Source organism: Gorilla gorilla, chromosome 3, assembly GCF_029281585.2.
Source record: "Gorilla gorilla gorilla isolate KB3781 chromosome 3, NHGRI_mGorGor1-v2.1_pri, whole genome shotgun sequence".
NCBI classification, from domain to species: Eukaryota; Metazoa; Chordata; class Mammalia; order Primates; family Hominidae; genus Gorilla; species Gorilla gorilla.
In genome coordinates, this window is record NC_073227.2 from 107,931,134 (window position 1) to 107,992,081 (window position 60,948).

The 60,948-nt window shown below is 38.7% G+C and overlaps 1 protein-coding gene and 1 long non-coding RNA gene across 3 annotated transcripts; one reads left to right on the forward strand and one right to left on the reverse strand.

Annotated features, from left to right (window-relative positions):
* The first annotated feature begins 31,367 nt into the window (after positions 1 to 31,367).
* Positions 31,368 to 45,103, forward strand: DMP1 (dentin matrix acidic phosphoprotein 1). Of its 2 annotated transcripts, XM_063705130.1 has the most exons (6): positions 31,368 to 31,472; positions 37,545 to 37,623; positions 38,109 to 38,152; positions 40,292 to 40,324; positions 40,503 to 40,550; positions 42,715 to 45,103. In XM_063705130.1, exons 2-6 carry the CDS (start codon positions 37,566 to 37,568, stop codon positions 44,071 to 44,073), a joined length of 1,542 nt encoding a protein of 513 aa, XP_063561200.1. In that variant the 5' UTR covers positions 31,368 to 31,472; positions 37,545 to 37,565; the 3' UTR covers positions 44,074 to 45,103. The 2 variants fall into 2 exon arrangements, with proteins under 2 accessions (XP_063561200.1, XP_004039141.4); XM_004039093.5 differs by lacking the exon at positions 40,503 to 40,550.
* On the reverse strand, positions 38,166 to 60,594 carry LOC129533027 (uncharacterized). Its single transcript, XR_008679031.2, has 3 exons — positions 60,239 to 60,594; positions 40,869 to 41,057; positions 38,166 to 38,482 (listed from the first exon to the last, which is right to left on the reverse strand). It is a non-coding gene; the product is annotated as an uncharacterized lncRNA (long non-coding RNA).
* Between the last annotated feature and the right edge of the window lie 354 nt (positions 60,595 to 60,948).

Here is a 60,948-nt window from a genome sequence, read left to right on the forward strand (position 1 = left end):
ATATATGTATATGCACAAAATAAAAAAAATCAAACACCATAAAGAGGTATACAGAAGTATTATCTTAAATCTTGACCCTTCTACACTCCCAGCCCTCTATATCTCTTTCCTATTGCCTATAAGAAATTCCCATTACTAATATCTTGTGGAGCGTTTCAGAAATATTCTATGTACATACATTCCCCTTTTAAAAACATGTGGAAGTCTACTATACACAATGCGTTCATCTTATTTTTTCAATTTAATAAATACCTTAAATATTGGTTCATAGCACACAGATCAACTTCATTTTTCTTCACGGGTGTGTTTTATTTTGTTTTATGAAGTGCCATAAGGTATTTGATCTGCCTTTATTGTTCCATCACTTTCTAAGCCATTTCCAGTCTGATAAAGTCTCTGCAGATATTGCCTGCAGTAACAGCCTAAGCTGGATCAATTTCTAGCCAGTTCTTATAAAGAATTTACTTTAAGAAATATTTAGAGGCAGGGAATGTTCAGAATCTAGGGTTGATACCAGAAGTAACAAAGATATGATCTTGATTTTCTTATATAATCATATCTGCATTGACTTCTGGACTTTCAGGGAAAGAATGGAGCAGACACACTACAAAAGAACATCGCAAAAGTAGATCCTTTGAACACAAGAAGTCTGGTATTAGGAAACAAAGCTTATTTTCAGTTATTTTCTGGAATAAAGATTAGTAGGCTGTCTGCTAATATTGCCCACAAAAACAGTATTTTTTAAACTGCAGGTTGCTACTCATTTAGTAGATCATATCAATTTAGTGACTAATGATAAATATTTTATAAAACAAAAGAATTAAAAAGAAAAATCATAATGTACCATCTGTACTGTTTTGTGAACCTGGATCATATCTATCTATATATGTACACACACAAATATGTCCAAGTGTACATGTAGTAGGACCTGATGGAAAATGCCTTTCTTACTGTTGATTGTAGTTTTAAAAAGTTTGAAAGCCATTGGTTTAGAAAATAATTACTGCTAGTAATCATTTTATATTTACTTTTTCACATTCACTTTTTCCCTTAGAAACCTCTAAGTTTCTTTCCCACTTTGAAGCAGAGATTTTAAAGAAAGAAAGAAAGAAAGAAAGAAGGATGTATGTGTAGACGGACAGGGAAGAGTGGCAGTGGAATGCGTTTCTAGATTTATCTGTACCACAGTAAAAAGAGCCAAGGAAACATTGTCACTCTTGAACAAGAGGCTATCAGGATGGTGCTGGTGGATTTGTTAGAAATTCAAGATTTCTTTCTGGCTGCATGGATTACTCCACAGATGACTGAAGACAAGATCTGAAAACTTACTCTCAGAGGTGGTCTTGTCCTCCCCATCGACCGGAGAATTCTTTCTGTGTCGGTCATACCACAAATCAGGAAATGTGGTAACAGGTTTTGTTGTTGTTGTTTAAAAAATATGTTTTTTACATAAAAAGATAACATTTATAAAGTTATACTTCACCATACAAATACATTTAAAATTATTAACTGAAGTGTAATTTCCCAGAAGTCAAACTTGCTTTATGATTTGTAATGGAAGTTTTGAAAAACTTTAGACCAAAATAACCAGGAACAATTTTCCTCTCCCTAAAAGGAGCAGGAACAGAATAGAATAGTTTAGTCATAGACGAAAACATCATTGTGTTCTCACAGTGATCCATTCACTGCTGCTTGGAAGCAAATCCTCTAGAGAATGAAACAAACCAACAACACAATGTTCCCATCCTCTACCCTCTGAACAGGGATCTTGGGTTCAGATGCAGAAAAAGAAAAAAAAAGAAAAAAACTCAATTCCTATGGGGCAGTCTTGCAGCTCAGAAAAATTGTGCAAAATCTAAAGATACATGAGACTCAATCTGTTTTCCATGAGTTTGCCCAGTTCCCACTCTAGCATGAAGCACTGATTTTATAGAGCTTGATCATAAGATACTTCCCTTATTCCCAAACCCATTATTTTGGGCTTCACCACCTGCTCTACCCATCTCTCCTTTACTCTGTTTCCTTATTTTCCTCCCTAGTCTTTTTCTCTCCAAAGAGGTTAAGAAAGCTCTGTGGGGAGGAAACTCTTCACCCTTTGCAGATTTTAATTCCCAGGCATCTCCCTTTGTGAGAACCCAGACAAACCCCCTGGCCAGGGACTGCTGTGCTTGGGCTTATATCACCGGTCTTTTTGTACACTCCTGGATTTCAGTCTCAACCAGCTGGTTCCTACCTTCCTGGCACTTTCCTCAGTTGAAACCACTGAATCTTTCTTTGCTATTCTAACTCCATCTTTTTATTCTGAGACCAAACAGAACTGAAGGCAAGAGATACTCAGACTGCAACAGACCAACCCTTAGGTACAGCATGATGGCACACTTACTTCTTGTCTTATCCTAATATCTTGATTCCAACAAGTAGACTCGGACCTTGTCCCAAAGCAACAATTCCTTTTGAGTGACCTGATCTTCTAAGTTGGCTTCTGTCTAGCTTCTTCATAGTATTCTGGTAAACGGATGAGAATTTCCCCAGCCCAATCAGCCTGAGAACACCAGGAGCAAACCTGTTATCTGATACAGTTGACTTTATGGATGCTATGCAATGAAGGTGACTGTGGACCAGAGCAGAGGTGGCTCAGCAAAGGAAAAGATAGAATTATTATAGGATTTTGGGAATGAGTGGAATGTAGATGGTATTTAAATGAAGCAGTGTTTGAAAGGTTCAAAGAAAACAGGGATAAGGATTTGGATTATGAAATAGACCCAGGCTCCTGTTTCTTTGCAATGTACAAAGTTAGGATGAAGATGGATTGTTGTATCCAGAAACCCCTTATCTGAATCTCTCTGCACCTGGGTTGTAAATTGAGACTGCTTCTGTGTCAAAAGAGCTTAGACTCTCCAGGCAAGAATGGAGTGTTTCATTCTTACCGATATAATCTACAGCAACAAAGTCTCTGATAATCTTTGCTTTTGAAAAAAATAAAGTTTCTTAATGATTAATAAGGCAGGAGTCCATTCAACAAAGGGAGTTGTTATGACGCTTTATAGCTTCAACACCCTTAAGAGAAATAGTTCCTGTTCAGTTTGCTGCTGTCTTTATATATGTCTATTAATGTAGTCTGATAAATGGTGGGCAGATTTTTTACTCTCTCACTCTGAGCTAATTTTTGTTTTCTGAGGATGTATGTTTCTGTTAAAACAAAGACTCTGCCTATCCCGCTAGTCCGGTGGTCTCCAACGTTTTGGCACCAGGGACCAGTTTCTTGGAAGACAATTTTTCCACAGACAGGGTCGAGGAAGGGAGAGGACGGTTTCAGGATGATTCAAGCCCATTACATTTATCATTAGATTCTCACAAGGAGAGTGCACCCCAGATCCCTCGAATGCACAGTGCACAATAGGGTTTGCACTCTATGAGAATCTAACGCTGTGGCTGATCTGACAGGAGGCAGAGCTCAGCCGGCAATGCTTGCTTGCCTGCCACTCACCTCCTGCTGTGCGGCCTGGTTCCTAACAAGCCACAGACCGGTGTTGGTCTGTGGCCCAGTGGTTGAGATCCCCTGTGCTAGTTCTTCAGAATCAGGCAGGATTCCCAGATGCCTGTCTGTTCTTTAAATATCACCCAATATCACCTGTTGGACTTTGCATCACTCCCATCATCTCTGTTTCTCTTTTGCTAATTATTATCTGTACCCTGAAAACACATTGCCACTTTGTGAATTCTTGTGTTTTGCATACAGCTTTCCTTGCTTAAACCCTGCAGCATGGCACAACTTCTTCACTCTCATTTCTCACCCACTCCACGTAAACGGAGGTTCACGTTCTGTCTCTTTTCTGCCTATCCTATTCTGTTACTAGAAGCCCACCATAAATTGTCAAGTTGTGGCAGTTAGCAGTTCTCATCTCTAAACTGAACTCAACAGTCTTCTCTGGAATCCAGGTCGCTGTGCACTAACTTTGTAGATGTCTTCTTTCCCAGGGGTTTCCTTGGCTCTGGGTTTCTGAAGTTCAATTTCTAATTTTGACATTCTTCTCCTCACCCTTTTTGGCTTGTCTGAAGGACAGTTAAAATAACACATTTAATTTTTTTTTTAAGATTTCCAGGAGAGTTTATTTTGGTTTTTGCTTTTTATAACTTCACCTTTTATTTTTGATTCGGGGGTACATGTACAGATTTGTTACCTGAGTATACTGTGTGATGCTGAGGTTTGGGGTACAGTCGATCCCATCACCCAGGTATTGACCATTGTACCCAATAGTTAGTTTTGCAACCCCTCCCCTCTCCTACCTCTAGTACCCTCCAGTTTCTATTGTTGCCATCTTTATGTCCATGAGTACCCAATGTTTAGCTCCCACTTGCAAGTGAGAACATGTGGTATTTGGTTTCCTGTTTCCGAGTTACTTCACTTAGGATAATGGCCTCCAGATGCATCCGTGTTGCTGCACAAGACACGATTTCATTCTTTTATGGCTGCATAGTATTCCATGGTGTATATGTACCACATTTTCTTCATCCAATCCGCCATGGATGGGCACCTAGGTTGACTCCATGTCTTTGCTATTTTGAATAGTGAGAAGAGTCTAATCTTCAAAACCTGTTCTGAGTTTTTTCTTTCAGTGAAGCTCAAATCTTCACCTGTCATTATCTGCCAGTTGATGGTACTGAATTTCGTTTCAGGATTGTAAAAGAAGAGTGTAGCTATTTTGTTCAACCCAAAGTTCTCACCACAGTCCTCTTTTCCACTCTGACTAGATCCAGGACAAACAAAATAAGCAAAAAATCCACACAAATAATCAGAAAGCACATCCACAATATTATTCACGGCTCTCCACTTAGAACGAGAAAGGCTTGAAACAAAATGGCAATTGATAGGTAAGTAAACTTACCTGGACTTAGCAGAGAGGCGAATGCCAGCTCAGTAATGCTAGCGTTTGTGTATAGATAAGTTTGTCGCCTATTGTCTTCCTTGCTTCACAGAACTATCTTCAGAGGAATGTTTGATGGAGAAATGTCCAAATCTAGATGTCTATTGGGTGGAGCTTTGGCAACACCATTGCCAGTTCTAGCTTTTTAGAATTCTTGAAATAATCTTATCAACCTGCAGATGTTTACAGTACCTACATCACTGCCAATCACAGTGTGACCAGTGAAGTAGTGTTGGCCTGTAATCTGATAGAGTTCAAAAGTTCAAAAGCACAGAAATGAAGAGTAAGTATATCTATCTTTCCTTTTCTTTTTTTTCTGGAGACGGAGTCTCGCTCTGTCGCCTGGGCTGGAGTGCAGTGGTGCGATCTTGGCTCACTGTAACCTCTGCCTCCTGGGTTCAATCAATTCTCCTGCCTCAGCCTCCTGAGTAGCTGGGACTACAGGTGCACACCACCATGCCCAGCTAATGTTTTGTATTTTAGTAGAGACGGAGTTTCACGTGTTGCCCAGGCTGGTCTTGAATTCCTGAGCTCAGGCAATCCACTCGCCTCAGCCTCCCAAAGTGCTAGGATTATAGGCGTGAGCCACTGTGCCTGGCCTGCATTTCTATCTTTTATAGCAACTTGACACTGTCATGAAATCCAATGTGATCATTTTTCTAGTAATTCATTTTCATTGAATTTTATGAAAGTATTGATCCATGGTGGATTTGAAATTTAAAAATATAACCGGTTTTTAACCATAGGTAGTTTGAGAAATATCTAGCTATCAGATGACTGTGGTTGAATTAAATTTAGCCTAAAGCTGCCTCCTTGCATTTTTTAAGTTTGGCCTAAAGGTTTATCCATACATAGTGAACTGTAACCTAACTGGATATGTAAACAGGCTATAGCCTACCCTTGTAACAAGCAGCTGAGTCTCAGCCAATCACAGCAGGCATACTTCAACCACTCACAGCCAAATGTTCAAACCGTGTTCAAACAAGGAAAACACTGAGCTGTAACCAAGCTGGCTGTCTCTGTGCCTCGCTTCTGCTTTCTGTAAACTGCCTTCCTATTTCTGTCCATAAATCCTTCTGACCATGCAGCAGCGCTGGAATCTCTTTCTGTCTATTCTGGTTTGGGGGACTATCTGATTCATGAATCCTTCTTTGCCCAGTTAAACTCTGTTAAACTTAATTGGTCTAAGTTTTTTTTTTTTTTTAAAGACAACTGAAAATTAGGCATCCAAATTATCTTGAAATACATCAGCGGATGTACGTACTATATACTACATAAAAGGGCTACTTGAATGAGGAGCTGAAGCATTTATCAGAGAAATTCATATTTCATGTGCCAGAAATCTCAGAGATGTTCCCCTTTGAGACTAACATGACTATCTGACATCCGTTAAAATGAGATTATTGGGCTACGGGTGGAAGACAAGATGAATAAAAACCTTAAAAATTAGGGGATTGTTTTTCTGAAATCCAAATCTTTTGATATTCCTGGTCTTTCAAGAAAGAATAACTAGCAGAATGTCTTTCTACCAAGCTCATGAGGTTGATTCTTAGGCAGGAGTAGAGGTAGCTCTGAGAAGATGCAGCCATCTGCCTCTTTTTGATTTATTGTAATATTAACCTAAAGCTACTTTTTTTTTTTCTATTCACTAGGTGTGAATGGGCTGACTTCCACCAGTGAAAATATAGGAAAGCCAAAAAATACTTTTTGTATTCTTAGACCTACTGACCGTGTGGAAGGAAAAGCTTCCATGGGGAGTTACCCACCAAGGGCACTTGCTAAATTCTACTGATAATCCTGTAGATTTTCAGTGAGGCTTTAAAAAAATGGCCCTCAAATGCCAAAGCAATTCAGCATGATAATTTAAAAAGCTAACATGGGTATTTGTATTCATCTCAAGAATTCCATTAGATACGTTTATGTTGTGCTCTTAAAGGCCTCTCCTTCATCAACTCCTGTAGTTTCTCCTCTTTTTAGCTCCCACATTCTCCTATCTCTTGTATTAGGTGATCCTGTTTTGGGCTCTCAACCCTGGTTTTTATCTTGGCCAATCTTTGGGACAACTACTAGCATTGGATTGGCTCTGTCAGCTGCTATCTCAGGTAAGAGGTTCTTCGTTGCTACTCTCTACTCCTTACCATCCTCTCGCTGCTTCTCAGTAATAACCTGTTTTGTTTTCTGAATTAGTAATCACCTGTTTTGTTTTCCGAAACTCAATAGAGTGATTGAGAGAAGATTGAGATTGGAAAAGATGGAAAGAGTCCAAACTTGAGTATGTATCAGAAACCCACAAAGGCCTTGTTTTAAACAAAGATCCATCTCCTGTCTTTCCCTGCTGAGTTCCTGATTTGGTAAGGGTAAAGGCCAAGATTTGCATCTCTTAACAAATTCCCAGGTAAGGCTGATACTATTGCCTGGAAAATCACACCTTGAGAATCCCTGAGCTAAACAATGTCAACCAGGTGAAGTGTGTGTATTAGCATCTCCAGTGAAGTGGGTTTTTTTGGAAGGGAGGCTAGGTTTAATTACCTTGAATTAAATCAGGAAAGCCAAAGTTAAGATCTGAATGCTGCATATTGATTACTATGCTTACCTAGGACACAAACTCATCCATAACGACATCTTATTTTCCCTTCTGGAGTGTACGGTCAATAGACAATCTAGACTGAGAGGATTCCTTCATTGCAAGCTAAGTTAGCTTCTGCTAAGTAAATGAAATAGGTGTTTTCTATATTTTATAGGCATTGAAGATTTAAGGCAAGTTTTTATGACCAATGAGAATTCTCTTTTTCATATGTAGAAGTAGCAACCCTTGCCCTAAAAATTATTTTAGAAATTTAGATGGTTAATTTCATGTGTCAACTTAGCTAGGCCACTATACCCAGATATTTGGTCAAACATTATTCTGCACGTTTCTTCAAAGGCATTTTTAAGGTATTTTAAGTTAAAGTTAACAATTAAATCAGTAGACTTTGAGTAAATCAGAATACCCTCTCTATTAGTCCGTTTTCATGCTGCTGATAAAGAGATACCCAAGACTGGGCAATTTATAAAAGAAAAAGGTTTAATTGGACTCACAGTTCCACGTGGCTGGGGAGGCCCCATGATCATGGCAGAAGGCAAGGAGGAGCAAGTCACATCTTATGTGGATGGCAGCAGGCAAAAAGAGAAGGCTTGTGCAGAGAAACTCCTGTTCTTTTTTTTGTTTGTTTTTTTTTTTTGAAGTCTTGCTCTGTCGCCAGGCTGGAGTGCAGTGGCACGATCTGGGCTCACTGCAACCACCGCCTCCTGGGGTTCAATCGGCTCTCTTGCCTCAGCCTCCTGAGTAGCTGGGACTACAGGCGTATGCCACCACGCCCAGCTAATTTTTGTATTTTTAGTAGAGACGGGGTTTCACTATGTTGGCCAGGATGGTCTCGATCTCTTGACCTCGTGATCTGCGTGCCTTGGCCTCCCAAAGTGCTGGGATTACAGGCGTGAGCCACCTTGCCCAGCCGAAATTCCCGTTTTTAAAACCATCAGTTCTTGTGAGACCCACTCACTATCACAAGAACAGCACAGGAAAAGACCCGCCCCTAAGATTCAATCATCTCCCACTAGGTCCCTCCCACAACACGTGGGAATTATGCGAGCTACTAATGAGATTTGGGTGGAAGCACGGAGCCAAACCGTATCACTTTCCATAATGTGGATGGGCCTCATCCAATCAGTTAAAGGCCTTAATAGAGAAAAAACCGAGGTCCCGGGAAGATGAGGGAATTCAGAGCAGATTCCCTTCCGACTCTTTAGAACTACAACTCTTCCCTAGGTTTCCAGCCTGCCAGCCCACCCTGCAGTTTTTGGACTTGCTAGTCTGCACAATTGAGCAGGCTGATTCCTTAAAATAAATCTCTTTTTCTCTCTCCCTCTTTCTCTATATATGCATCTTACTGGGTCTGTTTTTCTGGAAAATACTGACTGATAAAGAAGTAATGACAACTCTAGAAAACTTCTTGCTACTTGATGGGAGAAACATTTGTACAGCATTTCCTAGGATGTGATCCATAAAACCCCGTTCTGAAGAATGTTCAATAGAAAGGGGGACTCTGGAGATTACCAGTAAGTATTATTAGCTCATAACAGGCTCTGAAAATCTCCATAGTTAAGAAGCTCGTTGACTTTTTTAAACTGAGAAGTTCCCAAATAAATCTGATCATGGAATCTTTTTTGCCCTGCATTAGTTACTGGCCACCGAGGGAATCTATATTACAGAACAATTTTGGGATTGATATTTTAATAATTTCATTCTCCCTTACCCTAAAAGTTATATTCATCTGTACCCATTCTTTCCTCTTTCTGAGGTGCAGATGGTTTCTGCATCTGTCTAAGGCTGATCCATCTGGGTCTTAGGCCTCTGTATTTGTCTCTTAGAGTTCTCATATGTCAAGTAAGAAATCCAGCTAACTTTCTGCTACCATCCTGTTAGGGAGATACCTTGGATGTCCAGCCCTAAGCTATTCTTGCTATCTCTGTAGTCACCAGAAATGTGACTGAAGAAGGTTTCAGATGATTCCTGTCCTAGCCAACATCTGAGAGCAAACACATGAGAGACCTCAGTTGTAAACCACTCAGCTGAATCTGTAGTTGACCCATAGAAGTTCAAAAGATAATAATAATAATAATAATAATAATAATAATAAATTGAGGTTTCAAGTCACTAGGTTTTGGGATAGTGTCATGTGCTGAATATTTATCCCACTCCCCCGCATTCATTTGTTGAAATTCGAACCCCTAATGTGATGGTGTTAAGAGGTGGAGCCTGTGGAAGGTAAGTAGGTCATGAGAGTGGAGCCCTCATGAATGGGATTAGTGCCCTTATAAGAAGATGCCAGAGAGCTAATCTGCTCTCTTTCAGACATGTGAGAGACATCTACATGCCTGTGTCGCTCATCAGATTTTAAATTCCTGAAGAGAAGACAGTGTGTCTTCTTCTTCCTTGGATCCCCAGTACAGTGCCTGGAAACTAATTTGATCAATAAATTCATGTTAAATACTGAATAACATAAAGAGTGTGGGAAGAAGTGCTTGTGAGTTGTCAGGAAGAAGACTATCTTCACTATTGTATTTGAAGGGGGCTTTAAAAGATGTGTAGGTTATGGCCGGGCGCAGTGGCTCACGCCTGTAATCCCAGCACTTTGGGAGGCTGAGGCAGGTGGATCACCTGAGGTCAAGAGTTCAAGACCAGCCTGGCCAACATGGTGAAACCCCATCTCTACTAAAAATACAAAAATAGCCGGGTGTGGTGGCAGGTGCCTGTAATCCCAGCTACTTGGGAGGCTGAGGCAGGAGAATCGCTTGAACCTGGGAGGCAGAAGTTGCAGTGAGCCAAGATCGCACCATTGCACTCCAGCCAGGGCAACAAGAGCAAGACTTCTGTCTAAAAAAAAAAAAAAAAAAATAATAATAATAATCATATATATAAAATAAAAATAAATAAATAAAAGATGTGTAGGTTATTGATAGGTAGCAAGGAGGGCATTCTGAGTGAGGTGAACCATTGATTAAAAGCAGAATGTATTGGGGGTACAATGACTAAACCAGTATGCCTGGAGCATAAGTTTCATAAGACTCATAGAGATATTATGAAAAAGAAGACGAGATACGGAGCTAAGAAAAAAATAATGTAGGGCAATGCTCGTTGCTACATTTCAATGGGTTTTGGTTTTTTAAAAATTTAATTAAAAAAACCCAGCAATTTCAAATAGTTTGACCTAAAGTAATAATAAACATGGTCTTGGACAAACCTATTCATTTCTTTAAATTATTCAAGGAAGGAAATGTTATCTTTTTTCAAAATGCCTACAAGGGTTCTGTCTGACCCTGATGATAATTAACAAGTACCTAGAGAAAGAAGAGACAAAGAGGTTAAGGAGTGGAAGAAGAAATTGCAAAATTTTAAAAAGTTAAAACAGATCGAGACCATCCTGGCCATCATGGTGAAACCCTGTTTCTACTAAAAATACAAAAATTAGCCAGTTGTGGTGGCATGTGCCTGTAGTCCCAGCTACCTGGGAGGCTTAGGCAGGAGAATCACTTGGATCTGGGAGGCGGAGGTTGCAGTGAGCCAAGATTGCGCCACTGCATTCCAGCCTGGCGACAGAGCGAGACTCCATCTCAAAAAATAAACAAACAAACAAACAAACAACAAAAAAGCTAAAAGCATTAACAGGCCAGGCGCAGTGGTTCATGCCTGTAATCCCAGCAGTTTGGGAGGCCGAGGCAGGCAGATCACTTAGTCCAGGAGTTCAAGACCAGCCTGGTCAACATGGTGAATGAAACCTCCCCTCTACAAAAAAATACAAAAATTAGCCAGGCATGGTGGCATGTACCTGTAGTCCCAGCTACTCAGGAGGCTGAGGTGGGAAGATTGCTTGAACCCGGGAGGTGAAGTTGCAGTGAGCTGAGATTGTGCCACTGCACTCCAGCCTGGGTGACAGAGTGAGACCCTGTCTCAAACAAACAAACAAAAAAAGCATTAGTGAAGAAATAGCAATATATTAGATTGTTGAAAATAAGATTAGAAAATATACTAAAATGAGCACATAGATTTCAGTTGATATTTATGTATGTAATTTTATGTACTCAGAAAAGTAACCTAGTAGATATGTAGATATTCTATTACTAAGAAAGGAGAAACTTTTTTTGGTCTTACAATTAATGGGAATGTAAGAATGCTTTGAGAAGGTTACCAGTTTTCACGCCTGTGTTTAAAGAGGACAACTCTAACTTGGTTCATGTGGATTCTTAAACATACCAATCAAACCAAGGACTGCAAACGTGATAATACGATATGAAGCTTAATGCATATCTAAGTGAAATGTTTACCTGTCTTCATAATAATTATTGTTGTTGGGCTGGGCATGGTGGCTCACGCCTGCAATTCCAGGACTTTGGGAGGCCGAGGCAAGTGGATCACCTGAGGTCAGGAGTTCAAGACCAGCCTGACCACTGTGATGAAACCCCCTCTCTACTAAAAATGCAATAATAATAATAATAGTAATAATTACCATTGTCAAAGGTATCAGTGATTATTATGCTTCTGCTCATCAAATTTGGTTAACCTAGAGTGGCAAAACACCATTGATGTAATTGACTACTGGAGAAGTCAGAAATCTATTTCAGCATCACCTTTCTTATTATCTTTTGACATGATGGTGCATTTGACGAATATTTTTATACATATATAAATTTATAGAAATGTATGTATAATCTGGTTTGCCAAAATTACATACTTTAACAGCAAAGTGAAAAATCCTAATTGGTTAAAAAAAGAAAAAAGCCATGAATAAGGGCTAGGTGCAGTGACTCATGCCTGTAATTTCAGCACTTTGGGAGGCCAAACGGGGAGGAGTGCTTGAGGGCAGGAGTTCGAGACCAGCCTGGGCAACATGTTGAGTCCCCAGCTACTCAAAAGGCTGAGCTTGGAGGATTGCTTGAGCCCAGGAGTTGGAGGCTGCAGTGAGCTATAATCATGCCACGGCATTCCAGCCTGGGTAACAGAGTGAGGCTCTGTCTCTTAAAAAAAAATGCCATGAGTAAAAGTAGGGAAGCATTTGGAAGAAAATATGCCCTACCAAGTTTGTCTGTATCCAGAACCAACAACTATTTGGCTGATATTTCATGTTGAGATGCTTTGATGGCATTGCTTTACTGTCTTATTAAATTATGTCAATGGAAGGTTTTCACACATCTTTATCGAGGTTGGACTGGTTTGCCACTGACAGATGACTTATCTTCAGAGTAAGCTACTCTTTTCTAGACCAATCTTTTTCCTTTTGCTAATTAAGAATTGACTCTTCTGGAATCCTTTTATTGACCATGAAGGGTGGTAGGAAGGAAGTCTCAAGGAGAAAATGTTGGAGAACTGATGCTGTAATCTATTCTAAGCATTATTTAAAGTTGGCAAAGAAAAATGTGGGACATAGTGTTCTCAGTGTTAGCCATTTTTATTCTACTAGCAATTTTCTCCAAAATCAGAACATCTTGAGGTCTCCAGATTGGAAAAGAATCAATTTTTGTGGCAGAGTGAAATCAACCTTTTTCAAATAACCAAGCTGTGGTGTTGTAAATTCAAAAATAGTCTCCAAATAGCTGCAACTTTCAACTGTTCTTACAAATAAAAACATATTTAAAAAACCAGTTTTATCCATTTCCAAATCCTAAGACAAAGAATTAATTAAACTACCTTCATGGAGAAGAGATAAACATTTTTAAAAATCAAATGAATTCTGACATAAAAACATTACAAACACTTGCTTACTTAAGATTAGAAAAACCAACCAAAGTGATGCCCATAAAAATGGTGAAATTACATTATGAGCCTATAAAAGAGCTGATCTTAACTGTCATATTCAGTATTAATTTTTTGAAAACAATATTCATCTTAAAGACTTTTCACTATTAAATATAATCCAACCTTAACAAACATTTAAAACAAATGCTTGTGTAACCACCACGTACGTTATGAAAAATAATACTGCTGCCTCTCCAAAGCACTCCATAACCCTCCTCCAGAGACAACTCTCAGCCTGACTGTGGCAATCACTTCCTTGCATATCTTTTACTTAATATATAAATATGCACCTAAATATGTGTTCTGAAATACTATTGTGTGAGTTTTGCCAATGGCTACTGGCTACTACATTGAAACATGCAGATACAGAACACCTCGTCATCTCAGGAAGCTCTTCTGGACATGCTGCTCTAGAATGCCAACGACTTCAGAGCCTAGCCTATGACTCATTCTTCTTACATCTCCACGCCCCCACCCCCACCACAATGCCTAACACAGTATTCTTTTGACAATTGCCTGTTGGACTAGACTACCTCCAAGGAGGTTTACAGTCCAGTGGTGAAAATGGAAAATAAGCAGAATGCTAAATGAGGTTCCAAAGGCTGAGAACATGACACAAGTGGCTAATATAATAGTTTCCCAATACCATAAATATGTGAGAAGGAGACTATGAAACAAGTATTAGTGATCATTTACCTTCAGCTTATGAAGGAGAACAGGTGGTGGGGGGGTGTGGAGAGAGAAAAGAGGAGAAAAAAAGAGATTCCTTCAGATAGGTTTGGAATGTTCTTGTATCACTCCCAGTCTCCATTCATAACGTAATGTGGGATAACGGGAGGATTGCTTTCTCTTCGTCATAAACCAAGTAAGAAAGGTATTAAGGAGACCGCTTAAAGAGCTTGCATGTGTCTCCTGGAGCCTGGAGAACATACAGACGTCAAAAATATAATATTTGGAATCCCTGGCTCTTTGACTTGCTGACTCTGTGACATTGGGCAAGTTAGATAACCTCTTGGCATTTCAGTTTCCTCATTTTAAGTTTTGGATATGACAATACCTATTTCACAGGGTTAACATAGGCATTAAATGAGAAAATCCATGCAAGGTACCAATAATAGCAAATTACTTCACTTCATTTGAATTGGGTCTGCTGGTTGGCAAATTCCTTTTACTATAAATCTTTGAACACGGTCTTAAGCTCAGCAGCTTTTGGCAGCTAAGCAGAAAATCTGGCTTTCTGCCAAACATGTGCTCTTTATTGTAAAATATGGAATGTTGTCTCTAGGAGATACTTTGCTGGGCTCAGGACACCTTCCCCTCCTCCTTGCACTCAAATATGCCCATGTCACAATGATCATCAATGGAGTGTGAGTGGAAGTGATCTGTAATACTTCTAGACGGGCTTTCCCTTTTTCCTCCCTTCACACATTCCACCTTATCCACCACCATTTTGCCTCAGGTAGCAGGTAATTGAGTTATTAATTATCTTTAGTTTTTGACATGCTATTATTTCATTTTTTTTTCCTTTTAGCTTCCATCCCCACACCCTTGCTGTTTTCCCCATATCCCACAAACAGCTGAATTCTGATATTTTGGTTTATCTTTAGATACATGTATATCTTAGAAAACTCTATTGTCCTGTGTGTTTTAAATTCATACAAATAATATGGTGTCACAGTTCTTATAAAATGTATATGCATGGATTAAGGAATTACATTCTCTCTCATATCCTATTAATTTTTGTAAGATATGAGGTTATATTGTACGAATATTTCGCATACATGTTTCTGTTCTTAGAATGTGAATATAAAGTAGAGAGGCTGTGTCTATCACTGGTGCCTGGAACAGTTCCTAACCCAAGGAAAGCACAAAATTCAACTGTGGAGTAGACATTTGAATGGATACACAAGTATAAAATTTGAAAAAGTTAATTGTTTTGGTTTTTCCCTCTAGAAAAATCCTTGATTTATCCAAGTTCCATGTGCTTTAACATAAAACTGAGACACTGATTTGTGAGAGTATTGCCTACTGAAGGTTACTGCGTGGTTCGATGAGTCCTATTTCCATCCATTTAAATTGAAAGCTATAATCTCACATAAATAAGGAAGAAATTATAATTGTAATTAACTCTTAATTATATTTATGTACATTTTTATTGAATGCATCTCATGTAATGCTCATTATTGTGTATTGAATTTGCTTTTTAATGAATATAATTTATATACAATAAAAATAAATTAATCCATCTGAATTTTATATACTTAAGTTGTATAGACTTACAATTTTATAGTTATATAAAATTACCCTTTATTTGTAAGAAATACATCCAGGTTTCATACTGATATTATGAAATATATGAATTGATTCTCCAGATTGTCTATTTAAAATTAAAAAAAAATTTTTGAGACAGGGTCATGCTCTGTCACCCAGGTTGGAGTGCAATAGCAAGATCACAGCTCACTGTAGCCTTGACCTCATGGGCTCATTCAATCTTCCTGCCTCAGCTCCCAAGTAGCTGGGACTACAGGTGCACGCCACCAATACCCGGCTCATTTTTTAAATTTTTAGTAGAGATGAGATCTTGCTATGTTGCCAAGGCTGGTCTTGAACTCCTAGGCTCAGATGATCCTCCTGCCTCATTCCCTCAAAGTGCTGGGATTACAGGTGTGAGCCAGGCCTTTTTATAGTTTTTAATTTTTAATTTTTTGGGGTACGTAGTAGGTATATCTATTTATGATGTATAGAGGATATTTTTGATATAGGCATACAATGTGTAATAGTTACATTAGAGTAAATTGAGTATCCATCCCCTCAAGTATTTATCCTTTGTATTACAAACAAACCAATTATACTCTTTTAGTTATCTTAAAATGTACAATTAAATTATTATTGACTATAGTCACCCTACTGTGCTATCGAATACTAGGTTTTATTCATTCTTTCTAACTATTTTTTTGTACTCACTAACAATCCTCACTTCCCCTTGCACCCACCTCCTCACTACCCCTCCCAGCCTCTGGTAACTGTCTTTCTACTCTCCCTGTCTGTGAGTTCAATTGTTTTAACTTTGGGCTCCCACAAATAAGTGAGAACATGTGAAGTTTGTCTTTCTGTGCCTGGCTTATTTCACTTAATATAACATTCTCCAGTTCCATCCATGTTGTTGCTAACGACGATCTCATTCTTTTTCTTTTTTATGGCTGAATAGTACTTCATTGTGTATATGTACCACATTTTCTTTATTCATCCATCTGTTGATGGACACTTAAGTTGCTTCTAAATCTTGGCTATTGTGAATAGGGTTGCAATAAACATGAGAGTGCAGATATCTCTTCAATAACCTGATTTCCTTTTTTTCAGTATATAGTTAGCAGTGGAATTGCTGGATCATATATTAGTGCTGTCAGACTGTATAACATTTGATGACTCTATTGATACTGAAGACCTGGTTAAGTATCTGACATAATATTTTATCCTTAGGTTCTTTTTATGGAAAAATTTTAAAATACACAAAATTAGAGAAAATGGCATAATAAACCATTATTATTCATACCTAGTGTCAGAAGTGATCAATCCATAACCAAATCAGTTTTATCTATTTCCCTACCCAATTATACACTCCCATTTATTTTGAAGCAAATTCCAGACAGCATAGCAGATCAGTCTCTTAAAGTTAAGGATTCTTCAGCTGGAAACGCAGAAATCACCTGCCTTCTGTATTGGTCTTGCTGGGAGCTGCAGACTGGAGCAGTTCCTATTTGGCCATCTTGCCAGATTCCCTGGTTCATCTCACTGGGACTGCTTAGACAGTGGGTGCAGCCCATGGAGGGCAAACCGAGCAGGGTGGGGCATCACCTTACCTGAGAAGTGTAAGGGGCCTGGGAATTCTCTCCCTTAGCAAAGGGAAGCCATGAGAGATTGTGCCATGAGGGAAGATGTTATCCAGCTCAGATACTATGCTTTCCCCATGGTTTTTGCAACCCGTAGACCAAGAGATTCCCTCGAGTGCCTAGGCCACCAGGGCCCTGGGTTTCAAGCGCAAACTGGGAGGCCGTTTGGGCAGACACTGAGCTAGCTGCAGGAGTTTTTTTTTTGTTTTTTTTTTGTTTGTTTTTTTTTGCACCCCAGTGACACCTGGAACCCCAGCGAGACAGAAACGTTCACTCCCCTTAAAAGGTGGCTGAAGCCAGGGAGCCAAGTGGTCTTGTTCAGTGGGTCTCACCCCCACAGAGCCCAGCAAGCTAAGGTCGACCTGGGACGCTGGAGGTTGGTGGGGGGAGGGGTGTCTGCCATTACTGAGGCTTGAGTAGGCAGTTTTCCCCTCACAGTGTAAACAAAGCCGCTAGGAACTTCAGACTGGGCAGAACCCACCACAGTGCAGCAAAGCCGCTGTAGCCAGACTGCCTCTCCAGATTCCACCTCTCTGGGCATCTCTGAAAGAAAGGCAGCAGCCCCAGTCAGAGGCTTATAGATAACACTCCCATCTTCCTGGGACAGAGCACCTGGGGGAAGGGGCGGCTGTGGGTGCAGCTTCAGCAGACTTAAATGTTCCTGCCTGCTGGCTCTCGAGAAAGCAGCAGATCTCCCAGCACAGCGCTCAAGCTCTGCTAAGGGACAGACTGCTTCCTCAAGTGGGTCCCTGACCCCCGTGCCTCCTGACTGGGAGACACTTCCCAGCAGGGGTCAACAGGCACCTCATACAGGAGAACTCCAGCTGGCATCTGGTGGGTGCCCCTCTGGGACGAAGCTTCCAGAGGAAGAAGCAGAAAGCAATCTTTGCTGTTCTGCAGCCTCCGCTGGTGACACCCAGGCAAACAGGGCCTGGAGTGGACCTCCAGCAAACTCCAGCAAACCTGCAGCAGAGGGGCCTGACTGTTACAGGGAAAACTAACAAACAGAAAGGAATAGATTCAACATCAACAAAAAGGATGGCCGCGCAAAAACCCCATCCAATCAACAGCATCAAAGATCAAAGATAGATAAATCCACAAAGAGAGAAACAGCCAGTGCAAAAAGGCTGAAAATTCCAAAACCAGAATGCCCCTTCTCCTCCAAAGGATCACAACTCCTCACCAGCAAGGGAACAAAACTAGATGGAGAATGAGTATGATGAATTGACAGAAGTAGACTTCAGAAGGTGGGTAATAACAAAGTCCTCTGAGCTAAAGGAGCATGTTCTAACCCAATGCAAGGAAGCTAAGAACCTTGAGAAAAGGTTAGAGGAATTGCTAACTGGAATAACCAGTTTAGAGAAGGCATAAATGACCTGATGGAGCTGAAAAACACAGCACAAGAACTTTATGAAGCACACACAAGTATCAATAGCCAAATCGATAAAGTGGAAGAAAGGATATCAGAGACTGAAGATCAACTTAATGAAATAAAGCATGAAGACAAGATTAGAGAAAAAAGAATGAAAAGGAATGAACAAAGACTCCAAGAAATACAGGACTATTGAAAAGACTAAACCCATGCTTGATTGGTGTACCTGAAAGTGACAGGGAGAATGGAACCAAGTTGGAAAACACACTTCAGGATATTATCCAGGAGAACTTCCCCAACCTAGCAAGACAGACCAACATTCAAATTCAGGAAATAGAGAGAACACCACAAACATACTCCTTGAGAAGAGCAACCCCAAGACACATAATTGTCAGGTTCACCATGGCTGAAATGAAGGAAAAATGTTAAGGGAAGTCAGAGAGAAAGGTCAGGTTACCTACAAAGGGAAGCCCTTCAGACTAACAGTAAATCTGTCTGCAGAAACCCTACAAGCCAGAAGAGAGTGGGGGCAATATTCAACATTCTTTTTTTTTTAATTTTATTATTATTCTTTAAGTTTAATAATAATAATTTATTATTATTATTATTATTATTTAAGTTTTAGGGTACATGTGCACAATGTGCAGGTTTGTTACATATGTATACATGTGTCATGTTGGTTCAACATTCTTAAAGAAAAGAATTTTCAACCCAGAATTTCATATCCAGCCAAACAAAGCTTCATAAGTGAAGGAGAAATAAAATCCTTTACAGACAAGCAAATGCTGAGAGATTTTGTCACCACCAGGCCTACTTTACAAGAGCTCCTGAAGGAAGTACTAAATATGGAAAGGAAAAACCAGTACCAGCCACTGCAAAAACATACTAAAATGTAAAGACCAATGACACTGTGAAGAAACTGCATCAACAAATGTGCAAAATGCACAGCTAGAATCATAATGACAGGATCAAATTCACATATAACAATATTAACCTTAAAGGTAAATGGGCTAAATGCCCCAATTAAAAGACACAGACTGGCAAATTGGATAAAGATTCAAGACCTATCGGTGTGCTGTATTCAGGAGACCCATCTCACGTGCAAAGACACACATAGGCTCAAAATAAAGGGATGGAGGAATATTTACCAAGAAAATGTAAGGAAAAAAAAGCAGGGGTTTCAATCCTAGTCTCTGATAAAACTGACTTTAAATCAACAAAGATAAGAAAAGACAAAGAAGGGCATAACATAATGGTAAAGGGATCAATGCAACAAGAAGAGCTAACTATCCTAAATATATATGCACCCAAAATAGGAGCACCCAGATTCATAAAGCAAGTTCTTAGAGACCTACAAAGAGACTTAGACTCCCACACAATAATAGTAGGAGACTTTAACACCCAACTGTCAATATTAGAAAGATCAATGAGAGAGAAAATTAACAAGGATATTCAGGACTTGAACTCAGCTCTGGACCAAGAGGACTTAATAGACATCTACAGAAATCTCCACCCCAAATCCACAGAATATACATTCTTCTCAGCTCATAGCACTTATTCTAAAATTAACCACATAATTGGAAGTAAAACACTCCTCAGCAAATGCAAAAGAACAGAAATCATGAGAGTCTCTCAGACCACAGTGCAATCAAATTAGAACTCAGGATTAGAAGAAACTCACTCAAAACTGCACAACAAATGGAAACTGAACAACCTGCTCCTGAATGACTATTGCATAAATAATGAAATTAAGGCAGAAATAAAGAAGTTATTTGAAACCAGTGAGAATGAAGACACAACGGGCCAGAATCTCTGGGACACAGCTAAAGCAGTGTTTAGAGGGAAATTTATAGCACTAAATACCCATAGGAGAAAGCAGGAAAGATCTAAAATCAACTCCCTAACATCACAATTAAAAGAACTAGAGAAGCAAGAGCAAACAAATTCAAAAGCTAGTAGAAGACAAGAAATAACTAAGATCAGAGTAGAACCGAAGGAGATAGAGACATCGAAAACCCCTTCAAAAAATCAACGAACCTAGGAGCTGGTTTTTTGAAAAGATTAACAGACTAGATAGACTGCTAGGCAGACTAATAAAGAAGAAAAGAGAGAAGAATCAAATAGACACAATAAAAAATGATAAAGGGGATATCACCACTGATCCCACAGAAATACCAACTACCATCAGAGAATACTATAAACACTTCTATGAAAATAAATTAGAAGATCTAGAAGAAATGGACAAATTCCTGGATACATACACCCTCCCAAGACTAAACCAGGAAGAAGTCGAATCCCTGAATAGACCAATAACAAGTTCTGAAATTGAGGCAGTAATTAGTAGCCTACCAACAAAAAAAAGCCCAGGACCAGATGGATTCACAGCTGAATTCTACCAGAGGTACAAAGAGCAGCTGGTACCATTCCTTCTGAAACTATTTCAAATAACCGAGAAAGAGGGACTCCTCCCTAACTCATTTTGAGGCCAGCATCATCCTAATTCCAAAACCTGGCAGAGACACAATAAAAAAAGAAAACTTCAGGCCAATGTCCCTGATGAACATCAATGTGAAACTCCTCAATAAAATACTGGCAAACTGAATCCAGCAGCACATCAAAAAGCTTATCCACCACGACCAAGTCAGCTTCATCCCTGGGATGCAAGGCTGGTTCAACATATGAAAATCAATAAACGTAATCCATCACATAAACCAAACCAATGACAAAAACCACATGATTATCTCACTAGATGCAGAAAAGGACTTTGACAAAATTCAATGCCCCTTCATGCTGAAAACAGTCAATAAACTAGATATTGATGGAACATATCTCAAAGTAATAAGAGCTATTTATGACAAACCCATAGCCAATATCATACTGAATGGGCCAAAGATGGAAACATTCCCTTTGAAAACTGGCACAAGAAAAGGATGCCCTCTCTCACCACTTGTATTCAACATAGTATTGGAAGTTCTGGCCAGGGCAATCAGGCAAGAGAAAGAAATAAATGGTATTCAAATAGGAAGAGAGGAAGTCAATTTGTCGTATATTTAGAAAAACCCATTGTCTCAGCCTCAAACCCCCTGAAGCTGATAAGCAACTTCAGTGAAGTCTCACTATACAAAAACAATGTGCAAAAATCACAAGCATTCCTATACACCAATAATAGACAAACAGAGAGCCAAATCATGGGTGAATTCCCATTCACAATTGCTATAAAGAGAATAAAATACCTAGGAATACAACTTACAAGGGATATGAAGGACCTCTTTAAGGGGAACTACAAACCACTGCTCAAGCAAGTAAGAGAAGACACAAACAAATGGAAAACATTCCATGCTTATGGATAGGAAGAATCAATATCATGAAAATGGCCATACTGCCCAAAGTAATTTATAGATTCGATGCTATTGCCATCAAGCTACTATTGACTTTCTTCACAGAATTAGAAAAAAGCTACTTTAAATTTCATATGGAACCCAAAAAGAGCCAGTATAGCCAAGATAATCCTAGGCAAAAAGAACAAAGCTGGAGGCATCACACTACCTGACTTCAAACTATACTACAAGGCTACAGTAACCAACACAGCATAGTACTGGTATCAAAACAGATATATAGACCAATGGAACAGAACAGAGGCCTCAGAAGTAACACCACACATCTGCAACCATTTGATCTTTGACAAACCTGACAAAAACAAGAAATGGGGAAAAGATTCCCTATTTAATAAATAATGTTGGGAAAACTGGCTAGCCATATACAGAAAACAGAAACTGGACCCCTTCCTTACATCTTATACAAAAATTAACTCGAGATAATTAAAGACTTAAATGTAAGACCTAAAACCATAAAAACCCTAGAAGAAAACCAAGGCAATACCATTCAGGACATAGGCATGGGCAAAGACTTCATGACTAAAACACCAAAAACAATGGCAACAAAAGCTGAAATTGACAAATGGGATCTAATTAAAATAAAGAGCTTCTGTACAGCAAAAGAAACTATCATCAGAGTGAACATGCAACCTACAGAAAGGGAGAAAATTTTTGCAATCTATCCATCTGACAAAGGTCTAATATCCAGAATCTACAAGGAACTTAAACAAATTTACATGAAAAAAATAACCCCATCAAAAGTGAGCAAAGGATACGAACAGACACTTCTCAAAAGAAGACATTTATGTGGCCAGTAAACATATGAAAAAAAGCTCATCATCACTCGTCATTAGAGAAATGCAAAACAAAACCACAATGAGATACCATCTCATGCCAGTTAGAATGGCAATCATTAAAAAGTCAGAAAACAACAGATGCTGGAGAGGAAGTGGAGAAATACGAATGCTTTTACACTGTTAGTGGGAGTGTAAATTAATTCAACCATTGTGGAGTACAGTGTGGCAATTCCTCAAGGATCTAGAACCAGAAATACCACTTGATCCAGCAATCCCATTACTGGGTATATACCCAAAGGAGTATAAATCAATCTACTATAAAGACACATGCCCACGTATGTTTATTGCAGCACTGTTTACAATAGCAAAGACTTGGAACCAACCCAAACGCCCATCAATGATAGACTGGATAAAGAAAATATGGCACATACATACCACGGAATACTATCCAGCCATAAAAAAGAATGAGTTCATGTCCCCTTGCAGGGACATGGATGAAGCTGGAAACCTTCATCCATGTAACAAAGTAACACAGGAAGAGAAAACCAAACACTGCATACTCTCACCCAAAAGTGGGAGTTGAACAGTGAGAACACATGGACACAGCAATGGGAACATCACACACTGGGGCCTGTTGGGGGGTGGGGGCCAAAGGGAGGGATAGCATTAGGACAAATAGCTAATGCATGTGGGGCTTAAAATCCAGATGACGGGTTGCTGGGTGCCACAAACCACCATGGCACATGTATACCTATGTAACAAACCTGCACGTTCTGCACATGTACCCCAGAACTTAAACTATAACAATAAAAAAGAAAAATAGAAAAACTAACTATTGGGAACTATGGTCAGTACCTAAGTGACGGAATCATTTGTACCCCAAACCTCAGCGTCATGCAATGTACCCATGTAACAAATTTGCACATACATCCCTGAATTGAAAATAAAAGTAGGAAAAAAAAGCTAAGTACTCTTTAATAAATGTCACAATACCATTATCATGCTAAAAATAAAAATAATTCTTTAAAATCATCAGATTTCATGTCAGTGTTTACATTTCCAATTGTTTTGTAACTGTCCTCTCTTTCAGCTTTTTTTTTTTGGAATTAGAAGACAAATAAAATTCACATAAGTGATTGCTGTGTCTCTCAGTTCTATTTTAATCTGTAGGTTTTACTTTTTTCTTGCTCTCTTACTTGCAACTTATTTGTTGAAGAAACAAAGTTGTTTGTCCTATAGATTTTCTCCGTCTGGATTTTACTGAATTTGCAGTTCGGTTTGGGTTTGCAAAATGATGATATTCTAATTTTATCATTCCTTCTTCATTTATGTCTATAAAGAAAAACTTCTCATTTGTTACCCAGTGGTATAATTTATAAAGGAAACATAGGATAAATGCTTGATTATTTTTATTTAGGTAAAGTTCAAAAATAATGAATTGGTTCTTTAATATTCTTAATGTTGAGAAATTTGTGTGTGTGTGTGTGTGTGTGTGTGTGTGTGTGTGTGTCTGTGCATTGTTTTGTTTTTGGTATCATTAAGAATGAATAAACTGGCCAGGTACGGTGGTTCACACTTGTAATCTCAACACTTTGGGAGGCTGAGGCAGGAGGACCACTTAAGCCCAGGAGTTCAAGACCAGCCCCCATCTCTACAAAAAATAAAAAATTAGCCAGGTGTGGTGGAGCACACCTGTAGCCCCAGGTACTCAGGAAGCTGAGGTGGGAGAATCACCTGAGCCCAGGAGGTTGAGGCTGCAGTAAGCTGTGATTGTGACACTGCACTCCAGTCTGGGCAATAGACCAAGATCCTGTCTCTAAAACAGGCATAAACACAGGGATTTAAATATATTTTAAAACTTTTATTGTAAAATAACCTCAGATACAGAAAGCTCCACAAGATGAATCTGTAGCTTAGTGAGTTATTATATGAAAGATATGCTTGAAATCACCACTCAGGTCGAGAGATAGAGGTCGAGAACTCACTCCGGAGTTCCTCTCTTGCTCTATCTCAATGAAACACCTTCTTCTAAGAAGTAACAACCATCCTGAATTTTATAGAAATCATTTCCTGGACTTTCTTTTTAAAGTATTATTACCCAAGTGTGTGACCTTGACACTATAATTTAGTCTTGCCCATTGAAAGAAGATTGCTGTGTATTTTAAGTCTCAAAATCTTTTAAACTATACTTCGTTTTTTTCTTTTTTTTTCCTAATAATTTATCTGATGAAGAACCTGGGGTGTTGAATTGTCGAGTTTCCCACAGTCTAAATGTTACTGATTACATATGTAATGCAACTCAAAATCGTCCTGCTATTTGTATTTCCTGAAACTTGATGGCTGGATCCAGAAGTTTGATCACAATGAATTTGATCCCTTTAACAGACTATAGGTGATATTGTGTTCTTTCACCAGGAACCACATAGTCTGGTTGTCTTTCTTTTCATGAGCTAACTAGACATTGGTTTGCAATGCCTGGATAAATTCACTGGGAGTTGTAAAATGGTGACTTATGTCATTTTCTATTTATTAATTGAGATGGAATCTCACACCATCACCCGGGCTGGAGTGCAATGGCGTGTTCTCAGCTCACTGCAACCTCTGCCTCCCGGGTTCAAGCGATTCTCCTGCCTCAGCATCCCAAGTAGCTGGGATTACAGGCGCCTGCCACCACGCCCAGCCACTTTTTTGAATTTTTAGTAGAGATGGGGTTTCACTATATTGGCCAGGCTGGTCTCAAACTCCTGACCTCGTGATCCGCCCGCCTCGGCGTTCCAAAGTGCTGGGATTACAGGTGTTAGCCATCATGCCTGGCTCTTTAATTTATTAGTTGGAATATGTATTAAGGTTCTCCAGAGAGACATGTACAGAGATATATATCAGGAGCCAACTCCAATAGGCCTCTACTGGCCAAAGATGGAACTATGTAATCTTTAAGACAGATAGTAATTGCAACAGACTGAAACCTATCAAATGATTTTAAATCTGTGAGTTCATAATAATATTACATAACCAACACCAAAACATACTCTAGCAACATAGACATATACAGATATACCCCTGTATATGTCTCTCTGGAGAACCCCAACTCTATATACATAGCTGTATACACAGCTATGCATATACACAGCTATGTATATAGAGTCAGGGGTTCTCCAGAGAGACATATACATAGGATATATATACACACACATAGGATAGGTATACACTATATATATAGTATATACATAAGATATATATACACATATACATGTATATATCTGTATATATTCATATATATTCCATGTGTATATATACATGTATGTATCTGTATATATCCATATATATTCCATGTGTATATTATAGGATATATACACACACACAGATATCCTATATATATAGGATATATTTATATACAGATACCCTATTTATATGTATTTATATATCCTATCATATGTGTATTTATTTATATATTCTATTTATATAGGATATATGTGTGTATATACATCCGTGTATATATCCTATATAAATAAGATATATAAATATATGTAATAGGATATGTAAATATATATGTATAAATAGGATATATATATCATATTAATTGATAAGGGACTTATTAGAGAAATTGGCTCATGTGATTATGGAGGCTGAGAAGTCCCACAGCATGCAGCCTGCAAGCTGGAGACCCCGTGATGAGGGTAGTGTGGCTCAGTCCAAGTCTGAAAGCCTCAGAACGTGGGAAGCTGATGGTGTAACTCTCAGTCTGAGGCCCAAGGTCTGAGAACCTGGGTGTCAGGAGGAGTAGCCTGGTATAAATCCTGGAGCCTAAAGGCCATAGAAGCTGGAGTTGTGATGTCCAAGGGCAGGAGAAGAAGAATGTCTCAGCTCCAGGAGAGAGAGAGGAAATCATTTTTCTGCTTCCTTTTTTGTTCTATCGGGGTCTCCAGCAGACTGGATATTGCCTGTCCATACTAGGGGCAGATGCTTCTCACCAAGTCCACAGACTCACATGACAAGCTCCTCTAGAAACACCCTCACAGACATGCCCAGAAATAATGCTTTACCAGTTGTCTAGGTATTCTTTAATCCAGTCAAGTTGACACCTAAAATTAATCATCACACAATTCTTTTACAAAGATAAGCTTCCCCTCATGTCTAATTTGGTTTAGTTCATAGAGGTCTGCACAAATACCTCATTCTTTCCGCTTACTTATAAGTTTTCAAGGTCATGAAGTGGCTTCCTGTTATCATCCCAAGGTGACCAGTTAGTATTCTATTTCATTTTTGTAATATCATTATGAACTCAGAGATTTAAAATTATCTATTTTAAAGACTACATTGCTCCATCTTTGGCCAGTAGAGGCCTATTTGAGTTGGCTCCTGAGTCCTTTGACAGAATCTTAGTAATCTTTGATAGCTTTCCTGGAATCTGGGATGACAATATATTCCAAACTCATCTTGCATATTTTGGGTCATAGACCTGGGATCAACCAATTTCCCAACAGGCCCCAGATGCTAGATCACAATCCGGGTTCTAGGGGTCCTAGCTATGACTGTGTTTTTAGGTCTCTATAGCGACAGAGCTAAGATATACATGTGGGATATGTGTGTGTGTGCGTGAGTGAGTCTTTATAATAATCCCTGAGTAAATTCTAATCTTTTCCATTTAAATTCAGGATTATAGGATTATGGAGTTCATTACTCTTTTTTTTTGAGACAGGGTCTCACTCTGTCACCCAGGCTGGAGTGCAGTGGTGTGATTATGGCTCACTGCAGCCTTGACTTCCTGGGCTCAAGCAATCCTCCTGTCTCAGCCTCCTAAGTAGCTGGGACTACAGGCGGGAGCCACCACACCCAGCTAATTTTTTTGTACTGTTTGTAGAGATGAAGTTTCACCATGTTGCCCAAGCTGGTTTGGAACTCCTGGCTCAAGGTATCTGCCGGCCTTGGCCTCCCAAAGGGCTCTTACTCTTTTGTATCAAATTTGTATCTCCTTTCTTTCACACTGAGAATCCTGATTCTCATGGATGCATTGGTTAAAGAAAGAGAATAATTCAAAATTACTAATATACTTTATTCCACATTATACATACAACATTCTCAGAATAACAATAATTTTCCATCACTCGTATAATTATTGAGAGCAGTTGAAATTATTTTTGCATATATGCTCTCCGTTCTCCCCACCTTTTTAAAAGCTGCACTATATCAATGCTAAGTATTTAGTTATTATATACCGTGCTGTCTCCCGTTTAGCCTCACTTAATTACATTTTTACAAGTAACTATATGTTTTATGTTTATCACCTGTTCTTACGACAATGCCTCTCTAGTTATTTTGGTTGACTGAAACTCTTTATCTAGTAGATTCCCCAGCAATGGTTTGAGAAAATAATATTCCTTGAATTCTTGCCTGTTGATAGCAGTTTGCTTTAGCCTCTCATACCTAAAAGTCAGTTTGCTGACTTATAAAATCCTTACTTCACATTTTCTTATCTTGAATGCATTAGGTATATTACCCTATTTTTCCTAGCATGAAGCATTACTGTCAAAGTCTTAATGATAATCTAATATCCCTTCCCTTATGAATCACTTGTTGCTTTTGCCTAGAAGCCCAAAGGACTTTATTTTCAAAGTTCAGTAATTTTATTAGAATATGTTTTGGTGTTGGTCATTTTGGGCCAATATTCTCAGGTACATGATATGCTCTTTAAATGAGAGTTTTTAATCTTCTTTTTTTAAATTCAGGGAAACTTCCTTCGATGATATGTTTGTTATTCATTTGTTTTTTAGTACTTCTGCTGTTCTCTCACTTTTGTTATCTTCTTTAGGCCTCCTATAATCTGCAATTTGGATGTTCTTTGCCAATCTTTAATACAATTCACTTTTTCCCAAATACTTTTTCTTTCTTTGTTTTTTTAACTTTAAAATATTTCCCTCTTTTTTGCCTTCTACTTCCATTGAATAATTACCTATTATATTTATTCTCTTTTGTGTTCCCTCTAGATTAGTTTTCATTTCTAAAATAATTTTTTCTTTCATTCTAATATTTTCCTGAGTCCTGATATTTATTTTCTGAATTATTCTAGTTTCCATGTATTTTTTTCACCTATTGTGTCATTTTCTTGATACTTCTTTACTATTTTAAAAATAGAAGCTTAGGGTTTTAATTTATTATTTAATTATGTCTTTTAAGCATACTTGGTCTATCAGGTTGTTATTCTGCTCCTATGGGATTTAACCTTCATAGTTTTTTGCTGTTTGTTTTATATGAAAGTGGTTTTCCTGTACTTTTAGAAAGAAATGTGGTTCAGGGTAACTTTCAAACTTCACACGGCTCCCTCTTCCGTTGCTTTCATGTTATGTTAAAAAAAATAGCTTTCTAAGATTTCTTGGATCCATTCCCCTCTCCCATATTTATCTGTGTCTTCTCTATTGTCTATATCCTGTGCAATTTTTATTCCACTCCCAGAAGTTTCTCCTCTGTGTGAGTCTGTCTTAGAAAGCAGCTGTAGTGGCTCAGAATCCTTAGGGGCTAGACTGGTCTAGATCCTTCAGCTATGCTATGAACCATTGGCACCCATCAGCAATAATTCTTGACTGCTTTGGGTTCTGCTGTTCTCATGTTCATCAGATTTCCTGCTGCTTTCCTCTGCTCACTCCTGCATAGACTCTCTAGGTCTTGTGGCAGTTGTGGACTTTGTCCTTAGTCACCTTGGAGTTAGTGGATATAACTTGTCATACGGGGTGGTAACTAATCAAAAACTGCCTCAATGTTTCCTCTGCTCCCTATACATGTGCATCCTGATCTGACACCAAAAGGTAGAGAGTATTTCTCCTTATGAATCTGAGATCTCCTTGTGATTGACTGACCAACAGAATATGGAAAAATGATATTCTAGGAACTCTTGGCCCCCAGCCTTCAGGTTGTGAGAAGGCCAAGCCAAGGAGAGGCCATGTAAAGAACTAAAGTGCTCAGAATTACAGCTCCAGCTGAGCTCTCAGGTAACAACTATGAAAGTGGCATCTGAAATGTTCTGCCCCAACTGAGTCTTCAGATGACTACAACGCTAGCTGTGAGAGATAAGAAAATGGTAGTTGTTTTAAAATGCAAAGTATTGAAGTGGTTTTTGATATAGCAATAGATAACAAAAATGCCTAGTTTTATTGTAAATGTTATCCACAGTTTTCAATTTTGTTATCTAATTGCTCCTCTGTTTTTATGTAGGGATTTGAAGAGAGTCTAAAATAATGTCTTGTAATGCAATCTGCCCAAATCTGCCCAGAATCCAATTCTGTCATAAGATTATAAGGTTCTTCTAGCATAGATCTCAGTTAAGACCCATGAAACCATCAGAGAGTGTAATTCAGAACCAGAGCAAATCACAGGGAATTTATAGCTTCCCCATATGGACTTTGGCTTTCTAATCAACCCTAAATGAAAATAGACATCTCTTTCCTCATTGTCTGCACCACCCTCCCCCGCATATTATAGTTTACACTAAATATGTTGATAATCCATATATCTGACATTAGTTGCCTGAATAAATTGGGCACTCTAATTTTCTAGATCCATGTTAGGAGCATCAGCTCAATTTTTTTTAACAATTAAAGCATTTTTTTAAAAGTTACAGTGAGTTACGCAGATACTGTAATCAAGTTAATAGTCTGGCTAATTTTCAAGCCAATCCACTCAGTCATTCAAAGAGTACTGAGTACTTATTAAGAACTGTTCTAGGTATCCGGGCACTGATTATAGATCAGTAAACAAGCAAACATCCCTACTCTTAAGGAAATTAAGGTCCAGCAGCTGATAGTCTCTAAATACTTGTTCAGTGGCCATCCTGCCGTCACTTGAACACGCTCATGGGAAATTGCCAAACCCATTTCCAGCTCCCTACAACTTTTAGTATGCTTCCTCGAAAATGTTTTGGTAAATATCATTTTATCCATTTCATTACATTTTCAGAGGTGGCATAGAGTCCCTTCAAGATTAGCTTCCTTGGATGCTACCCAACTAGTATTCCCCTTAATCCAATTCTGATTTCAAAGAATCATTAAAATGTGGCAAAAGGGGAATGATTAAGTGTTAGATCTAAATTTCTTGAATAACACAATAGCTACTTAAGGGGGGTACTTTAGTGGACGCTTTATTAGCTTAGTAGGAGTTTGGGATCTTTGTGTGTATATGGGGGTGGGGAGATGAGAGGAAAAGGAAGTGAGTAGTAGAGGTTGTTAAAAGAGGAAAAAGGAAGAAATAAAAGCCCATATTCTCAAAACCAACAATTTAAGGAACTCTAGTATTTTAGTAGCTTTCTCCATGTACAACCTGGAAATGTACATTAACAGGAAACTTTCTACCCACCCCTGCCTCCGCCTTTCCCATCCTTGGGTCTGCTGGGATCTGTCGGTGGGTAGAAGACATTGTCATTGTTCATAAGACTGCCTGAATGTGAATGACATATATTTAGAAATCAAAATAAAGTTTTGGGAAGATCTTCAATTTAATGGAAACTAGTCTAGTCATTTGGGAACCACAAGAGCTTTTTAGGGAAAATGTGCCTCTGCCAGCTGGAGGAAGTGTGGGTGTACCGGGGTCCCGGTGACACCTTGTGATGTCAGTCACCCCCAGCCTGAGGTTGATTGGCTATGAAGAGCTGCAGCAGAGTTTAAATTCCTGCACCATCAGAGAAGTGTCCAGAATATCAACACAAGAGTGGCTTCATTGGGCATAGATTTCCTCTTTGAGAACATCAACCTGATTTTTGAGACTTTTTGAAATACTTCTTTGTGAACTACGGAGGGTAAGTCATTTTCATCATTTAATTTTTTAAAATGACTTTTGCTGGTTGTTTGGAAAATATTAAATATGTATACATGTTTGAGGCATTATACCATGTAGAGAGAGATGGGAGAGCTGCGCTTTGGGTAAAAACAGTTCCTATTTTTGTGCCTTTTGTTTATGCCACAGTAAATAATGATATGAAAACGACATGTTACGTCAATACAGCCAGGTGTTTTTCTTGGTAATGCTTTAATTAGATCTCTGCATGACACAAAAGGGATAGTTTATAGAACAGGAGGCAGATGGAAGGTCATTTTGAAATTTAGTTTTAATTAGCAAAACGTATAAAACTTTTACAGTGTGTTTCATGAATAAGGGAATGTTTGTGACCTACAAGATTGTGAAAAAAAAAGCTAAACTTATTGAATGGCAGGACTTTAAAAAGAATTTTTTAAATTAAAAAATGTAATGTTATTCATCTAGAGAGCATCTAGTAACATTTATTATGAACTAACTGCATAAGTAACTAAAAGATGATTAAACTACTGAAATAACTGAGGGTGTGATAATTATGTTTTTTATATTCATATTAGCATGATGCCTTGAATACAGTTAGAATTCAATAAATGTTGAATATAATTATATTTTAAAATATTGCATTTTAAAACATATATTTTAAAATGTCCATATGTATTTTTATTTACTGTATTTAGTGCACTTCTTCATCTGTGTGACATTTAGAAGAGTCCATGTGTTTTAGCAACTTGTCTTCCTTAAGAGCAGTAACTTGTGGTTAACCATACTTTCTGTTTAACTGAGGCTTGACTATCTTATTTTAACTTTGTTGTTTAAAAATGCGAACAAACTATTTTCTAAAGGGTATTAGTCCACTTACCTACCTGAAAATGGTGATGTAAAACAACGTGCCTCCGATGCTTAGAGGCCTTCCAAATCTATATTTAATTTTGGGGGCACCTCAGAGGTATATTCCTGTGGTTAAAAGCATATAATATTGGATTCATCGTAACTGACCTGAAGACACATACAATAGGAAGAATTGGATTTTTTTTTGGTTTGTTTGTTTCTCTGGATTCCTGGTAGAGTTCATATCCTGGCCAAGTTTGATTCTATTTTCAAAGAGTAATAAGAAAACAAATTCTAGCAGGTTCTAGTTAGTTGGATTCTGGTTAATTTTATTATTATAAAACCAACTTATTTTATTATTATTGTTTATTATTATTAAAGTTTCCTGCTAATGTACATTTACAGGTTGTACATGGAGAAAGCTACCAAAATATTAGAGTTTCTTATATTGTTGGTTTTGAGAATATGGGCTAGAAAAGTGCCTAACACATTGCATGTTCGTAAATATTTACTGACTGCTAATGAATGAATGTATTGTTCAGTTGTGTTCTTGAAGATAACAATACTAAGACAAATAAAGAAAATTAATATGATGAATTGTTTTCCAAAAGAAAAAAGAGTCTATGACTTTTCAAACCTTTATTTTCTTCTTTTGGCCTATTTCCTTCATTTTGGTTTACATAAAAGAAGATATATATTTTACATATGTATCTTAACCTTGAGAAAATGCTAGAACAAATTTCCTTACTTAAGAGCCGAAAGAAGTTTTGGCTACACACCTGAAATCTTGACTTTAGTTTCCCTCTCCACATTCTAAACATTTGGCTCTTTTCAACTCTATGAAAACAATTCACAGAGGCAGAAATGCTCTAATACACCGCCTTCCAAATGGATGGAACTCAAGTTGTTGATTTCCTTTTGTTACGTCATCTCACTGTAGAATGACAGCATGTGGAATGTAGAAATAACATTAACCAATCACTGAAGAAGAACTCAAAGTTCTGGACTTTTAATTGCAGGCTTGTAGCTGTGGTTCACATTTATTATTCAGAATACGGCTACTGCCTATCTGCTTCTACTCTTTTTTGAATAGTAGCCAAAATGTTTATAAAAGTTTGGAGCTCTTGTTTGGAAATGCACTTCACAAAATTATAATTATTTTTATCAAAAATACCAAATGCAAACCTAACAAGGGGTTTAAGATCTGATTTTCTTTAATGCTTAAAGTTGGACTATATTTTTTGGGTGGCAACATCAGCTCTCTCAGAACTCTAGAGTGTCTTTTATTTTAGTTTACTAGACTTGCATCTGGGAAATTATTGCTTTAGGTCAGGATGCTAACTAGTATTTCTAGAATCCTGAGCAAGTTAGGGCATCTTTCTTGTGTTTTAGAATCTTCCATCCCTAAGAAACTTGAGCACTTGGGGCATGCACTTCTTTGTGAGAAAACACAACATTCATTGGTTTAGAATAAATGCACAATGGCATCCCCAGTTTTCTAATTATTTAGATTAGAGAAGCTAAAGAAAATACAAGAGAATTCAATAGTCATTGACCTTTTGTCAAGGCTCTAATATTTGCTAGCTTTCAGAGAATCATGAAATTATAACCCTATTCAAATTTCACTTTGAAAATTAAAATGATGAGGTAACTTTCATTTGATCTGTGAAACTGGAAGCATTGAAAGGGTTATTTTGAGAATATCATATTTGAGAAAATTTTGCTTTACTGAAGAAATAAACCTAACAAATTTTTAAAAAAGTTTTGATTGTGGTATCTAAAGAGAAGTAACATCTATTAAATTAAGCTTGATTTTGGTGTAGTTAAGCATTTTCATATGTTTTTCTCTGTTGATATTAATTGAAGGATTTTTAAAAGAAATTAAGATAGTATCAAACATAAGGACTGATATACACTATGCTGAATTAGAATAAAGAAAGTAGCACAAATTAAGAATAACTATGCTGAGGAGAGATAATGCCCATAATATACATGAGAGGTTGTTTGACCATTTGAGTTGTGTGAAAGCAGAAATGAGAAGCCTGTTCAGGCTCCTTATCTTAGGATTTCTATTATTTTCTTGAATACATTAAAAATAAGATTAGATGACTTCTTGAGCCCAATGTTTCAGACAATATTCAGCATATTCAGGCATTATTGAGTGCCATATATATATATATATATACTTTTTTTTTTTTTTTTGAGATAGGGTCTTTCTCTGTCACCCAAACAGGTGTGGAGTGGCACGATCATGGCTCAGTGCAGCTTCAACCTCCCCGGCTCAAAGAATTCTCCCCACTCAGCCTTCTGAGTAGCTGGGACTACAGGCACGTGCCACCAAGCCTGGCTAATTATGATATTTTTAATTCTTAGATCAAGTGTTAAAATCTCTTATGGAACTTTAAAAACAAATCTATTCCTGTTCCCACCCAAGTGAATGGATTTATTGCCCTGGGATGGGATTTGTGCATTGGCATTTTTAAAACCCTTCCCAGTTGATAGTAATATACATTTAGGGTTGAGAATCTTTGGCTTTTAACTCCTATCATTATTTTAGGGGCCAAGGGAAAACTTCCCCCTCACCCTCTGAAGGTTTGCTGAAAATCAACTGACAAAAGATAGATTAATAGGAGAAAAGGAATACAAATTTATTTTTATGTGACACAGGAGCCTTCAGAACGAAGACCTAAAGATACAGGAGAAACTGTCCATCTTTATGCTTATGTCCAACAAAACATGGGAAGCCATGTAGAAATATGATTGGACAAAAAGGTTTTGACCTTATACTAGTAGACCAAGTGGGGTGGCCCAGCAAAGCCTGTCCAGATTCTTCTTGGCCTCTCCATGCAGCATTTCTTCCTTCTTGATATGGGACAGGACCTTCTCTGCAATGCGGGTCTTATGACATACAATTAAACTAGGGGGGTCAGAGAATTTCTTTAAGGCCAGTTGTTACACAGAAAGACAGGGGGACTTAGGGTAATATTTTCAGGTTTTATTGCTGGCTTTGGGGAAAAGAGTTTCTGGTTTCTATAACCTGCCTTTGGGAAAGAGGGATTCTAGTTTCTATGGTTAGTCTCAGGGGAGAATGAGGGGCCAGAGATAGGAGGGCAGGGGAAGGTCAGAGAGAAGCTTTTGCTTCTGAGGCTGCTTCTGAGGCCTTCATTGTGGAGTATTGTTTTCTGAGTTCCTATACTAGTAAACTATTGCAAATCAAAGAAAATGACTGAGGTGAGTCTCAATTATTTTTGGAGACTTATCTTGCCAAAATTGAGGACGCACCTGGGAAAAACGAACACAAAACTACCAGAAACATCTATGGTCCATGTTTGTTTACAAAGAGTCCGAGGACTTCAGTATTTAAAGGGGAAAGAACAGGCAATAGGAGAAAGGAAGGACAGATAAAAGAGGCAAGTGGTTGCATTCCTTTGAGTCTTTGTTTAGTGCTCACTGAGCCCACATTTTATATGTGAAAGGAGAGGGTAGAGGAATAGTCAATTATGCATTTGTCTCATGCTCAGTGAATCTGCATTTCTACATAAGATAAAGTAAACATAGACTAGAGGAAGCTGTCAGACATGCATCTGTCTCAGGTGAGAAGAGGAATGACTTTTAGTTCTGTCCTTTGTCCTGAACTTATGAAGGTAAGCTGTTAATTTACATTGTGAGGGTGAAATTCAACCAGACTGTTTTAGGGTAAAGATCTCAGGGCCCACAGGAATTTCCCTGTGAGAAAATTGTGAGGGAGGTATGTAGCCTTTTATCCTTGTAGCTATCTTTTTAAGAACAAAATGGGAGGCAGGTTTGAGTGACCCAGTTCCTAGGTTGACTTTCCCTTTGACTTACCCTTTGACTTAGTGAGTTTGGGGTCCCAAGATTTTATTTTCCTTTCACAGTATACATTTAACATTTAAAGAAATGAAACAAATCAACAAACGTGAAATAAACTTGCAGGATTATTTGTGAAATGTATGGAAGTTCATCAGACAAGTATGCTAGGGCAGCTACCAGGGCTTACTAGTGCAGGGTAAATTGCGTTCCTTAAACCATTTCAATAAATTTTTACTTTAGCATCTAGTACTTCTATTTTTAAATACAAAACAAAGTGTTTTCCAAAGCAACAGCTCTTGAAGTGTGAAATGAAGTTACCCTCCAGAAAAATAGTTTGATTTGGCGTGTTTCTCTCAGCATGATTTACAAGTGTATCCCAAACCTGTAATCTTCCCCAAATCCTTCAGTACTGTGAATGACAGCAAAAATAATTTAGCATAATCATGTATAATGTATGACTAAACGTGTCACAGTAGATATTAAGAGCTTTCTGAAGTTGTAATATGAAGCCTACTCTAGCGCATCTCTTGCAGATCACAAAAAAAGCAAAAACAATCTATTTTGTGTAGACATTATTATGCAGTCATAAATGTGACTTAGAAGCCATTGTGTGTGTGTGTGTGTGTGTGTGTGTGTGTGAAAACAAATGCCCACCACCTATCACTGGTGTCAATAAGTGTAGTTTTTTAGGGAGAATACATTTTCTAGGGTGCTCTGCCATACCAAGCTGCATAATTATTGTAAAAGGGAATGGACAGAAATTTCTATATTCCTCTTTCTTTACTTTTTCATCAATTTATCATACTTTATGTGTTAGCGTTTGTACATCTCCCCATTGAAACATTTTCAATTTATTTCTTAGGAGTGAGGTTTTTAAAAACCACTTTGTTGAGTTATAATCTATACACCACATACTTCACTAATTTGAAGTGTATAGCTCAGTGGTTTTCAGTATGTTCACAGAGTTGTGCAACCTTCACTACAATACATGGAACAGTTTCATCACCTCCAAAAGAAATCCTGTACCCATTAGCTGTCACCCCTCAACCTCCCATCTGCACAAGCTCTGGGCAACCACTAGTCTACTTTTTGTCTCTGTAGATTTGCCTATTGTGGACATTTCATGTAAATAGAATCATTCCAATGTGGCCTTTTTATCTGGCTTCTTTCACTTAGCATAGTGTTCTCAAGCTTCCTCTACTCTGCAGCACATGTCAGTACTTCATTCCTCTTTATGGTTGAATAATATTCTGTTTTATAGATACAGTAAATTTTATTTATCCATTCATCAGTTCATGGACATTTGGATGAATTTTTAGTAGAAAGAAACTGTTAAAAAGTTGAAGCTACTTTATTCCTTTAACATGGAGAGAAACATCTATGTCCTTCATTCCAGGTAGAGGTATCACACCCAACTATGAAGATCAGCATCCTGCTCATGTTCCTTTGGGGATTATCCTGTGCTCTCCCAGTAAGTATTAGGGTAGGGATATATGAACAAACCCTTTCATACTTAAAACTCCACAATTTTGATTGGCTATGAACCAAGATGGCTGTGTATGTTCCAGTCCAGTAAAAATAGTAGTTTCTTAGCATGCTGTTTTCTTAAGAAATATCATTCAAGGTGTTTTTTATTCTGTTCAGTTGCCATTCACATAGATATCATTCATACTTTTCTTCCCTATAAGCAGTGGTTCTTAAAGTGTCATCCTGGAACCACCAGCATCAGCATCAACTAGGACCTTGTTAGAAATCCAAATTCTTGGACCCTACCTCAGAGCCGCTAAACCAGACTCTTTAGGGAAAGGAAACAGAAATCAGTGTTTTAACAAGGCCTCCCGGTGATTCTGATGCAGCCTAAAATTTGACTATCCCTACTCCTATGTATGAAATGTGTTAATAACTATTGCTTTAGAAATTTCTCTTTGGATTTACCATGTGTACTAAATTTTCTAGGTAGCCAGGTATCAAAATAATGAATCTGAGGGTTCTGAAGAATGGAAGGTGAGTAGAAATATGACTTTTTGAAATATTTTAATTTTAATTTATTATGAGTATAACCAAATTGATTTCATTGCAAATGTTGAAACTGCTAATGGCTTCATCAGCATATTAATAAGCTAAGCTATAGAGTTCATAGAAGAAAATACTGCTGTGATTCCATCTTAGTAGTATACTCTGGCAAGGAAGCATATTTTCTGTTAGCTTTCTTCTTATAATTGATGTGTATAATAGTACCAGGGGATGCATGACAATGAACCAAGAGTCTTCAGGAGAGATTATGACTTGAAATCTGTTTTAACAAGTGTTATCTGGTGGGCAAGAGGTCAAGTCCTGGAAGGTGAAAAAAGAAAGAAGAATGAGAGGACACTAGAGTCTCTGGAATGAGAGCTAATGTTGCTAGCATGTTATTATATTGAGAGTTACTAACTCTCAATAACTCAAGAATCATTGCCAGGCACAGTTCTGAGTGTTTTACATATATTAACTTTCTTAATTTTCACACCTCTGTGAATTAGGTATTATGTTTTATTCTCACTTTACAGATGAGAAAACTGATCACAGAGAGTAATTCAATCGTCTAGGTTACATGGTCAATTAGTGTTAGAGCCAGACTTTGATATTACGTCACTCTAGCTCCAGAATCCACATTCTTAACTAGTGTGTTATATCCCTCTCAGGAAGGAGCCAGGTCTAAGAGGTCAGAAAATTCTCAAGATTGGCACTAAGGGTTAAAATCTTATGCGAAATCAGAGCATTTTGTTCACTACCGTGTTTCCTACTGGCTTTTACATATGATAAAGCTTGGCCCCAATGCTTTTGGTGGTGGCCAGATAATGTCAGCGACCTGAGGTGGGGTCCTGTCCATGCCTGAGTCTGGAATAGACTTTGCAGTATTTATTATGAACTTTCTTCAGAGAAATCCATAGGCTGGTTAATTTAAAAGCAGACACTCTAGATCCTCTCTCTCATTTAACCAGAGACGCACAAACATGCCCTGTTCTCAAGTCTAGCCTTGGCATGAGAAAAATAACAATGTCTTGCTCCCTTCCACCCATTAATTCCAAATGATAATTGACTGGAGCACAGCCTGCCATTGTGCCTGCCTGCAGTGTTGCAGGCCAAAGACAGCGTGATTATAGCTCCTTTCTCTAAGGAGATACCCCCAGTCCAGCACCTCTGAGACGCACGTTGAAGACATGTCAATAGCAGCTCCTCCCTGCTCTACTTTGCGCCTTGGGTGTTCCACACAGGACTTTGCCCTCCTCAAGGGGAAGGGGAAGAAGTGATGGGGAGGGGTACCAGAAGTTGCTAAGGCATTCTTATAGTGCTTATGAGACTAAAGATAGTGAAATAAATTAGAGGTATGACTAGTTAAATTTCTGATTTAGCATTTGTTTTTAATACCAGGGCTTTTACATGACTCGAGAAGGGTTTCACGGCTTTCTCAATTCAGTTTTGTTTACTATTAAATTTTATAAGGTGGATGTTATCAAATGGATTTTTTCTTTAGTTTATATCATGTTGAATAAATAGTTTTCGAGCTACTTCCATAGGCATTAGCTGGTTTCATCCTCATAACTACCTTGTGGGGTAAGCACAGTGGGTGTTAATTTCCTTAATTTATGAATAAGAAACTGGTGGTCAGACATGTGAAGTGAATTGCCCACCTTCACCTAGAGTACCAACCATCTCGGTTTACCTGGAACTTAGGGGTTTCCTGGAACACATGACTTTCAGTGCTAACACCAAGATGATTGGTTTTCAGGGCTAAAACCAAAACCAGTGAGTTAATTGAGACTTAAATCTGGATTCTGAGTTTCAATGCTGCTTTTCCTGTGTTACGTTTCCTCTAGGTTGTATGAACGGCCAGGTTCAAAAAAGCATATTTATTTCTGTAAATGAAATATCAGAAATATAAACATTGTCTAGGTCTCTTATATCCCAAGATCTTTTCAAGCCATTAGTCATTTTACTTTCCTTTTGGAACCATTTCATCATAAAATTTCACTATTACTCATGTAAATGTAAGATCTCTACCAAGAAACTAAAAATAATCACGTAAAATTATTGTAAATAATTACAATAATGAAATCCATCTGTGAGGGAGTAATTTGTTTTCCTTCCTTTCCTTTTTTGCAGGGTCATTTGGCTCAGGCACCAACACCACCCTTGGTAACTATCTTATTTACTTTTGTCATAAACATCTCATGAAGTAACTTTAACACTCTTCCAGTTGCCTTTTACAACTTTGAAAGTAGTAAATCCAGACTGGAAGCAATTGATGTGTATCATGTTTTTTTCTTTCCTAAGGAATTACTAAAAAGAAAAGTAAACATTTTCCCCCTTTCAGGAGAGCAGTGAGTCATCAGAAGGAAGTAAAGTTAGCTCAGAGGAACAGGTAATTAAACAGACCTTTCTTAACTTTTCAGGCTACTTAGGAATGGAAGGAAATGATGTTAGATTAAATTACCTGGCAACAGTTCTAAATATAATATTTTCTAACTATGAGTTATGCTGGCTAAAGAGTCCTATAAAGTAAGAAGAGAAAAATGAGTAAGGAGAATTCACATGCAGACATGCTATTCATCTTATTTTCATCACTGAGCCTAGATTGCTGGCACTGTGGCCCCAAATGTCTCTCCTAGTTAAAAAATAAACACATGCGCAGAAACACACACACACACTCACAAATGGTCATTGACCATGTCAAACTTACTCATCAACTTAAAATGTTGCTTTTACAATTGGAGCAGTTCAGATCAGGTGAAGAAGTGCCTGGGAGCTTCTCTGTGTCAAGGATCCTGCTCGAAGACAGAACAGGACAGCCCTGAGGAAACTTTAACGAAAAGAACTGCTTCAGTGATGACTTTCTCTTCGAAAATAGTCCCATCTGTGGGACTGGGCTCTGGGAGTGAGAAAGGCAGACTCAGTTTATATCCCTTAAAGCTGGCATTCTTTTTCATTTTTCTAAGACTAAGTGTTGTTACTTTCTTAGCTATGCTATTGTTTTGACCAAACTCAATGCTGTGGGGCTCCAGAGAGTCCAGGAGCCAGGTTTCTCCCTAAGGCTTTGATCCATGTTGCATTCTACACTTAGCCAGAGTTGGAAGATGAATTATTAGCCTGTTTATCCCTATTTACTTAAGGTTATCAAAGGAACATTCTAGAAATTTAAAAGCATAGAACTGGAGAAATGCCGTTTGCTGGGGACTTTGTGATTTGTTGCCTCAAGGGTCTGTAAGCTTTCAAGTTACGGTAGCAATTCCTGCTTGAGAAAGGGTAATGAGGTATGGTGATTCCTGCAGTTCCTGCTTGTGAGTTGGGTTAACGAGGTATGGCAGGTTAAACCCATGCTCAGTTCCACCATACTAGCATAAAACTCCAGTGCTAGGAAGAGAGGTCAACAGCACATACACAAGTACTCCCAATCACCCAATTACAGACTCAGACATTGATCAGTAGGGATGTGTAAAAACAAAACAAAACAAAACAAAAACTAGCAGGTATGCTCTGTTGTAGGGTATGGTAAAGAGAGCAGATATTTTGGGAGCATAATGTATGAAGACTCACTGTCCTTCCTTACTGGTACAGAGCATCCAATTGTTTTACTTACAGGGCTCAACTCTCTGACTTCCCACGTAGCACTAAGTTGCCTTGTTGGTCACACTAGTTGGTGTCTTCTAGCTGAATCATCTATAGGCAACTTTCTGGTTGTACTAACGAGGTAGAAACATGGTTTGGGTGAAGTATACACCTTACTATAATATTTAATTTTCATTTTAGCTAAAGATTTTATCCTCTGGTCCTAGTACATTTTTCCCTCCAGAAGAAAAAAAATTGGGGTCATTTTAAGATCACTCAATATTTTTAAAAACTCTGTTTCACACCAAACACTTTAATGCATGAGCATTATAAACCAACTCTAATTCACAAACAATTACCTAAGAGGTTTTTTTTATGTGTGTTTGTTTGTTTGAGACGGAGTCTCGCTCTGTCACCAGGCTGGAGTGCAGTGGCTCGATCTCGGCTCACTGCAACCTCTGCCCCCCAGGTTCAAGTGATTCTCCTGCCTCAGCCTCCCAAGTAACTGGGACTACAGGTTTGTGGCACCACAGCCAGCTAATTTTTGTATTTTTAGTAGAGACGAGGTTTCACCATGTTGGCCAAGATGGTCTCGATCTCTTGACCTCGGCCTCCTAAAGTGCTGGGTTACGGGTGTGAGCCACCTTACCCAGCCCAAGAGTTTTTTTTTTTTTTTTTTTTTAAGGAATTATATATACAGTATGATTTGAATTTCATAAATGTGATTTCCAGAAAACTTTTTGAGAAAATGTTGGCAGCATTGAGTGAAGTGTGCCTATATAAAATGGAACCACTTGAGTTTCAATTCCTCTTCCTTCCTATTTAAGCTCTGGTAGAGAGGTTATTGAGTAGTAAAACTGACCATAGATTAGAGGAGGGGATGTAGGGCGAAGGAAGCAGAAAGACTAGAAAGGCTCTAGATAACTCCTTCTCTATCGGTTCCTGGAATACTGACCATATCTGTTAACCCCAAATTCTAGGCAAATGAAGACCCCAGTGACAGCACTGAGTCGGAGGAGGGCCTGGGCTCTGATGATCATCAATACATTTATAGGCTAGCTGGTGGCTTCTCCAGGAGCACAGGAAAAGAAGGAGATGATAAAGATGACGATGAAGATGACAGTGGAGATGACACCTTTGGTGACAATGACAGTGGCCCAGGGCCCAAAGACAGACAAGAAGGAGGAAACTCCAGACTGGGAAATGATGAGGACTCTGATGACACCATACAATCCAGTGAAGAGAGTGCCCCACAAGGGCAAGACAGTGCCCAAGATACCACCAGTGAGAACAAGGAACTTGACAATGAGGACCGGGTGGACAGCAAGCCTGAGGGAGGTGACTCCACTCAAGAGAGTGAGAGTGAAGAGCACTGGGTGGGAGGCGGCAGTGATGGGGAGAGCAGCCATGGAGACGGCTCCAAGTTGGACGATGAGGGAATGCAGAGTGATGACCCAGACAGCATCAGGAGTGAAAGGGGAAACTCCAGAATGAACAGTGCAGGCATGAAACCAAAAGAATCTGGAGAAAACAGTGAGCAAGCAAACACTCAAGATTCAGGTGACAGCCAATTGCTGGAGCATCCCAGTAGGAAAATTTTTAGGAAGTCTCGCATCTCAGAGGAAGATGACAGAAGCGAGCTTGATGACAACAACACAATGGAAGAAGTCAAGAGTGACTCTACAGAAAACAGCAACTCCAGAGACACTGGCCTCAGCCAACCCATGAGAGACAGCAAGGGTGACTCTCAAGAAGACAGCAAGGAGAATCTGTCCCAGGAAGAGAGCCAAAACGTAGATGGTCCCAGCAGTGAGTCCAGCCAAGAGGTCAACCTGTCATCTCAAGAGAACAGCAGTGAGTCTCAGGAAGAGGTGGTGAGTGAGTCCAGGGGAGATAACCCCGACCCCACAACTAGTTATGTAGAAGACCAGGAAGACAGTGACTCCAGCGAGGAGGACAGCTCGCACACACTCTCCCACTCAAAAAGTGAATCCAGAGAGGAGCAAGCAGACAGCGAATCCAGTGAGAGCCTCAACTTCTCAGAGGAAAGCCCGGAGTCCCCCGAGGATGAGAACAGCTCCAGCCAGGAGGGCCTCCAGTCTCACAGCAGCTCAGCGGAGAGTCAGAGCGAGGAAAGCCATTCTGAGGAAGACGACAGTGACTCTCAAGACAGCAGCAGATCCAAAGAAGATAGCAACTCCACGGAGAGCAAATCAAGCAGTGAGGAAGATGGCCAGTTGAAAAACATTGAGATAGAGAGCCGGAAATTAACAGTTGATGCCTATCACAACAAACCCATTGGGGACCAAGATGACAATGACTGCCAAGACGGCTATTAGCATCAGCTGTCCTAAGAAGCAGCTGTCACATAAAGGAGTCTTAGGGACTTGAAAATGTATCATGATAACTATAATTTATTGATGTTTTGATCAAAAGAATAACCAGATGCCATATTTTTCCTGAAAGGAATTGCTGGACATTACACTTGTTTTTAGGGTGTCATCATTTCATAGAGGTTTAAATACTGTGGAATGACACCAGAACACATCCAAAGAGGCTAGAAGCAAGAAAGGATCTGCATGATAACTTTGCAGCTGAGATAGTTCCTAATTCATCAACCTAACAAACAAAGCTATTGGGTGTCCATGATATACCAGGCACTATGCTAGGTGTTGAGAATGTAAAGCAGGTTAAGACTTGTTTCTTGCTCCTGAGGAGCGTATAGAAGGACCCACAAAGCTACAGAGTTAAAGAGGGATATGTATAAGAGAAACAAGAATTGTTACAACCCAGTATGGTGAGTGCCAAGACAGAGCTATGAACACAATATCTATCTGGGAACACTGAGAAGGGTGACCAATGCGTTGGAGAACAAGAGAGGGCTTCACAGCAGAAGACATTGGAGTTGGAAGGTTGCATAGGGTTTCCTCATTGGAGACCGGGGAATTCTATTCTTGGGATAAATAATAGTAAATTCTATAGGATTCAATACTTAGTTTGCAAAAGCACTTTGAAATTATGGCACAGTGAGTTGTTTTGGATAAGAAAATCTTTTTCTCCCAATTAATTTACCAATTCATCATTTTTTTTTGTAGAACTCCCATAAACATCACCTTGCTAATCACTGGTGATGATAAGAAGGATTGGGTCAGGAAGAGTGGGAGAAAGAAATTCCTCTTTACATAGATACTTTTTAGCTTTATTTTTTCTAAAATCAGTTTGTGTGCAATGCTAGAAAAAACTGTTCTCTGAGTCCTTTACAGAGCAAAATTCTGTACGTAAGATTCAATTGATTTTTGACAAATACCGTTTGAAATATTACCTCAACATAAAATACTTGTTTTGTAATAAAGATTATAATACCCAGAAGAAATATGTGTTTATTTGTAATCGTGGTGCTGATTATTAGGATATATTTGTGTTAAGCAACTCTTTCTTTAAAGCATTCCCAAATAGTTCAGTACCTTCCTCCTATTAAAATGAAAGATTTTCTTAAATTATTTCCTGAAAATTTTATTTGTAATTCAGGTAGCATTTGATAAAAATACTATGTGTTGCTTATGATATTTCACTAACTATACCTGTTACAGAACAGGGAGAAAAAATGAAGTAAACTCTGAATTTTTGTTTGATGCCACAGTAAAAGTTTATGATGTTTAGGCTTAACATTAGTTCCTGCTGGTCTGTCAGACTCATTTGTGTAAGCTCTGGAAGCTACAGAGTACCATATTCCTTATATTTTTATTTCTTTGAAAGAAACGACTTCACCTCAGCATTCTACTTTACAAATGTGTTTTTACCCCCACTTCCACTACAGTACCTCAGAATTCCCCACAAAATTATTAGTAGAATCCAGAAGACTTCCTGGCCGGGTGCAGTGGCTCATGCCTGTCATCCCAGCACTTTGCGAGGCCAAGGTGAGCAGATCACTTGAGGTCAGGAGTTCGAGACCAGCCTGGCCAACACGGTCTCCACTAAAAATACCAAATGAGCCAGGTGTGGTGGCACGTCTCTGTAGTCTCAGCTACTCAGGAGGCTGAGGCACAAGAATCACTTGAACCCAGGAGGCGGAGGTTGTAGTGAGCCAAGATCGTGCCATTGCACTCCAGCCTGGTAAACAAGAGTGAGACCCTGTCTCAAAAAAAACAAAAAAAAAAAAAGAAAGAAAGAATCAAGAAGACTTCCTAACTTTCAGTCTCACCCTTCCCATCCTTCACATTTCCCTGTTCCCTCACAAGGTCAAAGGTGTGTTTACCTGGGGAGATTTAAAAATTGTGTGTGTGTGTGTGTATTCTCTAATGCTTCCCCTTGAAATTTTAGAGCTTTTAATTTAGTAGGTCTGGAGTGAGACCCAGAGTTCTGCATCTCTAAAAGGATTCCAGGAAATTCTGGTGGAGCCTATCCACTATCGCTATTTGGGGTCTCCATTTGGATTAATTATCTGACTCCATTAACCTACAGGTTCCTGCCAACCCATTGCTCCTTCTGAGAAGAACTGCCCCATGCTCAGACCTCCTGGGTGCCTGAGGCACAGGTGGCCAGGTTCTAACCACTCACATGCCCCACCTCACCATAGGGGATTGGAAGAATTAGCACCTGATGTGAGGGGAGCCTGGCTGGCAGCTTCCAAGGAGGCGTGTTGCAAAGGCCTCATCTGCCTGAATGCGGATGATGGGGGCTTGAGGTCTAATCTTATTTTCCTTCTCTGCAAATATGTATATTTAGGGAAAGAGATGTCAGAAAGTGGTTAGAACAAAAACAGAAGGGAATACACAGAGAGGCAGAAACGGAGAGTGGGCTAACCCCCATTAATGTGGCACACAAAATGGAAAATTATGGAGCTCCTGATGCTGAGGGGCAAAATAATCAACTTCCGGCCTGCAAGTTGGACTTGACTCTTCTATTGCCCCCAAGCCTTCCTGGATTCTGGGATGTTTTGTCTTCTCGAATGCCGCCTGCATGAGGGCACCCACCTTTCTTCAGGCAACTTGAGTGAGTCTTTGTTCCCGGCAACCAAAATGCTTAATGAACAGAGACTTAGAAACTTATGTTATGTTAGCTAGCGTTCCTAGCTTCTGTAACCCAGTGGTCCCCAAACTTTTTGCTGTCAGGGACCAGTTTCGTGGAAGACAATTTTTCCAGGGATGAGGGGTGAGGGGGATGGTTTCAGGGTTATTCAAGTGCATTACATTTATTGTGCACTTATTTTCTATTATTATTACATTGGAATATATAATGAAATAATTATACAACTCCCCATAGTGTAGAATCAGCCCTGAGCTTGTTGTCCTGTAACTAGATGGTTCCATCTGGGGGTGATGGGAGACAGTGACAGATCATCAGGCATATACACAGTTCACAATAGGGTTCCCACTCCTATGAGAATCTAATGCCACTGCTGATCTGACAGGAGGTAGAGATCAGGCAGTAATATGAACGGTGGGGAGCAGCTGTAAATACAGATGAAGCTTCACTTTCTCGTCTGCCTCTTACCTTTTGTTGTTGTGGCTTGGTTCCTAACCGGGGTATGAGGAGCCCTGTTATAACCCCTTTATCCAGATAATTCACAGGACTTTTAGAAGAAAGAATAGTGATAAGAATTTCAGCTATGTTCATGATAGAACGCCCCTCTGGGGCAGATGTAGGAGGGTTTTCCTTTAAGTTCCCCTTGACTCATTTCATGTGCTTGCTATAGGCATTGTTGTATTTCGCAGTTGGAAGTGGTAGAGACACATTATTCAAAGGAAAGGTAGCTGGACTTGATCTTTGGCTTTCAAGGTATAGAAGTTTCCTCATGGAGTTCCTCTTGAAGTCTGTAGTAGATGAGTCCACTTGGGAATCCAAATTATAATTAGCAAATAATTTTAAATTCATAATGGGAAAGAATAAGAATGAAAAGCCTGTATGGTGAGCATAAATGGGAACAGAGGGAGCTCTGCAGTGTGAATGCTGAACAGCATTGGGCTAAAATAAGACGGTGCATCTACGATGCTCCCTGGAAACCTCACAGTAGGAACTGAAACATTATCTCTCCCTAAAAAGTGCTCTAAATTGCCATGATTAACTTTTCCTCAGTGGTTCTTATATTTCTAAGCTTGTGAGGGCTGATCCACTCTTCATTAAATTGCCCCTTTATTTTTAAAAAATTGTTAAACTGAAAAGTAATAACTGTACATACTTGTGGGGTACATAGCTATATTTTGATACATACAATGTATAGTGATCAGATAAGGGTAAATAGGATATCCATCACCTCAAGCATTTATTATGTTTTTGTGTTGGGAATGTTCAATATCCTCCTTCCAGCTATTTGAAACCATATATATATATATATATATACACACACACACACATACTTTTTTATATATTACGTATATATTTTGTATTATATATATATATACACATACATTCTTTTTCATCAGACAACCAATTTCTTTTTTTTAAGGACAACTTTTATTTTAAGTTCAGGGGCACATGTGCCAGTTTGTTACACAGGTAAACTTGTGTCATGGGGGTTTGTTGTACAGATTATTTTATTACTCAGGTATTAAGCCTAGGACTCATTAGTTATTTTTCCTGATCCTCTCCCCTCGCCCACCCTCTACTCTCTGATAGGCCCCAGTGTGTGTTGTTCCCCTCTATGTGCCCATGTGTTCTCGTCATTTAGCTCCCACTTATAAGTAAGAACATGCAGTATTTGGTTGTCTGTTCCTATATTAGTGAAACTGTATATTATTGTTAAATATAGTCATCGTACAGTGCTATAGAACACTAGAATTTACTCCTTCTATCTGGCTGTAATTTTGTACCCCTTAACAACTCTCTATCTTCCTCCTACCCTTCCCTGCAGCTAGTATCCTCTGTTCTACTTTTCACTTCTATGAGATCAGCTACTTTTAGCTTCCACATATGAGTAAGAACATGTGGTGCTTAGCTTTCTGTTCCTGGCTTATTTCACTTAACATAATGTCCTCCAGTTCCGTCCCTGTTGCTGTTGATGACAGGATTCCATTCTTTTTATGGCTGAATAGTATTCCATTGTGTATATATACCACATTTGCTTTATCCATTCATCTGTTGTTGGACACCTAGGTTGATGCCTTATCTTGGCTGCTGTGAATAGTGCTACAATAAACATGGGGATACAGATGTCTCTTCAATATAATGATTTCATTTCCTTTGGATGAATTCCCAGTAGTAAGATTGGTGGATCACATGTTGGTTCTATTTGTAGGTTGTTGAGGAACCTCGATATTGTTCTCCGCAGTGGCTGTACTAGCTTACATGCCCACCAATATTGCCATTCTTTCTTTAAATAAAGTAGTACAGTCAAGTTGCTTTCTATGGAGTCTGGCTGGCCTCAGAGCCATTCTTTCTTGTCTACATGATTTTACATATCTATATAGCTCTTAAAATTTAGTTTCTAAATGGCAGTCTTATTTTACTCATCCTAATTCTCTGGTGAGGTGGGCACCTCCTTGTGGCTCCCAAATAAATAGAAATTGATGGTTTCCAACTGAGACCATTTGCTCATTAACATTCATTATTTCAATAAAGCACACATGTTATGATCCAGGCATTAGGCATAAACAAGTTTGATCTAAGGAAGTGAATGAGAAAACAGGGGAGAAGCACATTCCTAGCAGAGAGAACACCAAAGTAAATTACAGAATTGTTTATGGCAAGTTAAGATGTGATTTAAAAAAATCTGGAGTCACTGATGCATGGAAAAAGAGAAAGAGGAAGGGAAAATGGTAAGAGAAGAGATTGGAAAGGTGAGCTGGGATCCAATGGGAAGATCTCTGAATAACAGACTAAGGAAAGTAGTCTTCATTTTTCTTGAGAGCTTTCCCAGCACTAGGTTTTCATACATGATATATTATACACAGCATAAATGTTTTTGAGATGGATATTATAAACTCTCTCCCCCTTAAAAATAGATGTGAAAAATAAAGAAGAGCAAATGAAGCATAAGAAAGCTAAGTTAATTACTCTAGTTAGAAATCCAAGAAATGGCAGGGCCTAGGTTTCATTTCAGTTCAATGATAAGGCACTGAAAGTTTTAAGCAGTGGAATAACATTCATGAATATGACCTTATCTGCTCAAAATAAAATAGGCAAGGGAAATGCTATGTTCTCTGTTTGATCTCAATACTTAAAGAACTCAAGAGCCTCCCAGTCACTTCCTAATGGCTTGTTTTCCTAGTTCTGTTATTTTGAGAGAGCCACATTTAGTAGAGTTCATTCTTATTCTCCCAAAGTTTCCTCATGAAGATATAGATCAGAGTGATAAAGATTACTATTTAAGCTTTTCCAAAACAAACAAAAAACTGCAGTGGTGATTTTGGAGAAACTCTAGAAATATTGATTTCCAAAAATGGAAGTTTATACTGAAGTCTTTAACAAACATGGTTTAGTGCACAGCAGAACTCATTCAGCCCGGAAGCTGCAGATATTGCCACAAAGCACTAGACACTGTGGCTTGTACTGCTGATCCCACTGGCAATAACTCTAGATGCTGCCAATAGCATTGGAACTACTGGTGCCTCTAATCTCCAGCTGTCACTGCTGCCAGAGGCCTTTCTCCATAGGCCCTGGTTTGTTGTATCGCAAGTTCTTAATTCTCCATTTGAAGAAGAGCCTATACCAAGTGGCCACGTGCTAGTTACAAGTTAATTTAGAAACATAGCATCTTCCATTTTTGGCGTCTATATCACAAGGTATATTTTGTCTCATGTGCAAACATGTAAAGGGATAATGTATGCACCATATGTAAAAAAAAGTTCTGATGCTGAGTGAGCAAAAAGATTAAAAAATGTTCCACTGATGAAGTGAAGAAACATGTCCATGCCAGAAGGAGAAGCAGCATTTAATGATGTGGGAATGGCCGGGGGGAGGTGTGATCTGTGTTGAGGAAGATGGGAGGCATAACACTCATCCCAAGGGGAGTGTGTAAAACACCAAGGGATTCTCACAGAGAATAGAGGAGCCTTGAAATGCAAGGGAACTGACATTTATTGCATAGGCACTATGTCACAGGTCCTGTGCGAGATGTCTCACCTTAGGCCAGTGCTCCAGGAATTTCACTGATGGGTCCCGGAGACACAGATTCATGATTTTTATGTATACTTTGCCAGGGTGCTGTGAAAAATGGGAGGATGTCCTTTTATATATAGTTAAGGCATTCTAAAATTGAGCTTCATAGGGAGAGGTTTCCCTAACCCCCCTAAAATTATTGATCTATGTAAATAGAGAATCCATGATTTTCATGAGATTTTCAAAGGAGTCCATTAGTGTGCTGCTGGAATCTATTCAGCTGAATAAAGGAGTGACATTTACAATCATAAGATCTGTCTAGACCTTGTTCTGTTAAATTTTCGTCTTCCTGAAAAACCCAAGTCAATGCTGATCTTAAAGAGTTAGAAGTATACTGTGATCCATATTTCATGTGTCACTTACTAGGGTTAGTAGATAAAGCTATGTATAAAGGAAAATAGTGTATCATAAAATGTCTTTCTGATCAAATAAACACAAAATTTAAGCTTCTGAAGAGTTAAAAGGCATAATGAAAATATCCTCAAAATAAAATTATAAATAATATCATTTATTTATATTCCAAGTATATTTAGATTATGAGTTTTATGAAGATGTTGCTGAGACTGACAATTTCCACAATATCTATTCTCTTCTTCTTTGTATTAGAAATAGAAATCTTTGGTTTTCAGTTAGGTATATGACTGCCTAGATGAAAATTCCAATTTCCTAGCCTTCCTTGCATCAAGGAATACAAATATGGCTAAGTCCTGGCCAGCGAAATGTGAGCAGAAGCGATGTGTTATGCCTTCTTCCTTTTCTCTCTTCCCATTGACTGTAAATTGCCAACTATTGAAATAACCTTTTTGTACCAAAAGATATTTTTCTTCTTGGTTGTTTCATGAGGGAGAAACAAACTTCAACATTATTTGATGCACTGTATTTTAGGATCTCCTTATTACAGAAGCTTAATCTATATCCTTACTAATATCTATGTAGTATTCAAAAAATACACAAAAGAATTAGTTAAAATGAACAAAATATTTAGTCTTTGCAAATCTGGGTAATGAATGCCCCAGCATATAAACTATTCCATGGGAATAAATTGAAGTTACACCATTTTAAGAACCTGTTAGATTACATTTAAAAGGTAGAAAGATCTCAAATTAACAACCTAACATTGCACCTCAAGAAACTAGAAAAATAAGAGCAATCCAAACCTCAAGCTAGCAGAAAGAAATAAATAACAAAAATCAGTGTATAACAAAATGAAATTGAGAAAAAAAGTTATATAAAGGATCAACAAAACAAAAAGTTGGTTTTTTTAAAGAATAAAAAATTGACAGACCGCTAGCTAGATTAACCAAGAAAAAATGAGGAGATTCAAATAAGCACAATCAGAAATGAGAAAGGTGACATTACAACTGATAAAATAGAAATACAAACGATTGTCAGAGACTACTGTGACATACACCACTATGTGCACAAACTGGAAAACCTAGAGGAAATGGATAAATTCCTGAAAACATACAACACCCCAAGATTGAACAAGGAAGAATTAGAAGTCCTGAATAAACCAATAATGAGTAATGAAATTGAACCAGTAATACAAAATCTTCCAACAAGCCTAGGACCAGAAGGACTCACCGCCAAATTTTACCAGATATATAAAAAAGACCTGGTATGAGTCTTACTGAAATTGTTCCAAAAAGTCAAGGAGGAGGAATTTCTCCCTCATTCTATGAAACCAGCATCACCCTGATACCAAATCAGGCAGGGACACCACAGAAAAGGAAAACTACAGGTCAATATCCCTGATGAACATAGATGCAAAAATCCTCAACAAAATACTAGCAAACCAAAGTCAACACCACATCAAAAAGATAATTCACCACAATTGAGTGGGTTTTATTCCAGGAATGCAAGGATGGTTCAACATCTGCAAATCAATAAATGTGATTTACCACATAAAAGTAAGTAAAAAGACAAACCATATGATCAACTCAATAGCTGCTGAAAAAAAAGGCATTCGATAAAACCCAACATCCTTTTATGATAAAAACCCTCAACAAACTAGCATAAAAAAAAAATACCTCAAAAGAATAGGAACCATAGAGCCATATATGACAAAATCACATCCAACATCATACTGAATGGGAAAAAGTTGAAAGCATTCCCTCTAAGAACTGGAATAAGACAAGGATGTCCACTTTCACAACTCCTTTTAAGTACAGTACTAGAAGTATTAGCCAGAGCATAAAATCAGGTAAGAGAAAGAAATGAAAAATATGCAAATTGGAAAAGAGGTAGTAAAATTATCTCTGTTTACTGATGACATATCATATACCTAGAAAACCCTAAAAACTCCTCCAAATGACTCTGAGACTTAAGCAAGTTCAGTAAAGTTTCAGGATACAAAATCAACATATAAATACCAGTAACATTTTTATACCGATAATATTTAAGCTGAGAACCAATCAAAAACCCGATCCCATTTACAATAGCTACAAAAAATTAAAAGACCTAGGAATACATTTAACCAAGGCAGTGAAAGATCTCTATAAACACAACTACAAAACCTAATGAAAGAAATCACAAATGACACAAATAAATGGAAAAATATCCCATGCTCATGGACGGGAAAAATCAATATTGTTAAAATCGCCATACTAATCAAAGCAATCTGTAGATTCAACACAATTCTTATCAAATTACTAAAGTCATTTTTTTCACAGAATTAGAAAAACAATCCTAAAGTTCATATGGAATCAAAAAAGGCTGACTAGCCAAAGCCATCCTAAGCAAAAAGAACATAGCTGGAGGTATCACTGTATTAGTCCATTTTCATGCTGCTGATAAAGGCATACCCAAGACTGGGCAATTTACAAAAGAAAGAGGTTTAACAAACTTACATTTCCACATGGCTGGGAGGCATCACAATCATGACGGAAGGCAAGGAGGAGCGAGTCACATTTTACATGAATGGCAGCAGACAAAGAGAGAGAGCTTGTGCAGGGAAACTCCCCCTTATAAAACTGAGACTCTATCTAAAAAAAAAATCAGATTTTATGAGACTTATTCACTATCATGAAAACAGCATGGGAAAGAACTACTCCCATGATTCAATTACCTCCCACTGGGTCCCTCCCTCAACATTTAGGAATTCAAGAACAGATTTGGGTAGGGACACAACCAAACCATATCATTTTAACCCTGGCACCTCCCAAATCTCATGTTTTCACATTTCAAAACCAATCATGCCTTCCCAACAGTCCCCCAAAGTCTTAACTCATTTCAGCATTAACTCAATAGTCTACAGTCCAAAGTGTCATCCAAGACAAGGCAAATCCCTTCTGCCTATGAGCCCATAAAATCAAAAGCAAGTTAGTTACTTCCTTGATACAATTGGGGGTACAGGCATCGGGTAAATATAGCCATTCCAAATGGGAGAAGTTGGCTAAAACAAAGGTGCTACAGGCCTCATGCCAGTCTGAAATCCAGCGGGGCAGTTAAATCTTAGAGCTCCAAAGTGATCTCCTTTGACTCCATTCTCACATCCTGGTCATGCTGATGCAGGAAGTGGGCTCCCACAGCCTTGGACAGCTCTGCCTTGTGGCTTTGCAGGGTACAGCCTCCCTCCCAGCTGCTTTCACGGGCTGACATTGTGTCTGTAGCTTTTCCAGCCACATGGTGCAAGCTGTCAGTGGATCTACCATTCTGGGGTCTGGAGGACAGTGGCCCCCTTCTCACAACTCCACTAAACTGTGCCCCAGTAGGGACTCTGTGTGGGGGCTCCAAACCCACATTTCCCTTCCACACTACCTTAGCAGAGGTTCTCCATGGGGGCCCCATCCCTGCAGCAAACTTCTGCCTGGGCATCCAGGAATTTATGTACATCCTTTAAAATCTACACAGAGGTTCCCAAACCTCAATTCTTGACTTCTGTGAAGTAACAACCCAAGCTGTACCTTGGCCCCTTTTAGTCTTGCTGGAGCAGCTGGGATGCAGGGCACCAAGTCACTAGACTGTACACAGCAGAGCGACCCTGGACCTGGCCCACAAAGCCATTTTTTCCTGCTAAACCTCTGGGCCTGTGATGGGAGGGGCTGCCATGAAGAACTCTGAAATGCCCTAGAGACATTTTCCCCATTGCCCTGGTGATTAACATTGGGCTCCTCATTACTCATGTAATTTTCTGCAGCTGGCTTAAATTTCTCCTCAGAAAATGGGATTTTCTTTTCTATCACATTGTCAGGCTGCAAATTTTCTGAACATTTATGCCCTGTTTTCCTTTTAAAACTAAATGCCTTTGGCACCCAAGTCACCTCTTGAATGCTTTGCTACTTAGAAATTTCTTCTGCCAGATACCCTAAATCATCTCTCTCAAGTTCAACGTTCCACAAATCTCTAGGGCAGGGGCAAAATGCAACCAGTCTCTTTGTTAATACACAACAAGAGTCACCTTTGCTCCAGGTCCCAACAACTTTCTCATTTTTATCTGAGACCACATCAGCCTGGATTTCATTATCCATATAATTATTAACATTTTGGTCAAAGCCATTCAACAAGTCTCTAGGGAGTTCCAAACTTTCTCACATTTTCCTGTATTCTTCTAAGCCCTCCAAATTATTCCAACCTCTGCCTGTTACCCAGTTCCAAAGTTGCTTCCACATTTTCAGGTGTCTTTTCAGCAGTGCCCCATTCTACTGGTACTAATTTACTATAGCATTTTCATGGAGCTGATGAAGACATACTCAAGACTGGGCAATTTATAAAAGGAGAAGGTTTAATGGACTTACAGTTCCACATGGCTGGGGAGGCCTCACAAACACGGTGGAAGGCAAGGAGGAGCAAGTCATGTCTTACATGGAAGGTGGAAGACAAAAAGGGAGAGCTTGTGCAGGGAAACTCCCCCTTATAAAACCATCAGATCTCATGAGACTTATTCACTGTTATGAGAACAGCATGGGAAAGACCTGTCCCCATGATTCAATTACCTCCCCACTTGGTCCCTCGCACAACATGTAGGAATTCAAGATGAGATTTTGGTGGGTACACAGCCAAAACATATCAATCACATTGCCTGACATCAAATTATACTACAAGACTATAGTAACTAAAACAGCATGGTATTGGAAAAAAAAAAACAACACATAGATCAATGGAACAGAGTAGAGAATCCAGAAATAAAGCCACATACCTACAACCAACTGATATTTGAAAAAGTTGACCAAAATAAACAATAGGGAAAGGACACTCTATTCAATAAATAATACTGGGGAAATTGGCTAGCTATATGCAAAAGAATGAAACTGGATCCCTATCTCTCACCATATATAAAAATCAACTCAAGATATATTAACAACTTAAAAGTAAGATCTGGGCAAGGCACAGTGGCTCATGTCTGTAATCCCAGCACTTTGGGAGGCCGAGGCAGGTGGATCACAAGGTCAGGAGATCAAGACCATCCTGGCCAACATGGTGAAACCCTGTCTCTACCAAAAATACAAAAATTAGCTAGGCATGGTGGCATGTGCCTTTAATCCCAGCTACTTGGTAGGCTGAGGCAGGAGAATCGCTTGAACCAGGGAGTCGGAGGTTGCAGTGAGCCAAGATGGCTCTACTGCACTCCAGCCTGGTGACAGAGTGAGACTCCGTCTCCAGGAAAAAAAAAAAAAGTAAGTTTTGGGAAACTTTAAACATCCTAGAAGAAAATCTAGAAAAAATTCTTCCAGACATTGACCTAGGCAAAGATTTTATGATGAAGAACCCAAAAGCAAATATAACAAAACCAAAAACAGACAAATAGTACTTAATTAAACTAAAAAGCTTCTGCACAGCAAAAGAAATAAACAATAAAGAGACAACTTACATCATGGGACAGAATAATTGCCACTGACAAAAAATTAATATCTAAACTCTATAAGGAACTTAAACAACTTAAGAAAAAAGCAAACAACTCAATTAAAAACTGAGCAAAGGACATGAATAATCTTATCAGTAGAACTGATAATAGGATAATGGGTAGGGTGACTTCATATGAAATTGTCTGGGCTACAGCTTGCAATGCGCTGATCAGTCCATAATTTGACTTAGATGCTCATCCTGATCATAGAATAGAGTGGCCAAAAGACACAAGAAAAAATGCTCAACATCACTAATTATCAAATGCAAATTAAAACTACAATGAGTTATCTTACGTCAGAATGGTTATTATTAAAACAATTTTTAAAACCACAAATGTTGGCATGGATGCAGAGAAAAGGAAATGCTCATACACTGTAGGTGGGAATATAAATTAGTTCAATCTCCATGGAAAACAGTAGAAGTATGTCCCAAGGAACTAAAAATAAAACTACAATTTGACCTAGTAATCCCATTACTGGGTATCTACCCAAAGGAAAAAAAATCATTATACAAAAAAGACTCCTGTACTTACGTTCACCATGGTACTATCCACAATAGCAAAGTCATGGAATCAACCTAAGTGTCCATCAGCAATTGACTGGATAAAGAAAATATGGTATCTATACACCATGGAATATTATGCAGCCATAAAAAATAAAATTATGTCCTTTGCAGCAACATGGATGGAGCTGGAAGGCATTATCCTAATCAAACTAACTCGAAAACAGAAAAGCAAATACCACATGTCCTCAATTATAAATGGAAGCTAAGCAATGGGTACACATGGACATAAAGATGGAAGTAATAGGCACCAAGGACATCAAAAGTGTGGTGAGTGGGAGAGAGTGAGATCGAAAAGTTACCCATTTGCTACAATGTTTACTATTTGGATAATGGGCACACTAGAAGCCCAGATCCCCACCAGTGCACAATTTACCCATGTAACAAACATGCATGTGTCCCCCACCCTCGCGATCTAAAATAAAATTTAAATTAAAAAAACAACCTGCTAGATACTATTTGGTAAGCTGCTACATCAGAAACTATAATTATTGGTCAGAATTTTAAATTGGGACATTAATTATGCAAGTACAGTTTGCAAATCTGTCCGTTATAAATGAATGTTGTGAAAATGAGTTAAGAATGTAAGTTTGCTCCTATTCCATTGTAGCCTGCCTACTAGTACTAGTTCTCAGCCCTGGATGCACATCACCTGAGGAGCTTTTAAAGAATGTTATTGTCTGGGCTCCATCCTAGAGATTCTCATTTAACTGCTCTGAGATTAGGCCTCTGCAGTGGTACTTTTAAATTCTAAAGTGCAGTCAGCATTACTTCTGGAAACTTTTGGCCATTCTTGGGTCCCAGGCATATATCAATATTGGAGATAGAATGTTAAACAAACTCTGATCCATTTCTTATGATGGGTTAAATTTTTAGCTCAGTCACATAGGCTCTCCTGCTTCTTCTTCCAACACATTAATAGGCCCAACATTTCAGTAACTGGCACTTGCAGCTTTGATCAGCTCACAGATAGTGACTAGCAAAGGTATAACCAGCCATCTGAAAAAATGTAAGAATAGTTTAGTTTTTGATAAACTGCACATCCCAAGGTCAATTATAATGTAATGTCTCTGAGTTTCACTCTCACTGGCTTTCCATTAGCATCTACCTCGTCATCAAAAGAAATCTCACCTAAGTGTGTGAATGGTTTCCCTCTGTCCTTGTACCACAATACAACAGATGGAAGAAATTACCGCAGGAAAAATAGCTACAGACCGGAGGTCTCATGGTCAGACACATGAAACAGAAAGTCTGGCCTTCTCTTTTCAGCACAGATCATAACTATTATTTTAAGCAACAAAATGCAAATGTAGAGTTTGCTCAGAGGCCTCGTTGCGTAACTGATATGAAAGAGACCGCTACCATCCTTTTATGCAACACAAGCTATCCTTTATAAATTGTAGGTCTAGCAGATTGGCTGGAAGTCCCCCGTGGGGAGGAAGGAAGCACGCTGGAAGCTGGCCTGACTAGCGGAGGGAGGGTGGGGAGTCTGAATGGGTCATGGTCATTGGGCTCACATCCACTCCCACCCCAAGTAGAACTTCAACCCTCCCTCATCTCCTTCCCGGGTTAGGTGTTTCCCCTCTTAAATCATGCTTCCCCTCCAATCCCAGGAAATATCAAAAGAGAGTAATACATAGGGAATTTACATAGATGCAGAAAGGACGAGCTTTGCTATGTTTTAAAATGAAGACAATATCAGTAAGAGAAAGTTTTTGTTTGTCTTTTAGATATTTCACTCTGAGGATGGACCTCAAAGGACCACTGTCCTTTATCCTTCCCTATGCAGGACTTAAGGGATGTGAATTACTCTCCCCACTTTTCTTTCCTCTAGCTTCACCAAGGGGTAAATTTGATGGAACCAAATGACCCTGAGGGATGAGAAAGGAGTAAAATAAGAAGGCATGGAAGGAGAGAAGAGAAGAAAGAGGAAGACACAGAAGGGAGACCAGAGACATCCTTATGTCCATGGGAACTGGATACCACGTGGATTAATAATTGTCTGAGTGCCAAAGTAAAGAACTGTTTTCACTGTCCTCTGGAGATTGTATACGTGCTTGATGCTGCAATGTTACGATTTTCTATCTGGGAGTGGACTGTACCTTCCTGACTTTTCAAATGCAGTATTAAGGAGAGTAGTGAACACAGGGAGAGGTTCAACAGCAAGCCTGAAGGTTTATGGCAAATTAAAATCTAATCCACATGAGGTCAGTGGCCTAGAGAAGATTCTATAGAAGGAAGTGGGACAGGGTGCTTCAGACCTTGGCCAAAACTAGATTAATATGGTTAGGATTATGATACATGGCAAAGGTACCATAAGGAACATGCAAATGCTTTAACATGAAGAGTTCCATAAGGAGAAACACAGCTTGACTTCCTGGGGCCCCATTCCATAAGCATGCATATTTTTCCACAGTTGCAGTATTACAGCAATTTTATTTTCCTCATTTAACTTACATATTCTTAGATTTTTACAGTTTTCAAGGTATCATACATTACTTAATTACTTGTCCATCTTTCTTCTCTTTTTTTTTGGTATTAGTAACGAAGCAATGAACAACTTTAGGCAAATATAATTTTGCTACTTAAAACCCTAGATTGCCTCTTGTAAATTGACTAAAGAAAAGAGCATCCATTACCAAGAGTAACACTGAACAACTTTTCCCTCTAGCAAGATGCCTTTTAATTTAATTACATTTATTCTTCCACCCAGTTTGAATGGAGAATCACAAAATCATATGTGCCTTAACCCCCATCTATCGCAAAACACATAGGCTATAGTTTCTTGATTTAATGCTGGTGATTTAATGGCACCAATTGAGAGTTAAAATGTAAATTACTCAAAGACAACAGCAATTCCTAAATTGCAGCCTTTCCAGAGTTCAAGTCTAAGAGTTATAATTTAACAATACCGTTATGACATAAACTATAAAAATTATCATTAAACACAACTGGAACTTGTTTATATTTCTCTTAAAAAAAAAACAGGATTTTTAAATATACCTTTAAACCCTGAAATCCAAGAATATTTGAATAAAGATAATCCAATTCTGTAATTTCTCTAACTTCCAGCAGGTGGCGATGTTGCTCGCTGGTGTGGTCTCTGAGGGGCTAGAAGAGTCACATTGAGAGCACAGGCGGATGGTCAGCCTCGGACAAGATGAAACATGGGCAGTTCTCGCATCAGAGGGATGCAGTCTTTTGTTAACCACTAAAAACTTCTAAAACTATTTATTAAACTGAGTTAGCTTCACTTTGTAAAACTAACTTTTCCCCCACGTCGCCCCCTCCCTACAACTGCGCATAGATTCCCTTTGATTATTCAAAAAGTTTAATTCCTTAATCTGAAAGTTAAGAGCTTTCACTCACTGATTCCAATTTATCTGTCTGTCAGTGGTGAAAGAGTTAAGAACATGACGTCACAATATGCTGCTCTGGAATACTGATTATTTGGAGGTGAAGGCACTTGGAAAACAGCAGGTGCAAGAAGGTCGCTCTGACTTTCCTTCTGTTTCTTAACAGCAGGCGATGAAAGTCCCATGTGAAAGATGTCCTTCCTATTCCAGAGGGAAAGTTCCATTCTAATCAGCAGGGGGAAGCTGAAGCTGAGGGGAATCTGTGCAAACAAACCTTATTAAATTAACCCTTATCCTCCTAGTCACATATCCGCTTACTTAACTCCCCTAGCCCAAACCCCTTGGCCTTGTCGCATT

What these genes read in the sequence shown, in the direction of transcription:
- DMP1 (XM_063705130.1), top strand. Translation starts at nt 37,566, where the DNA reads ATGAAGATCAGCATCCTGCTCATGTTCCTTTGGGGATTATCCTGTGCT. An exon ending in ATCCTGTGCTCTCCCAGTAA is followed by an intron (nt 37,624 to 38,108) that starts GTATTAGGGTAG and finishes TTTTCTAGGTAG; the next exon opens with CCAGGTATCAAAATAATGAA. An exon ending in AGGGTTCTGAAGAATGGAAG is followed by an intron (nt 38,153 to 40,291) that starts GTGAGTAGAAAT and finishes CCTTTTTTGCAG; the next exon opens with GGTCATTTGGCTCAGGCACC.